The following is a 66,253-nucleotide window of genomic DNA, read 5'->3' as shown; positions in this document are numbered from 1 at the left end:
GGAAGTGGTGAGAGTAGGTGTCCTTGTCTCCTTCCAGATACGAGAGAGAAGGGTTTCATAATGTTTTGTATACTTAATATTTTTTAAAGTTTCTTTCTTCATTGATTTCGAGAGCGTGCATGGGAAGGGGAGTGAGAGATGGGAAAGCGAGTGGATCCCAAGCAGACTCCGCACTGTCAGCACAGAGTCTGATGCGAGGCTTGACCTCATGAACTGTGAGATCATGGCCTGACCTGAAATCAAGAGTCAGACGCTTCACCGACTAGAAGCCACTCAGGTGCTCCAAAGGGTTCAGGATTTTAACACTACAGGTGACACCTGCCGTTGCGTTACTGGTAGATAGTTGTATCAAAACATGAAAATTCTCCTCTATTTTTAGTTTGCTCTGATTTTTTAACAATCATCAAAGAAATAATAATACTAATATTTCGGAAATGTGTTATGTGCATCTTTGGGGACAAGTGATTTGTTTCAATGTTGTGGTTTAACTTAAAACAACTTTTGCCCTTCTAGAATAAATCAAACCTGATGTTTATGCATTCTCTTTTCACTGGATTGCATTTGTAAATAGTGTGCTTTGGATCCTTGCATGTGTATTCAAGAGAGAGGTGGGTGTTCCCTTGCACCCTCTTGTGCTGTCCTTGCTGGGTTTGGGTTACAGGTCGTGCTGGCCTCCTAAAACAACGTAGGAAGAAGCACTCCTTGTGCTTTCCCAGAAGAGTTTTTGTGTGTGTTCTTTGCTTTTGGGAAGAAGTGCTAGGCCAACAGCTGGTGTAGGGTTTTCCTTGTGAGAAGGGTTTTCATTGCAGATACCTTTCTTAAGTGGAAATAGGATTTTTCTGATTTCCCATATCTTCTTGTGTCTATTTAGATGAGGCATTTTGTTTTCTAGGAATTTGCTCTGACCTCCCAAACTTTCCAAGGAATAAGTGTCAACTGGTTTCTAATAGCCCTCCTATCTGCAGCATCTGGTGTGATATTGGCTTTAGAACTTCTTGATATTGGGATTTTGTGCTTTGTTTCTTTTTCATAGAACCAACTTGGGCTTTTCTGATTTCTGTCATTTACTATTTGTTTCCTGCAGCACTGATTTCTGCCCTTTTGTTTTCCATCTACTTGGTGATTGTTTGCTGTCCCATCTTGTAGTTCTTGAACTAAATCCTTCATTTGATTTTTAGCCTTTGTTCCTTTCCAGTATGTGTATTGTATTTATTTGCTTATTAGTGTGTTGATTCATTTTAGAATGAGAGCATGAGCAGGGCAGAGGGTCAGACGGAGAGGGAGAGGGAGAGGGAGAGGGAGAGGGAGAGGGAGAGAGGAGAGAGAGAGAGAGAGGGGGAGAGAGAGAATCTCGAGCAGGCTCCTCACTCAGTGTGGAGCCAGGATGGGGATTGATCTTGTGGCCGTGGGATCATACCCTGAGCCAAAATCAAGAGTTGGTCACCAAGCAACTGAGCTATCCTATGATATATGTATTCTAAAGCTATGAGTCTCCCTTTAAGCACACCTTTACCGATCTCACAAGTTTTGATAAGCCAAATGTTTATTATCTTTTATGTGAAACTATTCCCTAACTTTCACTGTGGCATCTTTTTCTTAATTCATCACAATGTTTAGGAGCAGAAGACATCTTGATGTTTCGGGGATTTTCTCGTTCTCTTTGTGCGGATTTCTAGCTTAATTCCATGAAGGTATCTGTCTCAGTGTTTTGGAGTGGTTGTAACAAAATACATAGACTGGCTGCCTAATAAGGAACAGAAACTTCTTTCCTACAGTTGAGGAGACTGGGAAGTTCTCAAGATCAAGGCATCTACACATTCAGGGTCAGGTGAGAGTCAGCTTCCTGGTTCATCAACAGCCTGCTTCTCCCTGTCCTCCTGTGGTGGCAGGGGTGACAGTGCTCTCTCAGCCGCCCAGGACTGGTCATCACCGGAAGTCTCCCTGTCTTCATCCCATCACTGTGGGCATGATGAATTGTTGGGGTAAATGAACTGTGAATCTAATGCAATCCCTAAATATGCCCTGCAGTATTTCAGTCCTTTGAGATGAGCTGACTTTCCTAATGGCCTGGCATATATTGGTTTTCATGAACTGTTCCTCGGGCACGTGAAAATAACGTGTATTGGGGGAATGCAGTAGTCTCTATTTATAGGTTAGATGAAGTTTGTTAATGACAGAATTCAGATTTTAGTAACCACTTGAAACCAAGTAAGGAATAGGCGAGAATGAGTTTACTAATATAACTAAGAGCCACATCCAAAATATCATTTCAGTGTATAGCCGGTGTGAGCAAAAATTATGAATGATTTTGAATTCTCTTTTATCACGTTGTCTTTAAAATGTGGTGTGCATTTTATACTTTCCACACGTCGCACTTTGAGGAGCCGCGTTTCAAGTACTTGCAATAGAGCACGTGACCGCATATTGGACAGCCCTGTCCCACTGCCTTGAGTTTTCTGTTGTCGTCAGTTCTGTCAGATACTGAGAGATGTATCGTCAAGTCTCCCATCGTGCTTATGGATGTGGCTCTTTTTCCTTTTCTCTGTTTGTGAATTTTTCTGTATTTTGAGATTGCGTTATTAGGTATATGCGAGTTTAGAAGTCTTGTTCTCTTGGTAGATGGAACTTCCATCGCGAAATGTTCCTCTTGGTCTCCAGTAGAGCTTTTTGCAATAGAGGTTACTTTCTTGGAGGGTCCCAGTGGCCACATCAGTTTTCTGTTCGGTAGGGTTTGCCTGGGGATCTTTTCCTTCCACCTGTCTGTGATCTTACGTTTTAAGGTGTACCTTTGTGACCAGCGTATGCTTAGTTTCCTTCTAATGAATTTGAGAGTCAACCTTTTGCTTGCAGCATTTGTGCACGTGTCATGACTGATAGGGTAGTTTACACGTACCGTATTATTAGTTTCTTCTTTGTCCCAGCTGTTCTGGGTTCTTTTGGTCTCTAGCCTTCCTTTAGAAGTAGGAGGGAGTTTTTACTTGTACACTGATCTGTTAGGTAATTGGAATATATCTATTTCTAGAGGCAGGTGCATTTTCAACTGACCCCTGCCTGATTCAGGACTTGTACTGCTTCCCTGACACTGCTCTCTCCGTTTATCTTTTCTTTAAGATTTATTTGTTTTTTGAGAGAGACATAATACAATCGGGTGAGGGGCAGAGCAGAAAGGGAGACACAGAATCTGAAGCAGGCTCCAGGCTCTGAGTCATCAGCACAGAGTCTGACGCGGGTCTCCAACTCACAAACCGTGAGATCGTGACCTGAGCCAAAGTCGGACACCCAACTGACTGAGCTACCCAGGCGCCCCTGCTCTTTTCTTTGACACTTGAACCACACTGAACTCCTCTTCGCCTTTTGTTGGGTAATATTTTTAAGTTTTAGATGGATTTTGGCGTTGTTGTCATTGTTTCGTGCACTTAATGCTTGTGAAGGTTTGTTCTCAGAGTTACCCTTTCTGTAGTGACGTTGTTCTCCAAGCCTTGTTTTTTCATATTTCTTTCAGAGACTACATTTCTTTTGTGCAACAAGCTGCTTTAATATTGATTTTAGTTTGTGTCTGTATTTGATGTGTAGTCATGGTTTGTGTGTGTGTGTGTGTGTGTGTGTGTGTGTGTGTGTTGTTTTTGTTTGTTGTTTCTGTTTTTATTTTTGTTTTTGCTTCTGTTTTGCCTGAAAAACATCTTTACTTTGCCTTCACTGTGAAGAATGTTTCTGTTAGGTAAAGACTTCCAGGTTGGTGGCTATTTTAGTTCACCTTTCATACATGCCAATCCATCATCTGGCTTCATTTGCTCTTCTTGAAGAATCAGCTGGTAGTGTTGTTGTTGTTGTCCCATGGAAGGCGGTATCTTTGTCCTCTCATGACTGTTAACATCTTTTTGCCTCGGGTGTTCTTTGTGGAGTCACTCTCATGGTTCTTTTATCAGTTTTGATTCTTATCTTTGTAGCGAAGTGGTACTACCCATTCTGTGTTTCCTCTACTTTGTGGGTTCCTATTGGACCTTTGTACCATATCTTCTGTGTCTTTTGGGCTTCTGTATTTTCTGGACGTTTTCTCTGTGTATGGTCTAGATATATTTTTACCTAACTATCTTTCAGTTCACTGAGTCTATTCACCTGTGTCTAGTCTGATGTGAAACCCACAGACTGAGTTCTTAATGCCATTAACAAGATTTTTTAGTCTTTTAATTATGTTAGAGAGCTAGACAGACTGGGAGCAAGGGAAGAACAGAGAGAGAGGGAGACACAGATGCCGAAGCAGGCTCTAGGCTCTGCACTGTCAGCACAGAGCCCAACGCGGGGCTCAAACTCCCGAATCACGAGATCATGACCTGAGCTGAAGTCAGATGCTTAACCAACTGAGCCACTCAGGCACCTGGAGATCTTAATTTTAGCTCCGATAATTTGCAGTTTGAGAATCTGTTTTGAGTCTCTGAAAATTTCCCATTTGTCAAGAATGGTTTTTGGACAGTTGACTTTTGCATCCAATAACTCCAGTCTATGGGTCTCCTCTTGGTCTGTTTCTCTTCTTTCTTCTTTGGGTCGATATGATGTAAAACCTGTTTTTTTTTTATGTTTATCTATTTATCTTGAGGGAGAAAGAAGGTGAGAGCAGGGGTGGGGGTAGAGGACGGGGGAGAGAGAGACACTGTTGAGGAGAGGCTGTTTTCTGTCAGTAGAGAGCCCAACACAGGGCTCAAACTAACAAACGTGAGCCGAAACCAAGTGTCGGTCACTTAAACGAGTAGACTGAGCTATCCAGGTGCCCCTCTTTTTTTTGTTTGCTTGTTTGTTTCTTTCCTTTTCTTATTAAAATAATTTTTTTTAATATTATTTACTTCTGAGAGAGAGAGAGAGAGGTAGAGACAAAACTTGAAGAGGGGAGGGGGAGACAAAGTGGGAGACACAGAATCCAAAGCAGGCTCCAGGCTCTTCACTGTCACCACAGAGCCCGACGCGGGACTCAAACCATAAAGCGTCAGATCACGACATGAACCAAAGTGGGATGCTTCCCCGACTGAGCTACCCAGGCATTCCTTTCATTTCCTTGCCTTGCTTTGCCTTGCCTTGCCTAGCCTTGCCTTTCCCTTCCTTTCCTTTCCTTTCCTTTCCTTTCCTTTCCTTTCCTTTCCTTTCCTTCCCTTTCGTTTCCTTGCCTTTCCTTTCCCTTCATTTCCTTTCCTTTTCATTTTCTTTTCTTTTCTTTTCTTTTCTTTTCTTTTCTTTCTTCTTCTTTTTTTCTTTTCTTTTCTTTTCTGTCTTTTTTTTGTCTTGTCTTATCTTGTCTTTTCATTTCTTCTTTGTTTTTATTTTTGTGCTGGACTGTATGGAGAAGCATAGAGGCTCTTCGTGTGCTTGTATTCCTTCAGCATTTCATCCCATACACCCCGAGTGTGGCGGTTATTGGGCCCACTCAGGCGTGAGTGAGTTGAGACTGGGGCTCAGTCTTTGTAAGGTGCAGTGTGAGCTGGGCTCACGCTGTCCCCCACCCCCATGTAGACCTCCAGGGTCCCCATTTGGAGGCCTGGAGTATTTCCGACGACCCGTCCTTGATGCTAGGTCCCAAAGCCCAGTTATTTTCTCCACAGCACAATGAGATGATGGAAGGGTCAGCTTCTCAGGCAGTGCTTGCCGAGTGCCGGGCTCATTTTCGGTGCCTCCCTGTGCTGTCCACAGCTCGGTTAGCTGCGACTTTGTGCTTGCCTTTCTGTTAGGTTTCCTTTGCAGCTCGTTGGTATCTTGCCTCCAGTCCCTGAGGAAATTCAGAATCCTCACATGTCTTGAGGGAGAGAGAGGACTCTGAACATTAGAGTTGGCTCAGCGGGCTTCCCTTTTGTTGGGGCCTCAGTCCTTCCAGTTGTGACTGCCTCGGGGTCTCCTTGATGCCTTCAAACATGCTTCAAATTGAACTCATCTTTCCTAGTTCACGATGTGGTGATTAACAGGCTACTCACATGTATAAGAGCAAGCCAGGGAAGACTGAGAAGTCCTAGCAAACATTTTGGTCATCAGCATTTGTTACAGAAGAAAACAAAACCCAGTAGTCCTTGCCTAGTACCCGTCGTTCTTCTAAACTGGCCATCCAGTTTGCCCACGCTCAGCCTGCGTCCATGGGGTGGTGACGGTGTCAGCCTCCCAGCTCCCTATCCCCACTGCCATGGCCGCCCTCCTCCCCTGTCAGGTGCCTGCCCAGGGCAGGCTTTGTGATGACGGGCTGGCTATGGCAGGGCAACTAGATGAAGTGGATCGCTTAAGTGACAGTTATTTTGGGAGTGTTTGATCAGTGTCGTTTGTTTCCTAATTTTCATAATGTTTATTTACTATTTAGAGAGACAGAGAGTGTGGCCAGGGGAGGGGCAGACAGAGGGAGACCCAGAATCTGAAGCAGGCTGGGGGCGGGATGCCCCTCAAGCGTACAGGGTAGCCCCCACAAAAAAGGCTTCTGTGTTGGTGCACCCGAATCATCTGCAGAGACACAACCACCCACCCTTGTTGAGCCCTTTTGTGACTCTGCACCATTGTGGTCGCCAGGCTCTGGCTGCTGTGCTCCTCGGAGACGGTGGTGGAGGCACAGCTGAGAAGAGTGTATCTGGACGAGTGAAGGGGATAGGAGGAAATGTCGCTTACTTGTGCACCGTGGTTCCGGAAAGGCCTTTTCCGGAGAGGTCGCTCGGGAGCTGAGGCTGACCGAGCACTCTCCCAGCAGTCTGACTCCGAGGCCAAAGGCCGGGGTCAAGGAGGAGCTTGGCTTTGTTGTGAGCGATGGAAGCGGAAGCGGAGCCAGGTGAGGCACCAGGCAGCTGGTGTTGGGACAGAACCTACCCCGTAAGGAGTTGGGTTTTCAGATAAGGGCCTGGGGTCGTTGTGTCCTCAGGGGGAAGGACTGGCATGATGTTGTTGAATTTTTTATGTTTATTTATTTTTTTTCAGGATATGAAATTTATTGTCAAATTGGTTTCCATACAACACCCAGTGCTCATCCCAAAAGGTGCCCTCCTCAATACCCATCACCCACCCTCCCCTCCCTCCCACCCCCCATCAACCCCGTTTGTTCTCAGTTTTTAAGAGTCTCTTATGCTTTGGCTCTCTCCCACTCTAACCTCCTTTGTTTTCTTCCTGTCCCCCATGGGTTTCTGTTAAGTTTCTCAGGATCCACCTAAGAGTGAAACCATATGGTATCTGTCTTTCTCTGTATGGCTTATTTCACTTCGCATCACGCTCTCCCGTTCCATCCGTGTTGCTACAAAGGGCCATATTGCAGTCTTTCTCATTGCCACGTAGTACTCCATTGTGTATATAAACCACAATTTCTTTATCCATTCATCAGTTGATGGACATGTAGGCTCTTTCCATCATTTGGCTATTGTTGAGAGTGCTGCTATAAACATTGGGGTACAAGTGCCCCTATGCATCAGTACTCCTGTATCCCTTGGGTAAATTCCTAGCAGTGCTATTGCTGGGTCATAGGGTAGGTGTATTTTTAATTTTCTGAGGAACCTCCACACTGTTTTCCAGAGTGGCTGCACCAATTTGCATTCCCACCAACAGTGCAAGAGAGTTCCCGTTTCTCCACATCCTCTCCAGCATCTATAGTCTCTTGATTTGTTCATTTTGGCCACTCTGACTGGCGGGAGGTGATATCTGAGTGTGGTTTTGATTTGTATTTCCCTGATGAGGAGCGACGTTGAGCATCTTTACATGTGCCTGTTGGCCATCCGGATGTCTTCTTTAGAGAAGTGTCTATTCATGTTTTCTGCCCGTTTGTTCACTGGGTTATTTGTTTTTTGGGTGTGGAGTTTGGTGAGCGCTTTATAGATTTTGGATACTAGCCCTTTGTCCGATATGTCATTTGCAAATATCTTTTCCCATTCCGTTGGTTGCCTTTTAGTTTTGTTGGTTGTTTCCTTTGCTGTGCAGAAGCTTTTTATCTTCATAAGGTCCCAGTAATTCATTTTTGCTTTTAATTCCCTTGCCTTTGGGGATGTGTCGAGTAAGAGATAGCTACGGCTGAGGTCAGAGAGGTCTTTTCCTGCTTTCCTCTCTAGGGTTTTGATGGTTTCCTGTCTCACATTCAGGTCCTTTATCCATTTTGGGTTTATTTTTGTGAATGGTGTGAGAAAGTGGTCTAGTTTGAACCTTCTGCATGTTGCTGTCCAGTTCTCCCAGCACCATTTGTTAACGAGACTGTCTTTTTTCCATTGGGTGTTCTTCCCTGCTTTGTCAAAGATGAGTTGGCCATACGTTTGTGGGGCTAGTTCTGGGGTTTCTATTCTATTCCATTGGTCTGTGTGTCTGTGTTTGTGCCAATACCATGCTGTCTTCATGATGACAGCTTTGTAGTTGAGGCTAAAGTCTGGGATTGTGATGCCTCCTGCTTTGGTCTTCTTCTTCAAAATTACTTTGGCCATTCGGGGCCTTTTGTGGTTCCATATGAATTTTAGGATTGCTTGTTCTAGTTTCGAGAGGAATGCTGGTGCAATTTTGATTGGGATTGCATTGAATGTGTAGATAGCTTTGGGCAGTATTGACATTTTGACAATATTTATTCTTCCAATCCATGAGCACGGAATGTCTTTCCATTTCTTCATATCTCCTTCAATTACCTTCATAAGCTTTCTATACTTTTCAGCATACAGATCTTTTACATCTTTGGTTAGAGTTATTCCTAGGTATTTTATGCTTCTTGGTGCAATTGTGAATGAGATCAGTTTCTTTATTTGTCTTTCTGTTGCTTCATTGGTAGTGTATAAGAATGCAACTGATTTCTGTACTTTGATTTTGTATCCTGCAACTTTGCTGAATTCATGTATCAGGCCTAGCAGACTTTTGGGGGAGTCTATCAGATTTTCCATGTGTAGTAGCACGTCATCTGCAAAAAGGGAAAGCTTGACTTCATCTTTGCCAATTTGGATGCCTTTGATTTCCTTTTGTTGTCTGATTGCTGATGCTAGAACTTCCAACACTATGTTAAACAACAGCGGTGAGAGTGGGCATCCCCGCCGCGTTCCTGATCTCAGGGAAAAAGCTCTCAGTTTTTCCCCATTGAGGATGATGTTAGCCGTGGGCTTTTCATAAATGGCTTTTATGATGTTGAAGTATGTCCCTTCTATCCCGACTTTCTCAAGGGTTTTTATTAAGAAAGGGTGCTGAATTTTGTCAAAGCCCTTTTCTGCATCGATTGACAGGCTCATATGGTTCTTATCTTTTCTTTTCTTACTGTGATGTATCACGTTGATTGATTTGCGAATGTGGAACCAGCCCTGCATCCCAGGAATGAATCCCGCTTGATCATGGTGGGTTATTCTTTTCATATGCGGTTGAATTCGATTTGCTCGTATCGTATTGAGAATTTTTGCGTCTATATTCATCAGGGATATTGGCCTGTAGTTCTCTTTTTTTACTGGGTCTCTGTCTGGTTTAGGAATCAAAGTAATACTGGCTTCATAGGATGAGTCTGGAAGTTTTCCTTCCCTTTCTATTTCTTGGAATAGCTTCAGAAGGATAGGTATTATCTCTGCTTTAAACGTCTGGTAGAACTCCCGTGGGAAGCCATCTGGTCCTGGACTCTTATTTCTTGGGAGATTTTAGATAACCGATTCAATTTCTTCGCTGGTGATGGGTCTGTTCAAGCTTTCTCTTTCCTTCTGATTGAGTTTTGGAAGAGTGTGCGTGTTTAGGAATTTGTCCATTTCTTCCAGGTTGTCCAATTTGTTGGCATATAATTTTTCATAGTATTCCCTGAGAATTGTTTGTATCTCTGAGGGATTGGTTGTAATCATTCCATTTTCATTCATGATTTTATCTATTTGGGTCATCTCCCTTTTCTTTTTGAGAAGCCTGGCTAGAGGTTTGTCAATTTTGTGTATCTTTTCAAAACACCAACTCTTGGTTTCATTGATCTGCTCTACAGTTTTTTTTAGATTCTATATTGTTTATTTCTGCTCTGATCTTTCTTATTTCTCCTCTTCTGCTGGGTTTAGGCTGCCTTTGCTGTTCTGCTTCTATTTCCTTTAGGTGTGCTGTTAGATTTTGTATTTGGGATTGCTCTTGTTTCTGGAGATAGGCCTGGATTGCAATGTATTTTCCTCTCAGGACTGCCTTCGCTGCATCCCAAAGCGTTTGGATTGTTGTATTTTCATTTTCGTTGGTTTCCATATATTTTTAAATTTCTTCTCTAATTGCCTGGTTGACCCACTCATTCTTTAGTAGGGTGTTCTTTAACCTCCATGCTTTGGGAGGTTTTCCAGACTTTTTCCTGTGGTTCATTTCAAGCTTCATAGCCTTGGGGTCTGAAAGTATGCATGGTACAATTTCAATTCTTGTATACTTATGAAGGGCTGTTTTGTGACCCAGTATATGACCTATCTTGGAGAAAGTTCCATGTGCACTCGAGAAGAAAGTATATTCTGTTGCTTTGGGATGCAGAGTTCTAAATATATGTGTCAAGTCCATCTGATCCAATGTATCCTTCAGGGCCCTTGTTTCTTTATTGACCGTGTGTCTAGATGATCTATCCATTTCTGTAAGTGGAGTGTTAAAGTCCCCTGCATTGACCACATTCTTATCAATATGGTTGCTCATGTTTATGAGGAATTGTTTTCTATGTTTGGGGGCTCCTGTATTCGGCGCATCGACATTTATAATTGTTAGCTCTTGCTGATGGATAGGCCCTGTAATTATTATGAAATGCCCTTCTTCATCTCTTGTTACAGCCTTTGATTGAAAGTCTAGTCTGTCTGATATAAGTATGGCTACTCCAGCTTTCTTTTGGCTTCCAGTAGCATGATAAATAGTTCTCCATCCCCTCACTCTCAATCTAAAGGTGTCCTCAGGGCTAAAATGAGTCTCTTGTAGACAGCAAATAGATGGGTCTTGTTTTTTTATCCATTCTGATACCCTATGTCTTTTGGTTAGCGCATTTGGTCCATTTACATTCCGTGTTATTATAGAAAGATACGGGTTTAGAGTCCTTATGATGTCTGTATGTGTACAGTGTAGCCCCCACAAAAAGGGCTTCTGTGTTGGTGCACCCGAATCATCTGCAGAGACACAACCACCCACCCTTGTTGAGCCCTTTTGTGACTCTGCACCATTGTGGTCGCCAGGCTCTGGCTGCTGTGCTCCTCGGAGACGGGGGTGGAGGCACAGCTGAGAAGAGTGTATCTGGACGAGTGAAGGGGTTAGGAGGAAATGTCGCTTACTTGTGCACCGTGGTTCCGGAAAGGCCTTTTCCGGAGAGGTCGCTCGGGAGCTGAGGCTGACCGAGCACTCTCCCAGCAGTCTGACTCCGAGGCCAAAGGCCGGGGTCAAGGAGGAGCTTGGCTTTGTTGTGAGCGATGGAAGCGGAAGCGGAGCCAGGTGAGGCACCAGGCAGCTGGTGTTGGGACAGAACCTACCCCGTAAGGAGTTGGGTTTTCAGAAAAGGGCCTGGGGTCGTTGTGTCCTCAGGGGGAAGGACTGGCATGATGTTGTTGAATTTTTTGAAAGCTGGTGCTGGTTCTGTGTGGATAGTGGGTTGGGGGAGGAGACAAGAATGGATGCAGTGTAGACGTCATTGGGTAGAGTGGCTCCTTCTAATGTGTGGGTTGAGCGCTAAGATTCGTGCTTTAGGCAACAGGTACAAGCCCCTCACATCACCCATCTCATAAAGCACAGGACAGTGTGCGTCTTTATATCCTATACAGAACTACGTAATGTTTAAAAGCAGCGTGTGTAATATTTACGTGTGTGGGTACAAGGCGTACACTAAAGTATTCACCTGTTCTGGAGTGCGTGGCAGGCACGGTACTAGGTGCTGAACACTATGTGCTGCAGTTACCTCGCCCAGAGACGTATGCGGTTTTACGGAGAGTAATAGAACGGCATGGGAGTGTGTGGTTCGGTGGAATGGGGGAACGTGTGCACAGTGCGGCTGCAGGGTGGCCGTTTTGTCCCATGGGTCGGTGTGGGTCAGACTCGGGGAGGCGGTTTTCCTTGGGAGGTTCGGCTGCCCTGTGTTCTCCTTCATGCACCCCACTCTGTCTCCCGGACGTCTTTCCAAGCACCTCGTAGTGAAGGTCCATCTGGGCGGACTGTGGGCTCTTTGAGTTCCACACGGGCCACCACCCTCCTCCCCACACCTGTGCCTCCTCCTGGGAACAGAGCAGCTTGCTCCCTGGTCCGGTGGTCAGAAGCCAGGGAGATGGCTTTGCCTCTTTCCTGCTCTTCCCTCTCCCTGCTGGTCCGTGGGTCCTGTGGCGTGGAGCTTGCCTGTCTCAGAGGCCATCTGTGAGGTTTCTGGAGATCTGTACCCTGTCATCACTCGGGTGGACTCGGGGAGGGGCCGAGTCCTGCGGTCTTCCCTGCGCCGGCCCCACTCACCTCGCAGCTGCTTGGCTGTGGGGCGGGGGGCGCCTCCTGCTGTGCAGAGATGCTGGCGTTCTGCCCCATCCGTGTACAATACGCCTCTCTCTCTGAGAAGACGGCCTTTCTTTCTGAATCTGTGTCCTGCCTGCTGGCACTTAGTGCTGGGTGTTCCTGAGCAACTTGGTCACTAACTCCTTTGGGGAAACACGTATGCCTTGTGTACAAGGACCGTCTAAACTTCTCCTTTTCTGCTCCTAGGTTGCTCAGTGAGTTAAGCGGCTGACTTTGGCCCCGTCATGAACTTTTTCTTGGCGAGGGAACCCCCGAGACGGGCTCTGAGCTGACAGCCCAGAGCCTGGAGTCTGCTTTCAATTCCTTGTCTCCCTCTCACTCTGCCCGTCCCCTGCTGCTCTCCGTCTCTAAGGAATAAAGAATGACATTACAAAATTAAAACAGAAAATCTATTTCTATTTTCCTCTTTTCTGTTGTTCACAAAGGTCGTGCTTGCTTCGTTCTTCCCCAAGGATGAGTAGAGCTGTCCGTAGAACAACTTGGTGTTCGGGGTTCCACCCTGCCCACAATTGAAAATCCATGTATAAGGTTTGGTCCCCAGAACACTTAACTGTTCAAACTCTCCTGTTGTCCAGTAACCTGAGTAGAGAGAAAAACAGTGCATTAGCACCTGTATCTTGTATGTGTCATATACTATATTCTTCGAGTCAAGTAAGCTAGAGAAACAGTTTTACGTCACAGGGAAATAGGTGCACAGCTCTGCGCTGTATTGATCCCTAAGTTTATTCTCCATCTGTTTCTAGAATGAATTGTCTATCAGAACCCACATCAGTGCTGGCTCAGGTGACACACTACGCTGTTGTTACGTGTATCCTTAGCACTGTGCATCAGAAATGGGAGGAATTGGAAAGATTCCTGTGTATTTACGGATGTAACAATTCATGCATTACCAATGAAGGGTGAATGCTTCATGATGGCCTGGTGTACTCAGTACGATTGCTTCGCCATGGCCTAGGAGATACACGGGTGAATGCATGGTTACAAAGCTTTTCTAGCCTGCAGTTTTACAGCCATATTCCTAATACAGTCTGGACACATTGTTACATTACAAAAACAGCCTGTGATAGTAGGCTGAGAGGCATTTTCTCTGGGCGGGGACCGAGAGAGACCTGCCAGAAGGAAATGTCATTTTTTGAAAGCCAGGTTATGGAACAACACGTTATTCGTTTTATGTCAGATCTTACTGCCCTTATGCCCGTGTGAGGATAGGCTGTCCAAGTGCACACAAGTCTCCACACGATGTTCCTCCTGATGAACGCTTAGGTGGTGGTGACACACATGCGTCCCGGGCGGCCTGGCTGCATGCTCCCTCGATTTTCACGCACAGACGTGTGCATGGCAGGCGAAGTGGTTCACTGAGCACCTTGGTGAGGATTTGCTGTCTGGAAAGTGGGGGTGGGTCCTCACAAATGTGCTGATATGCAGACCTGCATGGGGTGGGGGGGACCCGCTAGATGGGGCAGTCTTGGGCCTTGGGGCCTGGCGGTATGGGGGTGGAGGCGGGCACTGTCTGTGCAGCTTTCCACAAGGGCCTCTCTGTTCCTGGCCAATGTTTCCATAGACGGCTGGCTGGCTTTTGTCCCAGCGCCCTTGTCATGGAAGGGTCCGTGTGGGAAAGGAGCCGAGACTCTGCCGGATCACTCCTGGTGGCAGCGTGCTTTCCAGCGATGCTGCTTCCATGCCACCTTCCTCGCCCTCCGTCTGCTTCGCCAGATCTCCTGTCTCTGCTGTCTTCTTCTGTGACCTCCTCTGGGCTTTTCTCTGTGCTCGTGACCTTCTGTAGGATACGCATTTTGAATCCCTGCATCCCCCAACTCTTTTTCTTTTTCTTTTTTTTCTTTTTGCCATATGCACAGTCTCAGTCATGAGTTTCCTGATTGGCTGTGTCATAGGTCCTGGAAATCACGCACGTCGTATGGACAGTCATCTCTAGCAGGGATTTCTTGATTGTGTTGGGCTTGATGGTTTCCCCAGAGTTTTTTGTAACGTCCCTTGGCATCTTCCTGACTTTCATAATGTTCCCTCTGTGGCGGTTCTCTTTGGCAGCATTGACTGTCCTTCTTGTAACGTGCCTGTGTCATGAGCCTCACAAGTCCTCGTGGCCCCTGGTCCGCAGGCTGACTTAGACCCGCTGCGCTCCGGAGCGAGTGAGCCACCAAGACACGTTTGGTGGTGACCCGTGGGGTTCTGGGTGGCCAGGACATTGTCCGATGTCAGAAGAACTTTAGAGGACATTCCCTTGTTCTCAGCGTACTTCCTGAGTTGAGGGACAGAGCCGGGATGGAACTGGTCCAGGGCAAGGGCTCTGGTTGTGCAGCCAGACCACTGGCCACTGGGACTTGTTGCCTTCAGGACCCTGGGGTGAGCTTCCTACACAGGGCCAGCCGCCCTGCTCACACCCCCGCCTGTATCCGCTCATTCGGTCGCTGCTTCACCCCTTCCTACCCAACATCTTGGTGCTCACTTGTCTTTCTCGTGAATAAATGTCGTTTGTGGCATTTTCCCCCCGACAGGGCACCTCCTTCTGCATGAAAAACCTGTGCAGGCAGCCATGGTCTCCTCAACTGATTTTCTTGGGTTTTCACTTTTTGTGTTGGAGTGGTTGACATGCGGTGGATGGTAGTTCCTGCTTCTCTGCAATCTTCTCTCGGGCGTCTGGGAAACTGTGTCCTTCTTCTTCGTGGTGGAAGCTGCTTCTCCTATCGTCTGGACCATTTTCAAAGCCAAACCCCTTTCTAAAATCACCAAGCTATCCTGTGCCTGCATTGAAATGTGCCAGTTTTCGCTCCTTCCCTTCCTTCTGCCTTACGTCGTGATGTCAGGTCTTCACTTGTCTTGCAGTTTGAGTTGAGTCTGCAGGTGTGCCCGTCTCACAGCAGTCCTACATCCACAGAGATGCCACATCTTCCACACGAGACACAAAGATGTCTCACAAATAGCACCAGGTTTTTGCGTGTGCTGGGGTAGCCGCAGCGAGAGCTTCGAGAATTTCCCTTTCTTTGTGCCTCCATGGTCCTCACGCTGGCCGGCTGGCAGCTGCAGCTGTGGACCTCAGGACGTGTCAGGCCATTCAGCCTTTTCTTGTCATACCATGAGTCTTCTCTGCATCGCGGGAGCACGTCCAGCATCCCTGGGGACACTTCAAATGGGTCCCAGGATGTAATTAAGGTTCATGGTATTGCCCTTAACATGGTGAAAATGATGCAGGAACCCTGAGAAATCACTTCTCCTGTGGTGCTTGATTTACTGGAGAAAGGAAGTGCTTACCAAGAGCTGAGTAGGAGATTCGTGGATTCGTGCAACACTTGAGGGGACCTCAATAGCAACAGGAGGTGGTGCACACTTCCCCCAGAGGACAGCGTCTGCTACAGCTTGTGTTATGCGGTTAGGACTTAATCCTGCGTCTCCACATTGGTTTGCCTTTCTCTTGACTGCAAATGGCACCATGTAGGTACGGTCAGTTTCTGTGTGCAAAATGATACGTTTTATCTTGTTAGAGTAGGTTTGTGTATGTTTTCGGGGAGGAAATGCTCTAATAGCCTAGTATCTGCGTATATTTCATGCACTCGTGGCCTCCCGTTTACTTACTAGTTTTGATACTTCGTAGCTGCTCAGCTCATCTGCCAGTCTTTCCAAATGTCACACATCTCCAGAAAAGTTTCCAATGTATTTATTGGAACAAAAATCCCCACATAGAAATGGGCCTGCACAGTCCTACCTCAAGGATCAGATAGGCTTCTGTGGGTTCACCTTGTCAAGTCAGATTGCAAGGAACGTGGTCAGTTCTGTGGTGACATTCCGTTGATTTGGAAAGGGTTAATTTATGAAAGAAATTGAAGTATGTCACCAGTTTGTACTTGGATTTTCTAGAATTGCTGAAATCAACAACTCTCTTTATTTGGAATGTCAGTTGTTAAGTGAACGTTTATCCCCTCGTCTGTCCTACAGAGACCAAAGCTCTGGGGCGCCTGGGTGTCTCAGGGCATTAAGCGTCTGACTCTTGGTTTCAGCTCAGGTCATGATGTCATGGTTCAGGGATTGAGCCCTGCACCGGACTCTGCGCTCGACTGACTGGAGAGTGTGCGTCCACCTCCTTGGAGCCCACCTGTAGGCCATGTCCTGGGCGGGCGCTCAGTATTGGCGGGAGAGAAGCCCCACGCGGGGTGGTGGGCCCTGGCATCACTCTCCTCAGAAACCCTTCCTCCATAATATTTCCTGCTTGCCTATGGAAAGAAGTCGTAAACTCGCCCTTTCGTCAAGAGTCCTACCATCATTTTTGAAAAGTCCATCGGGTAGGGTTGAGTCTGATTGAGCCAGGGGTTCAGGCTAAGACAGCAGCTTTTGAGGACCGTCAGCCTTTCCCCACTGCCGCTCCACAAGCCTGCTTGCCAGACGAGGCCAGAGGCTGCGGATGGGCAGGAGGCTTCTCGGCCTGTTGCTCCCGAGTCAGCAGAGTTCCTGAGTCCTAGACCTGCCAGGCACCTGAAAACGTCTGTCCCCTTGAGTGTCGGTCCCTCCGAAAATCCCCGGGACTCCTGTGGGTGGTGAGGAGGGGACTGGTGTGTGTGATGCTACTTGAGGGTGGTGGGTGCTGGGACTCTGGAGGGCCACGGAGGCCTGGTGTGCTCTGGTAAAGACCCCCTGTGTCTCTCCACTTTTGTCCCCTCTCCGACCCCAGGAGTGTGCAGCTCTCGCTGCAGAGCTCCACGCCTGCAGGGAGCAGCTAATGCAGAGAGAGGAGGAGATCGCCAACCTGAAGGCGGAGAGAAACAACACCAGGGTCAGTAGGCGCACTGCCAGCGTCTTTAAACACAGGACACCATTCATGCCCCTTGTCCACATGTCCCCGTGGAGTTGGCTGGGACCTATTGTTCTCAAACCTTGTTTGATCCGTGAGGAGGAGTAAGGCTATTTTCACACATTCGAGGGGGTGGCTCCCTACCTGGGATCTGAATTGAAAGGATTCAGACTTGGTTTTGCATTTGGTGAACTTGAGGCCCGGAATTGAAGGTGTTCTTGAAACACGGTTTTCCTTTTGTCTCTCCCGCCAGCTGCTGCTGGAACATTTGGAGTTCCTCGTCTCCAGGCACGAGAGAGCTCTTCAAAAAACAGTCATACGGCGACAGGCGAAGACTCCTGCCGGCGTGTCCAGTGAGGTGGAGGTGCTCAAGGTCCTCAACTCCATATTGGAGAAGGACAAAACCGAGGCTGAAATGGTGTGCCTAGCCACAGCGGTTCTCAATTTGTGCACATGCTGTGTGTTCTAGGCACACTTTGTGTGTTTGTGTGACTGGAGTTTCCTTTTCATCTTCTTGAATTCTTGTAAGAAGACAGGTCTGTATGGTTAAAAAGCAGTAGTTGGTGGAAATGTTGTGTGTATCGATTGGCTAGTACAGATTGCATAATGTAATTTATTTCGGGGAAGATTTGTCTCGAATGTAAAATTGAAAGGGGTTAACAAGCAAGTTTGTGAACAGGAGCATCCGTGAAAAAGCTTACCAGCATTCTGTCATGTTCTTTGAGGCGAAGGGGTCTTAGGGTAACTGTAGAGTAAGGACTAATGAAACACCTCTGTGTACCAACTCAATCCCTTTGTTTCCAGGTGAGAGAGCAGTTACGTGTGGCACTGGAGGGGTGTAGTTTCGTAGAAGAATTAGGGGCCACACGCAGAGTTCAGCTCCAGACATCATCCCAGGATTTGATTGGAGGGGGTTTCCTTTTTATCCATTGTTTTTAAAACAACACGGGGGGCCTGGGTGGCGCAGTCGGTTAAGCGTCCGACTTCAGCCAGGTCACGATCTCGCGGTCCGTGAGTTCGAGCCCCGCGTCAGGCTCTGGGCTGATGGCTCAGAGCCTGGAGCCTGTTTCCGATTCTGTGTTTCCCTCTCTCTCTGCCCCTCCCCCGTTCATGCTCTGTCTCTCTCTGTCCCCCAAAAAATAAATAAACATTGAAAAAAAAAAACAACATAGGAAGACTAGCAGTGGGGGCCCTCACATGTTGCTTCCCTTTCTGAGTGTCAAAGGTGCAGAGCCAGGTGAAAGAGCTCCTGACTACCCTGTGCATTCTCGTGGCCAAGCTGGAAGAGGACCTAGACACCTCAAGGAAAGACCTCATCCTTTCTGAAGCAAGGAACACCATATTACAAAGAGATGTCCGTGAAGTGAGTGTCAGTTGAAATGGCCACGCCATCGTCGAGCCTAACGTGGGGTGTTTGGTTCGGCCTTGCCCCGTGTGTCCTTCGTCTCCCACGGGTTTTGAACGTTTGGAGTTTGGTAGAAGTAGCAGCAGAACGGGACGTGACTCCGGGGCCTGGGCGGGCTGCCTCCCCGTCTGTGTGGTGGAATCTGTCCTCCCTGGACTCTCCCCTGCAGAGGCCTGGCAGGCAGGCGGCAGAGTGGCCTCGGGTGTGGAGTGTGGGCCACCTGAGCTTGGCCCATGCCATGCTCTCGGTCCGTTTTGGGAACACACTCGGCACGTAGGAACCAGCGTGGTGCTGCCAGGTCGTTTCCGGGGGCACGGCCTTGCGGGGGTGGCGCTGCCAGGGGCCGTCACGGCCACCTCTGCCGCCCTGCCCTCCTCCCAGGGGTTCCGTGCCCCTGGTCGTGGCGGTCAGAGTGAGCGAGGCGCAGCCCGCTGGTTCTGGTGTAAGGTCATGGAGGAGTGCGGCCGCTTCTGCACGTGTGGACGTCGATGGGAATCTGATCATTGTCACAGAAACTAGTAAGGGTAGGATGGTTTCTCTGTGCCTCCTCCTGTCACTGTGAGCTGCCCTTTGCGGACAGTCCCCGCACACCCCACCCCCAGCCCGGAAATGCCACCTCGGAACACCCTGTCAGACCCTTGAGGGTGTAAGTGCACGAGCAGTCTGTTTAGTACCCTAGTGTGGGGGAGATCGTGTCAGAATTTAAAACAAAAGTATTTGCAGAAATTATAGAACCTGTTCAGTGAAGTTGTTGTTTGGCAAAGGTGGGGAGAGACCCCTCAGCAGAGTTCAAGATGCAGAGAATTTAGGAAATCATTTCTTAGGACTCATCACTTTCACTCTTGAGACTGCTGACATAAATTGCTTAGTAAACACGGAGGGCTGGAAGAGGAATCTTTCCCGTGTTGGACAAGAAAAGCAGGGCAGGACGTTCTGGTTCCATTGGCAGTGTCAGATACCATGGGATACAATGTTGTTACAGGGTTAGGCTATAGAAGATGACTTCCAGTTATATGAAAGGTGGAGTTTGGCTTCCATTTGTTAACACTGCTGCTTCAACTCTGTGGTAATTGGATGAGATTTCATCCACCTTTTCCCCGGAAAAAGGATGGTTGTCTCATGGTGTGTGCCTCCAGAGGCAAGTCGCTGTTCTGTGGAAAGCTCAACGGTGTCCGGAGGCAACCGAGGTGATTTCCGGGAGACTTTATTATCCGTTTGTCTTTGAACACCTGGGAAAGAATAAGCCTGGGTAACTGGTCAGAATCCTGAGCAGCCTCCGCACTGTCGGTACAGAGCCTGACGCGGGGCGGGCGCCAACTCACAAAGCGACACCGGCTGAGCCACCCAGGTACCCCGAGGATGCTACTTTTCTGTTTGTTTGGAAAATGAGGATTTCGCCCGGTTTTTGTGTCTGGAGCGTGTTAATGTGTCGTACGCTAATTCTTTCCCTGTTTTCCCTCTGAAATACCTGCTGTAGGCCGTGGCCCAGAAGGAAGACATGCAAGACAGGATCACTACCCTTGAGAAGCGCTGCCTCAGGGCACAGCACAAAGCCACCTCTCTGCACGACCTCAAGGATAAACTTGAAAACGAGATCGCAAAGAAGGACTCTCTGCATCGACAGGTCGTTGGTTTCGTTGAACTTCATTCCACTTTTATTAATTACAAGTCAAGTTAAGGACCAAGTGTCAATGTCAAGGTTTTAGGATCTTAGACTCTTGTGTTGACCAGCGGGGTTACTTCAACGTCCAGGGTTTAATTCTTTCGAATTTTATGGAAGCATGTTATGGGGCTCCCCTCCTTGATTCCTTCTTTGTCTTGTCTTACATGCACGTTACTCTGTTGCCTGTTAGCACTGTTTCCAAAGGAGCAGGGAGTGGCCGGGAATGTGTAGGCAGCTGGCCATTTTGGTTAGTACCTGAGATCGGGGGGAATGGCCGGGGCAGAAGCACAGTCTGGCGTGAGGATGTGAGACCCTGTGCTTTGGGAAGCAGCACGTCTCTTCCTTGGTTGTCTCAGGTCATCCGGCATTGAACAGGAACACCACATCCAGCTTCTTGGAAACAGAGAGAGCTTTGTCTGGTGTGTTTGTCAAATGTGTCAGTCGACCCAACATGATAATCAAAGTGAAATACTAGGAAGCCATTAAAATGACATCGAGGAATGCTGTTTGAGAGCACGTAACATGTTCCAAAGCATGAGTGTAAAGGGCAGATCACGAAATACTATGTGTACAGCATGTGATTTATTTTGGAGGGTTTTAAAGCATGATACGCGGTCTGTATATACACACAGAGCTATATGCACACAGAAGATGGAAGGAGTCTGTGGGAACAAACGTTAACCTTGCAAAAACCTCACCTTGTACATGATTTTTAAAATGACTTTATATATTTTTAATGCTTATTTATTTTTGAGAAAGGGAGCCAGAGTGAGAGAGAGGGAGACACAGAATCCAAAGCAGGCTCCAGGCTCTGAGCTGTCAGCACAGAGCACGAGGCGGGGTTGACCCCATGAGCTATGAGATCATGACCTGAGCCGAAGGTGGACGCTTAACCGACTGAGCCACCTCGGCTTCCCTACAAGTCCTTTAACAAAAAATCTCGTGTCTAACTTTTCCACGTTGAAGGTTTCCACGTTTTTGGTCAAGAGGTAGAGTGTTTTTGTTGAATAATGGTACACTTCCAAAAAGAACTCAACTGGCATCAGGCATGCTCTCAGAAGCTCTGTGCTGGCTGATGTGCCCACCTCAGAATGTCCTATGTAGGGAGCCCTCGGACCCCAGTATAAATATGTTTACGAAGGGTTAGGACCTCACCCTTCTCTCGTTTACTGGTCAGGAAGAACGGGCAAGCTCCTCCAGAAGATGGGTTTTCTTTAATGTGTGGGAACTTTGTCTTTGGAAAGACTTCTTTGAAGATACTGAAGAAGAGCAAAGAGTTTGGCAAGACATGTTTTGCGTAGTGAAAGGAGGACCAAGGCCGTGGGTGACTCCTTGCAGAAAGGAAAGGTTTACTCTGAAGCACCTACCAAACTGTTGGCTTCGGTCAGAACTAACAGCAGATCTCTGCATTCAGATTTTGTTTCACTTTAATAAAAATGGAAACGGAGAGAAGACTTGCTACACTTTGATGCTTTGCCTTCATTTCCTAGACTGTGGATCAAAACCGCCAGTTGCAAGAGCGCCTGGAGGTGGCGGAGCGGAAGCTGCAGCCGACCCCGAGGAAGGCCAAGTCGCTGCCCGAGGTGGAAGCCGAGCCGGCCCAGAGGGTGGCCACCCTCTGCAAGGTGGGGCCCCCGTTTCCTTCTGGGTCCCATGGTGGGAATGTCATTTTCATGGCGGTCCGTTCTTGTATCTCATTTCTCACCGGTAACGTCGGCGTGCCAAAGTCCGCGAACCAGCTGAGATCTGTTTTCGGTGCTACTTTGTCTGAGATTGGAATGCTTTTCAAACAGCAGGCATCATCCCCAGTTTTGTTCCCTCCGGTTTTGTCTGACGTGTGCTGTTTGCCGTTGGCTGCATCTAAGACTCACTGCTTTTCAGACTTAAGTCAGCGACTCAAAGCTCAAGATAGTAGCCTTGGGCAAGAGAAGGACAGGGGTGCCTGGCCGGCTCAGTCAGTGGAGCTTGGGACTCTTGATCTCAGGGTCATGAGTCTGAGCTCCCCGTTGGGTGTAGAGCTTACCGAAGGAAAAAAAAAAAAAAACAAAGAAAGCATAGAATTTTTCCGAGAAATGAGAAAATCCTATCCTCTTTTAAACACAATCGTTTTTATTTTAAAAAATTCTTAAATGTTCATTTATTTGACACAGACAGAGAGGGCGAGCATGGGCACATACATGAGCAGGGGAGGGGCAGAAAGAAGGAGATAGAATGCCAAGTAGGCTCCATGCTATCAGTACAGAGCCTGACCCAGGGCTCGAACGCCCAAACCTTGCGTTCATGACCTGAGCTGAAGCCAAGAGTCAGAACCCGACTGACTGAGCCACCCAGACACCCCTTTAAGAAATAAATCTTTAAGGAATTCACTCGGAGGTTCCACAAATAGAGTCGAGGAACGTGCCAGACACAGTCCCTGCCCTCCCAGCTCTCACAGCCCTCACCACCCACAGAGGAAGGCAGCAGTTGAAGAGGTAGTTTCCAGACATGATGTAGTCTGTGCTGGGATCGAGTGATGCACACAGGACGAGGGAGCACATGACTGGGCAGCCAGTCCATCCTTCCGGAACCTGGGCTGAGGGAACCTGTAGCAGGGAGCCTGTCGGTGCTTCTGTGTCACCGGTTCCAGTGCAGTGAGGGTCCCAGTGGGAAGGGGGGTGGGTTCGTCACGGGATAATGGCCCTCAAGGCTGCCATCAAGTCGGGCAGGCGGCATTGGGCGCCCACAGGCCCAGGCTCCAACAGAGCCTCTCCTCCTTTGTGATCTGCATGCCAAGTCTCTGTTTCTTTTCTCGCCTGTCCTGTCTCCTGTCCCTGGTCAGCCGTGTAGCCCGACCCTTTGTCTTTGGACACTGTGCTGCTGAGGAAGCTAAGTTGTTGGAAGTAACTTCCCAGCTTAGGAAGGCAGCACGCCTGTTTGCTCTTTCCGCTTGCTGCTGAGTGGACAGGGGTGTCTCCCGGGGGACGAGGCACCGTCCAAGGATCCGGGACCCGGGGTGGGGATGAGACCGTTGCCTACCCCCGGTCACCAGCAAGGAAGCCCAGTGTTTCCCACTGGCACGCATGAGGCCTGTAGGGACTGTGAGCAGGCAGAAGGCCGCTCACAGCATGTCGTGCGTAGGCACAGTGTGTGGTGTGGGGCAGCCAGCTCTTCTGACCCCGCTGTCGCCCACAGGCCGAGCAGAGGCGTGGCAACATGGAAGAAAGGCTGCGCCAGATGGAGGCCCAGCTGGAGGAAAAGAACCAAGAACTGCAGCGGGTACGTGTCCGGGCGGAGCAGCCGCGCACCTGGCAGTGATTGAGGATGAGGCGCAGGCTGGGGGTGTGGGGGTAGGGAGTGGTCCCTTGTTTCCCACTTCTCCCCACGTGGACGCCAGGCCCCTTCTCGATCCCATCAGGGGTACAGTGCACTCTTGTGCAAGTTGGATGTTAGTGAACACTCCTAGCCTGTGGACAATGTTCTCTGGACGCTGGGGCCCCGTAGGCAGTGCCGCCTAGGGGTGGAGGCACCCGCACAGCCCACCGTGCCCACCAGCTCATTAGCAGCTACTCACGGTTGACGCGGGACCTCGTGGGTGTCCCTTGGCCAAAGCGGAGGTACTGGCCTGGGGTAGGGCAGCCTAGAGGAGGGGTCTCCTTCCTTAGGACATGACACTGAGGTCCTGAAATCAGGTCACGGGCCTGACCTTGGTCCCCACATCCTGAATTTCTACTTGAGATGTAAAGGCACAGGTCGGGGTAGATGTTCCTAAGAAGAGGAATAGCGTCATCGAGCCTTGACGAAAGGGAGGCCCCTGTCCCTTGAATCCCCTGAGATTTTTCCCTGCGGGAGCTGGTCGGACGTCAACATGAAACACCCAGGAGACAGAGCAGGCAGCAGCCTCCCCAACTTGGGACGTCCATCCAAGGCCATCAGGTTTTGTTTTCACCAGAAAACTCAAAACACTCACCCTTAACTTACACCAGAAACTCGTGTGCTTGGCCCTCAGGGTCAGAGAATAAAACATGAGTTTCCGCGGAGTGAAGCTTCTGATGCCAGCGTGACGGCTCGGTTGGCCGACCCCAGCCCGCCATGACACATGCACACAAGCGAGCACAACCAGACGCTAGCCTCTTGGGCCGAGAATTCGACCTCACCTACTTAGAGAAGCACTTCATTGCCGTTAGGACTGTATGGTAGTTTGGAGGGACAGGTGTTGAGATAAGGATTCTATTATAACTGAGACAATTGCAAGGACACTTTTAAGCTGCTTTGCTTGAAAAATACTTGGGTGCTGATCCCTTCTTGTGGGGTGGCCAGGGTCTTTTCCAAGTGATGACCGTTGCTGCGTGTGAGGTGTGGTGGTCGTGCTTTCTGTTGCCTGCTCCCAAGGAAAGAGGTGCCAGCAGGTGTGGCTTAGAGATGAGGAAGCCCGAACTTGGAGGGACTGTCCATTGCCTAGCCTGCGGGTGTGTCCTGAGGGCTCTTCCTCCTCCCTGGGCCCCCCGACTGCAGGGCACATGTGTACCCCGTACCCCACGGCCCTGCGCCCGGCAGGAGCCCCTGAATCCTGCCGGCCTGTCCTCGCCGCTTCTGTTTTGGGTTAATTCAGGATATGCGGTAGAAACAAGTTTTTAAACCATACGATTGATGAGAGTTCTATAAAACACAGACCCGTGAACTTTGCGGTTACGTTCGGAAATTACCTGAGGTAAATACAAGTTTCCATTACAAAACGTTCAGGAGATGTGTGAATTTCACGAAAAACAGGTGAAAGTCTTTCTCACCACTGAATCTTTCCCAAAGGGGATTTTTGTTTTATCTTTGGGTTTTGTCAATGGATTCATTTCTTTCCCCCTGAGGCCAGATCCGAGCTTCTGTTTCCGCCCCGGAATATTCCTCCTCCCGTGTGTAGATCAGCTGATCCCCTTAAGAATATGCTCTCCTGCATGTACATCTGCCTCCTGAGCCCATCTGAGAGCTAATAATGAGGACATTCGTGAGGGCCCATGCGTGTTTTGTTTCCCAGAAACAAAGGGACCTGCTAAGTGATGACCCCTGGGAAGCAGGTTCCTGCGTTTCTGTGCCCCGCTAGGTCGGTGCTGGCAGTGACGCACAAGCACGCCAAAGAGTGCCGTGGGAAGGGGCAGCCGAGGATGGCGTGCGTGTGGGTCACACCGCTGGTCATTCGCACGCCTGAGCCGGTGTTCGCACTTTGGCTTGAAGCCTGCGTCTTCTCTTTCAGGTAAGGCAGAGAGAAAAACTAAAGGAAGAGACTAATCAACATCTGTCCAGCACTATTGACAAGCTCCTGTATGAATCGGACAAGCGACTTCAGCGTCATCTACAAGAGAGAATGGCTGCTGCGGAAGATAAGGTAGGACATGAGAGACAGCGGCTGAGTGCCCCCATCCTCACAGAGGAGACGCTCACGTTGTGATCCTGAGGAGCAGCGTGGAGCAGAGGCTAACAGCCACTGCAGAAAGTAGAAATGATTCTTTCACGTGGAAAAACTGCAGGCTGTTACCCACTGCCTACGTTAAGTTCCCAGTGTCCTGTCCCTGCCCGACGTATGTGTGCGGGAAGGTGCGTCTCACTGTCTAGAAGAGGAGTATGGTCTGGGGAGGGCCCGAGAGTGAGTATTTTAGGCTTTTCCTAACTGAGACGTAAGGAGTAAGCTAGCTTCATGCTAATCAAAGATGGGCACAGAAACAGCCATAGGCAGTATATAACTAAGGGGAGGGGCCGTGTGCCGATAACCCTTTGTTGAGAGGACCCGGCGGTGGCTGGATGTGGTCGGCAGGCCCTCGTTTGCCACCCCTGTGCTGGAACCTTCAGCCTGGTTCTTGTCTGGGGAGCTAATTTCTACCTCTTTTGTCCAGAACGACCGGTAGGAGTGCGCAGTTCTGTCAGGCATTTAACCAGCTGAAAACAGAGTTTCTCCTGTTCCATCTCCTGCCTTCCCTCTTTTCATCTGGGTTGCAAAGAGTCGAAGCCTGGACTCTCACACCATCATAACGGATACACTTGAGGTGTAACGGGAGGGAAGCAGTATCATAGCATCTCTGTGAGAGAAGCTCTGGTGGGGACAGTTGGATGCGGACCTGATACTACCGGTTCTGGTGACACCTGTGTCCCTGTAGATGAGCCCAGAATCTTCCCTAAGATTGGCACTTGGAGACACCAGTGAGCAATGCTAATTACACGACACACTTGTTTTGGGTAAAACCCATTATGAGGTGCGTTATTATACCCCACGTGAGATTCTACCTTGATCACTGGGGCCAGCCTTTCGGTAGAAAGTTGTATGTGAGATTGGAAGTATATGTACGAAACTTAGGTCAGGTTTCCCAAGTGACTGAGGCATCACAGACCCTAAAAGCTAGTACAAACCAGTGTACCTGCTGCAAGTAAACTTAGGAACTTGTCATACTTACAGTCAGACAGTGATCCGTGAAGAAATTGTACATGGACAAAGTATGAGTAAAGGCTGTTACTGCAGTTTCACAGACAGCATTTCACTCTGTGGTCATGTGACCCGGTTCGTTGGTATGGCCATCCGCTCCATGCCTTGTCTGTGGTGCTGCGTTATGGTAAAGAGAAACATCGGCATGCTCTAGCATGTGGAACGTTTGAAAGAATCAACAGTAAAGGACTGTGTGTACCTTTCTCAGAAGACTCTGTTAGGAGAAGTTGGCAATCTGAAAAAACAGTTATAAGAAACGCAACGTGAGAAGGTATTTCCATCTCTCAATCATTCAGTGATCGGTTGAGACTGGAAAGGAGCAGGGGACCTCTGGGGCTCACACTTCCTCCAAGGCGAGCCACCACTGTGCTTTCGAGCGGCCCCACGCTCGCAAGTCTGAATGGCACGCATGTGGCGGAGTTGGAGCCGAGCAGCCTATGGGGTTCAGATTTCTGAGTCCCTTCGGGGGTTCGCTCGAAAGCTAAAATGTTCGCGTAAACCTTTCGTTGAGTGCAGCGTAGCCCAGCAGGGAGGTAACAGGTGACACGGGTGTCATCCCAAGGGTTCTCGAGGCTGCATTTGAAAAGGTCAAACAGGGACGCCTGGGTGGCACAGTCGCTTAAGCGTCCGACTTCAGCCAGGTCACGATCTCGCAGTCTGGGAGTTCGAGCCCCACGTCGGGCTCTGGGCTGATGGCTCAGAGCCTGGAGCCTGTTTCCGATTCTGTGTCTCCCTCTGTCTCTGCTCCTCCCCCATTCATGCTCTGTCTTTCTCTGTCCCAAAAATAAATTAAAAAAAAAAAAAAAACGTTGCAATGGTCAAACAGACGGGTGATGTTTAGTTTTCATGCAGCCTGATGCAAGCAACATGTTATTGTATCATGTAAATAGTGTAGACATGAGGGAGCTACTCTACAATGTTTTTCCACATTCAGTCCTTGCAACCCACGGGGCATCTCACAGTGCCATCCCCTGTGGTTGGGACCAGCCCCATTTTGGGCGCTCAGTTAGCCACGTGCGGCGGTGTCTCCGGCCTGGGACGGCACTGCCTAGGGGCTAGTTGTGTGACCGAAGCTCCTCGTCGGTTTGCTCCCTGGTGCTGCGTGTGCAGACGTGAGGCTGGGCTGCAGAGGGTCCACGATGGAGCACGTGCCTATTGCACAGAAGGGCTATTCCCCCACCGCCCAGAAAGTCCTGCTCCTCTCTACATAATTAGGAAGAAGTCCTAGTGGCTCGGTGTTTCTCCTCTGTAACCTTGCTATGCCTGAGACCTAACTGTTCAGTAGGGTTTAGGACGTTCACTTGGTGATCTGGGTGTTTCCTGGAGGACTCTTGGAGAGAATGGTCTTGGGGTTTGTAACTGCTGAATTTACCCATCGTGGTTATGATGGTCAGCATTTCAGCACACTTGATGCTAGTAGTGTTTTCCATTTGTTCTTGAATTCTAATGAACCTACAGTGTTGTATCAGTTTCAAGTAGACAGCATACGGTTTCAACAATTGCACACGTGACTCTTTGCTCGTCACCATCACTGTGGTCACCGTGTGTCACCATACAGAGTCCTTAGGGTATCACGGACCGTATTCCCTGTACTGTGCTTTTCATCCCCGTGACGGCCTTATTTGATATCTGGATGCTGATGCCTCGTAATCACCATCATCTCTTTTGCCCACCGCCCCTACTCTCCTCTCCTCTGGCCACTACCAGTTTGTGCTCTGTGTTGAACGGACTCCTGATGCAAAGACTAGTTAACCTTGCTTGCAGTGAGTGTCCTTGTCATTTGCTGCTTTGCAGGATCACCTTCTACGGAACTTGGAAGCACTGAGGGCCATATTAAAGCGGGCAAGAGTGAGAGGCTCTTCGCTTCACCACGGGTATGACACTTCCCGGTTCACAGATCTGTTTGAGATGCGGCTGGGGGCGGCTTCCCTCTGTCACCAGTATGACGTGAACCAGCTCATGGTTCCAAAGTAGAACCGTGGGTGTGCTATGGTATGACCCGAACCGGATCAGAGTTACACACAATAACCCTGAGTGTGTTGTAGTCTGACGCGATCCATTTTCCAGGGACCGGCTAACTGATGATGGGGCGGGGCTGGGGGGGACACTGCCCTTCACCGTGCCTAACATGAACCACCTCACAAACACCTATGTTGGCACCTGCTGTGTATCTTCCAGAGGAATCCTTTGGCCGAATGGGCAGAGTGACTGGATGTAGCTCAGGGAGCCGGTAGCTTAGTAGTTGGCAAGAGGGAGAAGTACAACCTCATTCCAGAGGTTAGGTTTGGAATCTCAGGAGACCGGGAGGCATGACAGAGCTCGCAGCCATGGGAGGAGGAGTGGAAGTTAGGGCAAGTTCTGTTCGTGTTTGGGTGGGTTTCTTTGCGGCCTCCCTCCACCGAGTGTGGCAGTGATGGTGTGGGGCTAGGAGGGGTCCAGCGTGCCAGGTTCGGCCCAGCATCCCTGGAAGCTCTGGTCCCTTCCGCAACGCCAGTGGGGTCACCATGGGAGTGCACACGTGGCCATGATTGTGAAGGTCACCTTGACATTGGTGGGGTTAGCGCAGTGCTCGCAGTTTCTTATATGTTTGAAAAGACTGGAGAATGACATGTAATCGCTGTAACTCTGTTGGGACGTTGGTGAGTCGCCTGTGAGGGGGTGGATCAGCCGGCTTGTGAGCTGCGTCCTGCAGACAGTAATTGTCAGCGAGGTATTAAAAGGTTTGCTTGCTTCTTTGTAGGAAATGGGTACCATGTGAGAGTCATTCTGGTGTGACAGTGCCTCGAGTAGCTGACTAGGCCCCCTTAGGTGCAGGAAGGAGGCTCCTGCTCCAAAGGCAGGCCCACTCAGGCCTCACTGGGGTCTGTTCGGCTGCCGACGGGGGCTCTCGGGAGAGTCGAGGGTGTGCTGTGGCTGTCCTTGTTGAGCCTGCTTGTAGGAGAGAGAAGTCAGTGCAGGTAGAGTCACAAGCGGCCCTCCCTGTCCACCGAAGTACTGGTGGCACAGCGAATGTGTGTCCAGAGAGAGAAGCACCCAGGAAGATCCAGGCACAGAGCAGCCTCTTGGTTGGCTGACGGAGATCCTCGCCAGCAAGACACCAGTGTGCTGAGCGTCACCATTCCAGGGCTTGAAGACGGGTATGTGTGAGGAGGCCAAGGGAGCAAACAGTGGATGCGGTGCAGGCCACTCGAGTGCATGTTGGAGTTCTCAAGGGAAGGGGCTGTGCAGGCCCCTGGAGGGTGGCACCGTGGGGCAGTTGCCATAAGAGGGACGTCCACGCCCGTCACCCGCCTGAGGTGAGCTGGCCAAGGAGAAAGATAGAGAGGATCGCAGTGCTCCCGTGGTTGCGGAGGCATTGGCCGCGGTCACAGGTGGCCTTGTGGTCAGAAGTCTCCGGGCAGGAGACCGGCTGAGGAACAGGGTCTGTTTGAAGCCATCTCCCAAAGTGCTCTCTCGTCTGGTGGCAGAAGAGAGGCTGCTGGGAGCTGTGTCGCCGTGAGTGGTCAGAGGCCGTGGGGACGAGACTGGGAAGGCGGCAGGCAGGCTGGAAAGCTGAGCCCTCCTGGCACGACCTCATAGCCACGTCTTCTGTTTGTGTCGTCCTCTAGCAAGATGACATGGTCTGGGTTGCAGAGGAAAAGAAAGGTGTCAGACCCACTTCCACATGCAGGCGGGGCAGATGGGAGAGAGCTCTGGGATAGGACTGGGTGCAGGGTGGTGGGGTCGGGAGCCAGGGAGCCTGAGATAGGGTGTCAGAGTCAGGGGACACACGCGAACCTCAGTGGAGCCATGAACCATGCCAGGTCCCATGCGGGGTGGCGTGTGTGGCTCTCCCCGATTGGCGATGTGTCGTGGCCGCACAGCGGTGAAGCTAGACCACCTGAGCTCAGGTGAGCAGTTGTTCTGGGAATGGGGGGACCAGAGGAGGGGAAGGTGGTTGTGGCCAGCGGGCAGTCCCGACTTGGCTGTCTTAGAAGCAATCAGTACCCTGAAGCAGCACGTGTCAATGACGTTTCTTGAAAGGCTGCAGAGAAGAGCTTGAAGCACCAAAGAGGAGACGCCCTGTCGTGGTGGCTCTGTCTCCAGGCCACAAGGGGTGACGCCAGGGGCCCCCTCTCTAGTTGATGTGAATCAGATGGGCGTGTTCTGTCTCCCGAGACCATAAGGATTGGTGAAATGGAAGGCAGCCTCTCTTCTTTTCCAGAGAGCAAGGAGCCACTGGACTCCCGTGCAGGGTTCAAGTGTGGAGGGTGAGCCCGTGGCTGAGGCCGGGCACGTGCGCTGGCCGGTGCTCCTTCACAGCTGCTGCCCAGAGCTTCGTGCCCAGAGCCTTTGCTGAGGGGAGCAGCTGACAGCCCAATTAAGTGACTCCACCCTAGGGGCTCGGGGCTCCATGGAACTTTTCTGGAGACTTCTGTGGCCAAGGGGGACATTTGTCTGTTAGTCTAACTGCACAGAGGCCAGAGACGCTTTTGCCTTGGAAACACCGGGCGCATTGCCACCTCCTGTGTACGGGAGCTGCGAGGTGTGGTTCCCGAGGATCCTGCTGCGACTGCCCCTGGGGCGCCCGATAGTGGCTGGTGGAGGAAAACCTGGGGTCACCTGGCATCACAGCAAGGGCCTTGGCACACGTGGGCCGATGGCAGGTGAAGGCCAGAGGGACGTATAGGAGTGCTTTCCGGTCAGTTGGGCAGGAGGTGGTGCAGACACGCAGGACGACAGCTTGACTGGGGGCAGGCGCTGCTCCACCTCGGGGACGTCTGGGCCGCGGGGATGCGTTGCACCTGCTGGGCCCGGGAGACCCTGTCTCCACAGGGCCCGGCTAGCGGGCTTGCACTGGAGCCGGGGGCAAAGACGCCTTCCTTGGAGACCTTTTTCTCTGACCTCATTTTCCCAATGGATGGGTTCTGGCCTGGCTGACAAAGTCCACTTTTCTTTAGATAACAACCTTGGTGTGTGTGTGCGTGTTTGTTTGATTGTTTTCCTCCGTATTTCAGGCGGACGCACGTCGGCAGCATCCCAGCTTCCAGGTTCCGTCTGGCGGACAGCCCCACGGATGCCAGCAGCAGCAGCAGCAGCAGCGCGGTGTTGCGGCGCCACCGGAAAGGCCGTGTGGCCCGTCTGCGACATGAGCCTTCCAAGGCAAGGACCTCCATCCTCTGGGGGCTCTCGTGGGACCCACCTGCCTGCTCCAATGTCACCTGCCTTTTCCTCTGTCTGTGAGGCTCTTCTGGAACTAAAGGACTGATAGGCTGCTTTCTCTTTTCCCCTTCCCCCATTCTTCTTTTGCTGCCTTAGAATTTACTTTTGAGAGCTTTTGTTCTTTCTTTGTGTAAAGTAGCAATGTGGATTCAGATAGGACCTAGTGTTAAGCACAGCACAATGCAAAGTAGTAAGGGTTTGAAACGCTAACGAAGGTTAAATGAACATGTGTATTCATCCTTAAACAACAAAGAATTCACCTTTGGAGTTTAAGTACTTTTGTCCTTTGTCTCTTCAGCCGCGTATATTTTTATATATTTGTGTAAGTTTTGAGCACCTGTAGTCATGGAACAAGTTTGGTGCAGATATCGTCCCAGGCTAGGGTGCAGCACGACTGAAAAACCCAGATGAGGGGCGCCGGGTGGCTCAGTCGGTCAAGCGTCCGACTGCTGATTTCTGCTCATGTCACGATCTCTGGGTTTGTGAGATCGAGACCCGGAGCCCCGCAGCCCCGCATGGGGCTCTGCGCTGACCGCGCCTGGAGCCTGCTTGGGATTGTCTCTCTCTCCCTCTCTCTGCTCCTCCCCCACTTGAAATAAAACAAAGAAAACAATAAATAGATAAAAAGTCAGAGGAGAGGCCTGCACCCCTATGTGTGCACAGTGTAGTGAGGGGAGACCAGCAGCGAATGGGAAGTAAAAGGTGATATGTGTGTTAGTTATCTATTTCTGTTTGACAGATGATTGACAAGTCCCTAGATGGGCACCTGTGGATAGCCCCAGAGTGCAAGGGTGGCTCTCTGGGCACTGCCCAGTGTGGCAGTGGAGAGAGAGAGACAGAACTGGCAGAGACCAAGCGGTGAGCTTGGTCTCAGTGAGCCAGGTGCTCAGGGAAAGGGAGCCCGGTGGCCTGGTCGTGCTGGGTGGGGCCAGGCAAGGTGGAGGCCGAGGACCACGGTGGTCTGGTCCAGGAGCCCTTGCGCTAAAGCCCACTCGCCAGAGTTCCAGAGTCTGTGTAGACACAGTAGGGGCAGCTTTCTGGAGGACTTGAACTCTGGTTGGGAGCAGAGACGCAGTGCTAGCTGGAAGGAGACACAGGGTAAAAGTTCTGTGGTTTGTGTTTTGTCATTTTGCTGTTTTGCCCTGGAGCGTCTGTGGTCACTCGTGGCTGGCTCGTGTTGTTTCTCCTGTATCTTCATTTGTCATTAGAGAGTGGGGTTTTGCCCCAATAGGCATAAATTGTCGTTAGCGTATCACTGTATAGTACAGGAGGATACGGGTATGATCCAGATAATAATTTGTAAACGAAGTGTTTCTTCAAAAGAGATAAGGCACTGAGCATAGACGAACGGAAGCTCGATACAGACAGCACGCTTTGCGGTGCCGACACTCGTGTTCAGGACTCCAAATCTCATGGGCTTACTGAGCACAAGTACTGCCTTCTACACTGAAACTCAGGACTCCTACAACGTGAAGCCGGCACCTGCCCCTGAGCCCGTTTTTATCACGTACCTGCCCAGGACACCCTCCTGTAACCAGCACAGTGATTTGTGAGAGGTTGTCAATCAAATTCTAGGTCAGGATTTCACATTCACGTCCAGCAGGGCATTAACAGAGTGGGTTTGTTTGGTGTTATCCAAGGTGTTGCGGGAACTTCGGCATCCCCTAGGGTGATACTGTAAAAGTGTAACTTGGTTTTCAACAAGGAGAACAGTTACAGGAAAGTTTCGAATAGGCACCTGTTAGATGTCTCTGTTCTACAAGATGCCATGTTTTAATAAGTTGTGTATGTTGTAATGGAGTTTTCCATCCCTGAGTGATAATTGGTAGTGTCTCTGGTAAATGTCGAATAACCTATTACATTCAGATGTGTGGTGGAACAAAGTGCTGCTTCCAGGCGTGGTTGTTTCTAAATCTTCTCTCGATTATATCCGTCCTGTTGTTCTCTTTAAAATATGTTTGCCTCGTTTGGTCTGGGAAATTGTAGCTTCCAAGTGTGCAGTAAATCTGATTTCTCTTCCTTCCTTTGCATGCCTCTGTCAGCCTAGTGATGTAAGGAAGCATCGGAGAAAGCGAAAGTGTTTCGTAGTGCAACCTAGCTGTGTTTGTGTGTGGTGTGGGGGAGAGTGCCCATCTCTTCACAGTGAGCACCACAGCTGGGTAAGGACGAGCGGCTGGCGTGTGCGGGGAAGTACAGGAGCCACTGGGAGCTCGAGCGCGGCGTGCGGTTTCCACGGTACCTGCGACGGCCACCAGAGCTCACCGTTGTCTCGCGTTTGTGTCTTGCTCGCTGCGCTGCGTACTTAGTTCCATGAGACATAGAAGTTTCTAGGAAGAGAAATTACTGAAGCAGAGGCATAGAGTTTCGATTTCGAGATCACCACTTTTGACAGCCGTAGCCAGCAGCATTCAGAGAGCTCTTAGGGTTCGCCACCTGGTGTGTGCAGTGGTTTAGGATCCTGTGACCTGGCCCTCACAGACATCCCCGCGAGCCACAGCTTGTGTGGTTAGCCCATTTCCAGATGTGCAACCAGAGCCTGAGAGCCTGGGCATGAGGCTCATCCTGTGCATGAGGACACTTTGCCGGGCAAACACTGGCCACGACACCACTCTGCCACATACCCCACCTTTGCTCGGGCGCCCTTCTCCCATTTACAGTGCCCCTCGCTGGGACAGGCCACCTCCTGTGTCCAGAGGACAATGATGTGGGTGTGCCCATTCTCATGGGGAAGCGCCGTGCCTCGGGACGGAACCCTCGACCAGAGAGTCCGCCTCATAACTGGGATGCCTTGCTCCCTGGACCGGACCCCCATCCCAGACCTTCCCAGCCATGCGCTGACAGGGCCGTGCCTCTGATACAGAGCTGGGCGGCAGCTGGGGGAGCCCCTCCACTGCACAGACGGTGTGTCCGTTCAGTTGAATTCTTGCGTTCAAGTGCCAGTTCGGTCCCTGGTTGTTTTGTGACCGGGGTGTATTCATCACCGTCTTTTTTTCCTGCTTTGGTCGCCTGGTAAGGGAAGACAGTGAAAGGTTCATGGCCCTTGGGGTGTCCACACCCTGCCCCTCGGTGCACGGTCCTCAGAGATCAGGAGCTCACATCGGCGCCGGGGCACAGAGCACGCCCTGCATTCTGCTGGCTCGTGCTGCCTTTTCTTCGGTAGCAAGACTTTCTCAAGGAACAGAGGGTCTTGTGATGAACACCCAGGCAGGACGGCCTGCTCCCGCAGCTCACTGATGGTTACTTGGAGGGCTCTTTGGAGGTTTTGGGGGATGAAGTCTAGGTGTACGGGCAGTGGGCGTCAGGTCCATGCAGACAGGGCCAGCACGGGCGTTGCACTTCCCAGCCTGGCGGGAGCCTCCCGTTTTGGTTGAGACTGAAATGGCCCATAGGCACAAGTCTGGCAGGACCCAGTGCTGGGCGGGGGCCTGTGTGTGGACTGCGCTGTGACACAGGGGAGGGTGTGCTCCCGGAACCCTCCGTCTCTGCTCACCTCATAGCCTGGTCGCTAGTGTGGCTCCCTGTCCTGTTCCCTTTTGGGTTTGTTTTCTCCATATCCTTGCTTCCACCTGGGTATGAAACCTACTTGTGTTGAGCGAGTCTGACCCTGTTTGGTTTTATGTGGATAATTTGTAGCCTGCTAAGGTAGCCTTTTGTTGTCTGATGATTGTCAGGAAATCAGGAGAGGAGGCAGGTGTTTTGGAGCTGTTGGTTAAGCTTGTGTCTTCCCTGAGCTCAGCTCCACTTGGTGCTGACCGCCATGGGTGTCCCGAGCCCCATGCAGCTTCGGAGGCCCTGGTACAAACCCAGTTGGCTGTGCCTGTCTCACCAGTCCTACACGTGTGTCTCGTGAGATCCGGCCCTGCCTCACCACCAGGACCTGTCAAGGGTCGTAACGCTGGCGGGTCCATGGCCCCACGGTCCTTTCCAGGGCCCACAGCCACATAGCCGCAGACCCACAGCCTGTCACACAAGGAAAAATGGAGTCTGAAGGGGTTCATTTGTCGTGACGGCAGCCAAGGGACGCTGTGTCTCCACCGTGTCGAGCAGACTGTCTGTAAGCTTCAGATGAGTCCATCAGTTTGTAACATCAACCGAAATGTCCCCGAGAAGCAGAAGTCAGACCCGAGTGTGGGGTCAGGGGGTTGGGTGCCTTGTCACTTTACACACGTCCCCGTAGATTCCAGCCTTGCATCGCCACCAGAGGTGACAGTGGATTAGGCCACAAGCTCGCTCCACTTCCCCCAAACAAAGAGCTTTGGACAATCGTGCATGGGAGGGCTCCGTGCTCACCAGGGTTTGCCCTGAATGGCGTCAGGAAACAAACACCTTCCTTCTCAGCTGGCCGTGGTGTATGGTGACATGGTTTGGGTCTCCGCCTCTACCTTCTGTGGCCAGGCTCCTGGTGGTGGGAGGTCCTGGGGAGGGTACACCCCTCGGTGCAGATGGGCTGGGGGTCTCAGTGGGCCCACTGCCCGGACGCGAATCCACCCTTTCGCCTGGCGTTAGGCCGATCCTAGGAAGTCGTTTTGGACGCTGCACAAAGCACAGCTCATAGCTTTTCAAATGAGTTGCTGCCTGTGATTTCAGGGCTGTGTGCTCCTCTGTCTGGGTGCACGGTGAACTCATGTCACTCTCCTCTCCACCCCACAGTTGCTGCCTTTGGAGGAAGAGTCACAAGATAGCACGGCAAGGACACGATGTGTACCGTCAGCTCCTTCTTCCCAGAGGTCCCTGAGCTTGGACAGGCTGCAGCAAGGGGCACTGCACAAGGCCAGCCACGAGGACATCAGGGACGCCACAAAGTAAGGGGCACAGGCATCGTAGGAGACATGCCTGTGCGCTGGTTTTCAGCTCTGAGAAACCTTTGATCTCTACATGGGGGAGAAAGGGTCGGAACAGCGATTCCAAAGAGAGGCCAATGAACCGAGTTTACGTGCACGTCATTCTTGGGATACCTGCCTGGGTGCCCTGGGTGTGGCCAGCAGAGCAAAAGGCAGGGGGAAAAGACCAGAGTCTTGTGATGCTGGTGGCTGTAGGGCAGCCTCGTTTGCTCAGATCCTACGCACCAGCCGTCCTGAGACCTCCCTTTTCCTCCCGGGGGATCCTGGGTGACATGCTCCCTAGGGCTCCTCCCCTGGGCCGCACTGTGCCCTGTGGGGCTGTCAGGAGCCATGCTCTCTTCCCCCCACCCCCACCAGGCAGCTCCAGCAGCCTCTCTGTTCCTCGCACCACGTCCTGGGGTGGCTCAGGTGTGCATGTCCTCCGTGCTCCCGGGTCACGGCCAGGGTGGGGTGCCGAGCGTTCTCAACCCAAGGTGCTTGGACTCCAGATATACTTGGGAGGGAGAGAGTGTCAGCTCCCAGGGCGCAGCCCTCCCTAGAAGCTGGGGGATTGTGCTTCTAATCACGTGGGGCGGTGTGTCGTGTGACGAGCACGCGTGGAAGATGCTCTCCTGTGCGTCCCCAGATCCCCAGGCTCTCGGGATGGCCCCTTGAGCAGCCTCAGCAAAACTAGCAATAGCCAGGACTCACTGACCAACGCCCCCAAGAAGAAGGGCATCACAAAATCCATCCGCTGGTTGCTCACCAGAAGACAAAAGGTCCACCCCAGCCACGCTAGCGACGAGCCTGCCTGACCAGGTTGGTGTCCCCTGCGTGTTTCCAGCGTGTGGGTGGTCTTACTGGCCTCATTCCTCTAGATCCGTGGTCTCTCTGCCTGCAGACCCCTCCCCGTGTCGGGAGACCTCACGTGGCTGTGGACACCCCCCACCTCCCATTTCATCACTCTGCTTCCCCACAGCCACTGGATTGGAGCCACTGAATTGAAAACCCTTCCCAAGGTGCCCTGGGACTCAGCAAATTGGGCGGACAAGCTGAAAAACACCAAAAACTTTAAAAAATAAGCATTGTGTTGCTTGTCACCTTGCTGAGCACTTTTCAGCTGTACCTGTTTTTAAAGCAGTAGCTGTTCGTTTGTTCAATAGACTCTATAGCTGCAAAGCAGTATTATGTCCTCCACGGACATAAAAAGGCCTCCAGGGCCTTTTGCTCCTGGAACCATGCTGGGAAAATTCGGTCCCTTAGATGTTGCCGGTGTGTTTTCTTCCACATCCTTATACTTTCTGTAATGAAAACATTAAGATTCGTGAAAGTGCCCTCTGGCTCTCACACCCACTGCTCCCAGAAATGTGTATGTCTTGTAAGTCCAGAGGTCACAAAATTGGCCAAAACATTTCACTGTGTTTCCTACGTTTCTTTTGTCATCTTCGGGAGGTACGGTTTAAGTACTTGGTCATATGAGGACAGCGTTTATTGAGTCGTTTGCCCCAGCATTTGATTCAGTTTCACAGAGTGTGTGTAGGTGACTTTCTCCGGGGCTGAGATGTTCAAATCGCTGACTTGGCTTCTGGGTTACCATAGGTATAACGCAGTGTCTGAGAGTGGATCATACTGTGGTCTCTGTGGACATGCATGGCCAGTCCCAGAAACATACGGTTGACCCTTGAACAGCCAGGGTTTGAAGATCAGGTCCACTTGTGTGCAAGTTATGTGTTTCCATGCAGTAGAGTATTGTAAACGTATTTTCCCCTCTTTATGGTTTTCTTAATCACATTTACCTTGTTTTATGAAGGAATACAGCATATACACGTCACTTATAAAATATGTGTTAACCGACTGTTTCTGGTAAGGCTTCTGGGTACAGTGGGCTATGAGGAGTGAAGTTCTCAGGGAGGTGGCGGTGAGGTAGAGCCCCATAAGGCTCCACGAAAGGTGCCTAGTGTTGACAATGTCCGCCTCAGGAGAATGAGTCTCAGAGTTCTTACAGAGTTCTTACAGAGTTCTTACAGAGAAATGTAATCACGATCTGTAAGTGTTTTAAGCGTGTCCATGTGTTTGAACAACTGTTATTTTACCTAGTGAAAGACCTTGGAAATGAACTGGGTATATGTGTTTCCTGTACTGTGTACTTCATTTTAAATCTCTTCACAGTTGACAGAAGCAGTCTTTCACCAGAAGTAACTAGTGAATCATCTGGTGATTTTTCGATGTCTCCTAAAGGAGATGCAATATTTATTACTTTGCATGAAAGTGAGGTGTCCCGTCACAGTCTCTTCATATGCTGGGGAGTCTTTGCAGGTGTCTCTGATTTTCAACTGAGTCCACAAAGCGGGCTTTGCGATTAGAACTGAGACGTTTGTGTTGAAGTGACAAGGCGCCCAGGCTCGGGGCCAACAGTGTTGTCTGACGGGAGGAAGGTTTTCCAGAACACCCGGAGTGTGCAGCTGAAGCATAGGCTTGGGGCACAGAGCGGAGATCCTTGTCCTGCATCACAGGGTGTGGATGTGATGGAGAGAGCTTTCGGCAGCCACCGTGGCCATGGGTGTTTACTGTCGGCAGAGGTGCTGGTTTGGAGGAAGGACCCGGTGATTCGCTGGGTCCTATCGATTGGCCTTAAAGAGGAGGCCAACAATCGCGTAGACGGTGGAGTTCACGGCACGTTGATGGCCTTAGACGGGACCTTCGATGTCACCGCCCTGGCGCTTCTGGTGCAGATCCCGACCCAGAACACACAGGTGACACCGGGCCGTCTGCACCCGCCCACTGCTCTCCTGCTGGAGACCCCGCAACCTGTATTGGAGCAAGGCAGCGCGTAGCTTCACCGCACAGCTAGTCCTCTCTCCCCAAACCCGGTCTGTTTTGCGCGGCACGGAGTCCTCGGTGCTGCCTCCTCCTGCCTGAGCTCTGCCTGTCCCTTCCCCTCACAGGCTCGGGAGACTGGCGTGCGTTTAGCTCTTATGTGGAGAGAGAAACACTCTTGCTTCGTGTGCCACGTGGAAGTTTCATGGCTTCTGTTTCTGATTTCCCTGTGGAATTCTGTTTGACTCATGGGCTCAGTGGAGAATCAGGAATCTTTTGATCCTTCTACAGAACACTGTACACCTTGGGGAATGCCCTCAGTGTCCCCACTGCAAACCCCCCTCCACGGCACCCTTGTCTAATTTCCCGGAGAGCATGGACCCCTCTCCCCAAAGGCCCATTCCTGTGGGCTTCCTGGGGGGCTCAGATGATTCGGCGCTCGACCCTTGCTTTGGGCTCAGGTCATGATCTCCTAGTTGGTGGCGTCGAGCCCCAAGTCGGGCTCCGTGCCGACAACTTGGAGTCTGCTTGGGATTCTCTCTCTCCATCTCTCTCTGCCCCTCCCCTGCTCATGCTGTCTCTCTGCCTCTCAAAGATAAGTAAATCAAGCCCATTAATGGACTCCACATTAACATCTCTGATTGAAAATACACTATTAGGATTCAATGGGTATTGTTTTGAGTTTGAAGTCTTGGTTTCGACGCTATTGCAATATGTTGTCATCCTTTAGATTGACATAACTTTTGGGGTGTTGGCTCGTGACTTCAGCCTCGTACTATCTTGGAATGGGAGTTGAACCACCTTTTGGTCATGGGGACTGACCAAAGGGTTGGTGAAATAAGTTTTCAGCCTAATGATCTCTAAATTTGCGTTAACTGTTAAGTATTATATTTGGGCATGCCTGGCTGGCTGAGTCAGAGGACAGCGTGACTCATAATCTCTGGGTTGTGACTTTGAGCCCTGTGTTGGGGGTAGAGATTTCCTAAAAGTAAAATCAAAAAAAAAAAAAAAAAACAGGAACGTAGATTATTATGTTTGTAGGAATCATGTACCAGACTACTCTTCCAAATGCGGAGATAATTTTACCTTACAAGTTAAGCTTAGCTCTTAATTTATTAGCAAATGAGCTTCGGGGCGCCTGTGTGGCTCAGTTGGTTAAGTGTCTGACTTTGGCTCAGGTCATGATCACACTGCTTGTGAGTCTGAGGCCAGCATTGGGCTGGCTGCTGTCTGCGTGGAGCCTGCTTTGGGTCCCCTGTCACCCTTTCTATCTGCCCCTATCTCACTCACACACAATCGTTCTCTCTCTCTCTCTCTCCCTCTCTCTCTGAAAATCTAACAAACAGGGGTGCCTGGTAGCTCAATCATTTAAGCATCTGAGTCTTGCTTTCAGCGCAGGTCATGATCTCACACTTCGTGAGTTTGGGCCTCCCGTTGGGCTCAGCGGTGACAATGGGGATTCTGCTTGGGATTCTCTCTCTCCCTAGCCCTCTGCCCTTCCACAACTCATACTGTTTGTGTCTCTTTCAAAACTACATAAATGTACCTGCAAAAACGTAAAAAACACCCAAACCAACGAGCTATTGAGAAACCAATATTTTACCAGAGGTGAGGAGTTTGGTTTCTTTCCTTTTGGTATTTGACTTTTGATAGTCTTGAGAAATATTTTTCACATCATAACACATTGACGGCAGCCTGGCGATAGAGCCTGTAAGTTGCCTTTGGGGGCGGCTGGAGGTCTCTCTGCAGTCCAGGGCCCTGTGCTCTGGGGGAAGGTTACAGTCGTTTATTTAAAAAGACACGAAGTGTTGATTTCTCCTTATACAACACCAGGACTGATTTACTCCCACACCACTACTTAAGACTGTCTTCGTTGCCATAAGAACACTCGAGTGTGACGAGAATAGGACACGTGAAAGGGTGCGGTGGGACTGTCTTAGCGTGTAGCACTGTCCGCAGTTTAAAGACTGTTTTGAAAACAAAAAGGTAGTATCTTGTATAGCAGGAAGGTGATTTCACAAAGACAGTGCGGCAGGTCCAGTCAGCCCAGGACTGTCCTGACTTGTGCCCGGTCAGGGTCCTGGCACAAATATGGCCCTGCCTCCTTTACCGCCTGGGGCAGCCGTCTGGGCAGGGGGCCCCCAATGGCTCTCAGGAATGGGGGTAAACAGCTGTAACAAACTTGCAGAGTGAGGTCATTTTAAAGGGCTGGTAACCTTACTATATATTTTTGGTTTTCATTTCACAATGTGTCCTGTAATTTCCCAGGATGATGATAGAAGCTTCAGGAGGGCACCTTCTTAGAGATAGCAATGTAGATCAAGACACTGTTGACTTACCTGCTGGGTCAGCGAGACTCTCCCTGCAGGCTTCTGGGTCACTTCCTCTCTGTCCTCTATGCAGCCAGAGAAGATGCTGCTGGTCTGTATGTGACGTGCTGCTCTGCCCCAGCCTCTTGGCGGAGGTATGGGAGGCTCTTGGGTTGGAATGTGAACACTGATGGAGAATGGCCGACTTAATATGTAACAAGGCGTTCAGATGCTATGGCATGCTCAGGCTCAAATGATCTAAGGTTACTCCTCACTTCTGCTTATCAAAGTTTCACAGTGAAAGAGATTTTTTTAACTTTTCTATCTGATGGAATATTAGCGTATTCTCTCAACTACTACAACTAGGCATCGTGGGTGTCCTCAGAGCGTTGGACCAGCCTCAGAGCGACACTTGCAGAGCTATGTATGTGATGGGCAGCCCTGGCCCCTCTTTCACAAGATGGCAGATGGACACGGCGAAAGTGTTTTCATGGCCTCTACTGCCCCATTGCTATTTGAGAGTGAACTCCCGGGGACTCCCCCGGCTGCTTGCGGGTGGAGAGAACCCCACTCAGAAGTGCCCCGGGAGCCCTCAGTGGTTGCTGCTGTGGTTTGGAATGTGTGTGGCTGTATTTGTGCCCTCATGTGCTATTTCAAGACTAACCGCATGCTGCATTTGCACGCTGCCCCTTGTGTTGCTTGGAGCAGGCATAGTATCTGCACCACAGAGGCTAGATTCAGGCAGTCATGTCTTAATCCTGCCGACACCACCTGTTGGTGAGTAGAGGGCACCGTCCATGCAGGCCACAGTCGGACACCCCGTGTCCTGTCTGCGCAATGTCCATGTGAGCCAGGACAGCCACAGCAGGCTCACTTAGGGACTTCAGAAATACACAGACACGCAGATGCACATAGACAGACTCACACACACATACACAGACACGCACACACACACACACACACAGACACATGAACTTCTCTACACCTGCTAAGAGGATTCTGGTGTTTGTGTGCTTACACTTACGAGGTTGGTGTGTTCTCAGTTTTTCCGGAGAAAACTGTATTTCCACTCTTTTCGTAAAAAAAGAAGTTTGGCTTCAGTGTCTGCTAATGTCTTTTGTGGTAGGGAGGCAGGATTGCTGTCGGAGCAGTAGGAGATTTTCCAGGTCTGAGCTGACCTTCCCGGTCGTTCGGGAGCAAGTGGCAGTGGCCTTTGCCTGGTCTGGTGGAACTCCTAGGTCAGCAGGCCCTGGCTGGCTTGTTTTACGCACACCTTCTTGAATGAACCAGGCCCAAGAGGATTCTAGTCCTCACGTGAGTGACGCTGGTGGCCTCTCAGTTGAGAGATTAGCTTTAAAAGTGGAAGCACATTGCCCTCTGAGGGGCTGAGTTTGAACTTGGAGATTTCGGGTGTGGGCCCCGGAGCCCAGCCCTCTTCTCCCTGATCTGAGGGCCTCGGGGGGTGGGCTTTGTTCTCCTCTCATTCTGTTTTCCTGTCTCAGCCACAGTGTTTGATTGTTGGGAGCTCCTGGCTGGAGGCCAGATGGAGCCTATGACACTTGAACTTAAGGTAGTGAGTTTGAGCCCCATTTTGGAGTGGAGATTACATAAAATCCTGAAAAAAAAAAGAATAGTTGATTGATTCCTTCATCTTGTTTTTTTTTTTTTTAATTTGGTAACTTTCAGTCTTAAGCCAGTATGAACTCAATCGAATAATTCTCATTGGTAATGCAAAATGCTTCATATGTTCTCTAGATTCTCAAATCTCTTCAGCCAGGAAGGTCTTTGGGGAGGGGGGGCACGTGCTAGGCCCCACCTGGGGCCCTGGAAGGTGCTTTTCGGGCTGATGTCTTAAGACTGATTCTTTCCTTTATCTTGCAGTTTACCCACACTGCTTCTACCGATGGTCTTGCAGCACGCAGAGCCCAGCAGTGACTACATTTGAAACTTCAACCAGATCTTTCATCTGTTAATCCTTGTTATATGGACGCTGAGATATTTTATTACAGTATTTAATTACTGAAAAATTCGTGAATAGGATCGAGAAACTCATTTAGCATTTAATGTTTCGCACATTTCTGTAAATTTGTCACTCCCTATAGATAGTTCCTTACTTTCATATATATCCGGGCTATAAATATCCTTTGGAATCAATTGATGTTGTTATATCTCAGTTTAGTCTTTCAAGTGTATGTACTCTCATGGTTGTATGTATAAATCCTACGACAAATACAGGGCTTTTATAACCTGTGCACGTATTGTAATTATCATTGTTTAATTGTTTGTTAAGAAACCCTGACAGAGAAAAGGATTTTACCACGTTTGCAAAATCACCGTGACACAGCCTGCATTATCCTTTACGAATGTCCCTTAGCTCTCCAACCATGGTTTTGATATAATCAGACTTAATTTGCAGCAATTGTCATTGTATTTTAATGACTCACCTTAACTACACTTTTTCTAGCAAGAAATGCTTTCTTCTGCAGTGTGAACAGAGTAAAAATATCTGGTGTTAACTATCAGCTAACGAAACTTGGAGTGGAAAGCTGATGGAAACACTGTGAAAATCTCCCAGGCCGGTATGCTGTTTCTGAGCCTGGTCCCTGGGGGCCTGGGCAGTTTGCCTGGAGTGACCCGCACAACCTGGGAGCTGAGGCCCCAGAAAGCCTGGGTGGGGCAACCTGGCCACCTCTTCCCCGAAACCCTGCCCGCCCCCTTCTCCCCCCCAACCCGAACCTTAGACCCTGGCAGCAGAACTCTCAGAGGACCAATCAGGGTGCACTTGTCTCCCACCTCGGGCCAGGGCGCTGGGTGCTCAGCACAGAGCAAGATGCAAGATCCTGGAAACAATGTAGTGCAACTCTAATAAAGGCCTTATTGTTCTTACGGAAATCAGCTGTTTAGATTTGTTTGTAAACAAGTTTAAGGAGTGGACCTCATTCTCCATTTGTAGATTTTATTTAATTTTTTTATGTTGCTTTATTATTGAAAGATAGAGAGAGAGACAGAGCATGAGCATGGATGCTGCAGAGACAGGAGAAGACAGAGAATCCGAAGCAGACTCCAGGCTCCGAGCTGTCTGTCAGCACGGGGCCCGACGTGGGGCTCGAACTCACGAACTGTGAGATCATGACCTGAACTGAAGTCGGACGCTTAAGTGACTGAGCCACCCAGGCGCCCCATCTCCATGTGTAGATTTTGAGGAGACAGCCATTTCAGGTTATCCAAGTAGCCAACGTAACTTATAATTTTGAGGTGGCATATAAAAAAGCCACCCAGGAATGTGCTCAGATCATGGTGCCTTATTTCTTATGCAGCTGTTACAGAGATAGAAACGACATGTCTCTTTACATTGGACGTTTGACAGTTTCCCTGTGTCTTTCTATTAATCTTTTGTGAACTTCCTGATTGTATGACAAAGTAGGTACCGTCTACTTTGAACTATTTTTATCACGGAATTATTTGCTGGCTTTCAAGGCAGTAGTGGAGCGTTTCCCACTGTCAATAAAGACTAGTGAGAATAAGCTGCCATTGACTTGAGACGTGGCTGCCGTGGATTTCTCTGGTGCACGGGGCCATGAAGGCACTTGTGCCACGTGGAAGTAGTAGTGTGGAAACCAGCTGATAGAATACCACAGCTGGAAGTGGAAGTTCAGGACAGGGGTGTCCTCCACAGGAGGGCCAAGTGCCCAGACCCTAGGGTGGCGGCCCCGGAATCAGTGCAGCCGGGGGCCCAGGCAATAGGCCAACAGGGCAGGGCGACTCTTCCACGGTCAGGGCCAGCTGAGGCTGCTCTTCCTCCAGGACCCCAGGAGACTGGAGTGTGTGCGTGTGCGCATGTGTGTACAGGCGCGTGCTTTCCACCCAGTCTCCACTCCTCTTCCATCCTGTGTGTGGGCTTTCCTGTCCTGCTGCTGTCCTCTCAAGGTCCCAAGAAGTGCCCAGGGCTGCATCCTTCCCCATCGTCTCAGCCCCTGGCACCCACTAGGCTGCTTCTCCCGAAGCTCAGACCCAGTGCTGAGTCTTACACCAGCCGGTGTGGCAGGCGGGAGGGTCTGCCCGCACCGGGGGCTGGCAGCCACCACCAGGCCAACTCATGAGGCTCTGGCACAAGATCCCTGTCGCTCAGGCGACTCTGGGACGGTTCCTTCCCTCCCCGCCACGGTGAGCACATGGCCATCGGGTTGGCGGATGGACACTGTGACCCGTGGTCCGTGTGTGGTGGGCACAGCTGACGATCACTGGGTTTCATCTTCCTGGACTGTCTCTCCTGCCAGGACTGATCGGCTACTCCTCTGAATGCTGCGTTCCCTTTTTGTGGAGTAATCCTTCCCATCTTTCTTCCGTTAGGGCGTAGTTAGCTTGTTGTCTTCCTGTTCAGAATCTGTGCTGGCTGATTTCTTTTTTTTTTTTTTTCTGCACTTCCTAGTCCTTAGTGTTAAATGTGAGATTTGGAACAACAGAGTGCTTCCTTGCTTTTTACATGTAACAATCTGCTCTTCCCCACCAAAGCTGGGCAAGCCTTAGGCATCTGAAAGTCTCTGGAAACAGATCAATTCACCACAGGTACATTAAGTTGCAGATGTTTTATTAAAACTTGATTTGGTGGTTCCACTTGTGCCTAAAAAACAAATGTCAGTTGAGAAACAGACCCAGCGCCGAGCAGATGTCGAGAGCTTTCGCCTCTCTGAGAACACTCCTTAGCCATACTTGGTTGTGCTCACTCCACACTGAACGTCCGAGGCTTGCAGGCCTTTCCACAGTCCCACCAGGTCCCACCGAAGACCCTTGACTCCCCCGTTGCTAGAGACTCCTACCGGAGGTCACTAAACCCTCATCACTGCTGCCCTTCAGGTCCTGTCTCCAGTGTCCCATCGTGTGATCTGAAGGTAATCGTGGCTTCACGTGTTCTTCCTCGCCTATTGCTAGCTGAGCGCTCAGCCCCCCCCAGAAGGGTGCTCCGTGGTCCGGGGAGTGATCTGTCCCCATGTCCTCTGCAGAGGGGCAGCAGGCACATGCGCAAGTGGGGTTGTTTCCTCCTTCTTGCCGATATGGCTTCACTTGATGGTGTTTCTCAAGATCTCCGAACTCTGCTCTCTCTTACCTTCCTGTCGCTTGACTCCTCAGTGGGAACAAGTGGCCCGGGTTCTGCTGTTTCTTGTCCTTGTCTTCCTGTTGCACCTTTTGCAGTCCTGCCTCGAGGCCAGCGCTGTGTCTTCAGCCACCGTTGCTTGGGCAGAAACTGGTGGGGGGCGGGGAGGCTGCGGCCTGCCAGCCTCGCTGCTTGCTGCCCACTGTCCTGTCCTCCCTCAGTGTATCTTACCTGCCGCCTCTCGTAAGAACATCCGTCCTTGCACCTCCCCTCCCGAGGACCGCAGGGTGGTGTCAAGGTCCTCCACTTAGCTGCACCTACAAAGATCCCTTTCCCAAATAAAGTCACATGCACAGGTTCCAGAGATTTGGACATAGATGTGCCTGCAGGGGGCCCACTGCTCACCCCACCTCCTCAGTCCACCTGTTTCTGGAGAAGGCCTGCCTTGCCTGGTCCTGTCCCAGAGCCATCAGGGTGGGGAGGGCGAGCCCCACCCTCCCAAGGGAAGAGGACTCTCGGGTCACAGGAAGGGCCCTGGACTGTCCAGGAAGACAGCAGAAGACAGTGGACAATGGTCAAGAGGACCTCTGGCATGCATCGGGATTACTTCCAGTTGATCTTGTCACTCGAGTGTGCCGAGCCTCTCCTGGCCACGAATGTGTGTGTGTGTGGGGGGGGGGCTCTGCGTTGGTAGAAGACACTTTCAGGGACTACTGAGACAGAAAGCACTCTGGACAGGTACTAGGATGTGCGGGGGAGACAGTGATGCAAGAGAAAACCATCCTGCCCACACGTGAGAGGAAGCAGCATCACGACCCCCTCCTGCACACGCACACCTGCTTTTCCATGAGCTCTTCCAAGAACAATACTATCATCAGTAACGACAACGGGCATGGTGGGGGGGCATCTGCGCACACGGCCCTAGGAGACAGGAATCCCCGTCGCCCCGTTTTACAGGCAGTTAGTGCAGAACCGCAGCTGACATGTAGTAAAGCCTGAATGCAGACAGAGGGTTAACTCCAAAACCCAACTGCTGTGATGTAAAACAGGGTATACACGGCCCTCAGTCAAGACTGAGAGACTGAGGCCCAGAGGCGCCAGGACACCGGGCTTTGGCCCTGGAAACGGGCACATGTGCCGTACTCTGCCATGTCTGCCCTGAACACCACCGGGTCACAGTGATACCCATGCAGGGAGGCTGGCTAGAAATGGTCCCCACGGGCACAGTCTTAGGCAGTGGAAGGCTGTCTGTCCCTGGTCTATGTGATCTGTAGATACCAATGTGGGGGATTTCTACAAGAAACAGTGTTCCTCTTCTCACTTCTTAACCTGGCAAATCATCTCAGAGTCAGGGACAGGGGCGGGGGGCTTCTAGAAGCTCTGCACCTGGACGGCCACCCCACAGGCCTGAGTCGAGGCGCTATCTCGAGAGGCCCAGTGTATACCCTGGTCTAGAGGGAGGGGCTCCATCACCTGCACTCTGGTTCCCATGACGCCTCACTCACCTGGTCAACGCTGTCCACCTGGACACCAAACTTGCCTCGAATGCCCCTGATGGAGTGGACCTGGGACGAGCGCTTGGAGAGCTTCGACTGATACTCGTGGCCGACAGCTGACTGAAACAGGTCGCAGAGCAAAGGTGTCAGCTGCCGGGCATAGCAGCTGTATCAGACACCCCCGGGCATGGTCCTCGAGGAACAGGCCCCCACCTTTGTCCACACCAGGGCTCCTCCTGGGAACAGGCTCTGTGTGCAAGCTGGTGGAGGAGGGATCCCCGAAGCCACCCAAGACCCTACCAGGTGGGGCTTGTGATCTGAGGGGCATGGGGAAAGGGCCACGGGGCCGGGACCATCCACAGCCGAGTCTGACACCTGGCACCCACAGATGGTGATACAATCACTAGCTCTGTAAAGCGAGGCACTTGCCTACCTTGTGGCGTAGGAATGAGGACCAGGGATTTGCGGCGACAGGCGGAGACAGACTCACGCGCTTGGTGACAACATGCACTCCACCACTCTACACAGAAACTGCAATTGCAACGCCCACTCTATCCACATACAGGGTCTGCCACGCAGGAAAGTCTAGGCTTCCTGCCACTCTGGCCTCAGCGGGGTCAGCCACCCATAGCCTCCGTGCCACTCCGGGCACCACAGCACTTTGCAAACAAAGCTTCTGGAATGCAGCCCCCACCGAGCATTTATATATAAGCCCGGTTCTGAGATCTGCCCACCAAATTCAGTAAATGCCAGATGTGCCACATCCTCCAAAGCTGAAAATATGGACTACCGAGCTCCCAGGCAGCCCCTGGCCCTGCCTGGCCTCCCAGCACCAGGCTCTGTCCCCAGTGTGGTCGGCCCAGACGTGTGACCCAGTGCAGGCATCTGAACCTTCCCTCTTACTGCCTGGGACGCGGTGCATAGACACCCCTCCACCTGGTCTCTCAACGGCCCTACCTGATACCTGGGTCAGGAGGAGCCGGGATGAAGAAGAAATCAGGAGGCCCTTCTCAGCACAGTTCAAGGGGGAGAGCGGCGAGGTTTATTCCAAACTTCGGAGCCCTGTCACTCTCTCCCCTCCCCGGCTCTGCTCTGATGTCCATCCTGCCTGGAGACCTGAGGCACACTGGCCTCCCACAGCCTCCAGGCTTCCACTCAAAAGTGCTGACAAGCTCCCCTGGAGGACAGCCTGCGGAAGGGACTCCCCAGCACAAAACTTAGCAGAAAGAAGTTGTAAGAGAGTTTCTCTAAGAGTACTGCCAGAGATGCAGAGTGGCAATTTTTCAAAGTTTTTTTTTTTTTTTAAATCAAAACAGGTTGATCCAACTGAGAAAATCATGCGTATAACTAGGCATCAGCACCAGGGAGGGTGTGGTCTGAATGCCTAGTCTCATGCTCCAGGCAGGGGGTTGGGCCAAGGCCAGGAACGAGCCCAGGAGCTAGAGCAGGAATGAGGTCCGCCTCACTGGCTCACCTGCAGACAAGGGCAGGATGCCAGACAGCAGTGCAGACTGGGGCCTGGCGGCTACCACACCTGCCCAGGCCACACTCATGCAAACACGTGCCTGCCTGAGCAGACTTTTGCTCTCCAAGACTCCATCACATTCTCCTCAAATCTTAACACAGGGATCTCAGGGCTCTTTCCAACTCAGAGAGGACAGGTTACAAATAACTTCAGAGTTATGCGTTTTTGAGTCTCATTTTCTTATCTTTATTTTTTATTTTGAGTGAGACAAAGACAGAGCATTTCAGGGAGGGCAGAGATATTGAGAGAGAGAGAATCCCTAGGAGGCTCTGCACTGACAGTAGACAGCCCAATGCAGTGCTCGAACCCAGGAACCGAGAGATCATGACCTGAGCCGAAACCAGGAGTCAGACACATAATAGACTGAGCCACCTAGATTTCTGACAAGTTGGTCCAATCTGGAAGAGCTGGAAGCCAAGCTTGCCTACAGGTTCAGGGTGGCATGGAGAGAGGGGCTGTGAGCCCATGGCAGCACACCACCAAATTCATCTGTAAGGGCAGTCTCCCCACTGTACCAGGTGTAGACACCTGAGCATTTCCGTCAGCTGTCTGGGTACCATCACTGCACCGGCTGGTAACTCATGAGATATCGCTGAGCGCCTGCACGGTGCCAGGCCAGGCACGAGGTAAGGAGGACAGGTCTCAGCCCCAGAGAGCCTCCACGGAAATACAGTAATGTCCAGGGTGAGTGAAGGACCACAGGCAGAAGACACAGGGGAAAGGCAGCTGCAGACAGGCTGGCGGGAAGGAGGGCTCCTCAGGGAAACTTCGGGGCCTAGTAAGGCCAGAGCCCACGGTGTTGAGAGGACAACAGAAGCAGAGAAGCCAGCAGTGACAGCTTTGTTGTTACTGCCATCAAGCTTCTCCTTGATAGATTCATTGTTTGCCCCAATGTGTCATTTTGCCAACCCAGAGCTAGAGACCCAGACAGACCATGAATTTCTCTCCGTTTCAAATCCCTACAACCCCATGGGCACAGGCTTTGTTTCAGGAAGGAAAGGCCTCTACCTGTTTCTCTCACTGTCCGAAGCACACGGGGGTGACGGGTTGTCTGTACTGCAAAAGGCAACCAGGCAACTTTGTAGAATCCAAAGATGATTCCACTCCCCACTCTGCCTGTCTAGATATCTCCGGGAATGACAGCCACACCAGGAAACGTCCCTGTCTGTTTCCTGTAGCTCACTCTTGGTCCAACCCCAGCGTAGGCAAATTCCAGACCTGGTGTGCGGTGCCCCTAGGATGCCCCAAATATCTGCTCGATGTGAACACAGTTCAGTGTGGCTCACTGTGACCCAGTGGTACAGTTCTGCACTTGGATCTGAGCAGCATCTGGAATTACAAGGGACAGGTTAGAATTATAGACCAGAAATTCCGTATCAGCTGATGGCTTCCCTTCTATTCAGAACAGAGGCAGACATCTGTTGGGTCAGAATAAGAGACACTGCTCAAACTGGGAAATTCACCTCTACAGGGAGGTCTGCAGAATGTACACAGGTACCTCCCTGGAGAAACATGTAACACACCCACCCCTGCACCGTAGTCTCTTGCATGGGGCATGGAATAGAGCGGCCGAGCTCCGGGTGTCTCAGGACAGAGGATGCAAAGTGCCACCAAAGGCTGATGTGTGCAGTCAACCATGCTGAACCCTACAGCTGGATGGCAGAGGAGGCTCGCCCACTGTCCTCAGTGAGTGCTCTCTCCTGGACTCACGGGAAGTGACTCTACACAGAGGGCCATGTTGGACTGTTCTGTCAAGGTCGTCAATGCCTGAAGGACAGCAAAGCACCTGGTGGCTGAAGCATCGCCTGCGCACTGAAGGACAGCCCCAGATCTGGTTCTGGCACCAGCTGGCTGAAGGCTCGCCTGCGCCGTGAAGGAGAGTCGCTGATCTGGTTCTGGTCTGCAGACCTGCTCAGATTAGGCTCCTGGTGAACTGGGGGCAGCAGTGACACCAACACCCACACTCAAGATCCTTCTGGGCTTCTGTCCTCCAACCAGAGCCCCCCCACCGCCCCCCAGTAAGGCCTTCTACCACATTGCCCAACCCCGGCACACATGAGAATCCTAAAAGAGATTCTAAAACGCAGGAACACCTCATGAGGAAGGTCAACTGAGGAGGATCTCACCTTCACCGCATGGACTCAAAGGTCTTCTGCAAGAAGTCTGAGCCCCTACTTCACCAACTCTGTGCCCGCAGTGAACTGGTACATGCTGCCAACACTGACCTTGTCCATCCAGTCCTACCACATGCCAAACATCCTGCCATAACCATGAGAGGCTTTTGTTCCTCTTTCAAGCTCTTTTCCTTGAGGGTCTGGTGTTCTTAAAAATCATTCTCTCTCAACTTGTGAGAAGGGAAGGAAGGGAAGGGAAGGGAAAGGAAGGGAAGGGAAGGGAAGGGAAGGGAAGGGAAGGGAAAGAACTGGGAATGGTGGGAGGGCATCGGTGCCTTCTGAGATGACACGTGAGGTCACGTGGTGGGATCTCTACACCACTAGGCCCCATTCCTCCACACCCCCAGTCCCTGCCTTTGCCAGTCTCCCCTTAGTCTGCCAGGCCCATCTTGTCAGTAGAGCTCAGAGTCAAGGTTACAGGGAAAACAGAAACTAATGTGCTCCGGGCCAGTGAGTCATCCCAAATCCAAGAGTAGCTGACCTAAAATGGGAATTTTCTATATTCATATGGAGAAAAGGTTCTCTTTCATCAGGTAGCAGGATTAGGAGAAGCACTTTTGCAAGCCTCAGCTCATAGCAGAGGTGGAAACCAAGTCAACAATCCCACATCGCAGAGACTCTGAGGACGCTAGTCAAAGACAGTGAGGCAAAACGTTTAGACAGCATCTCTTTACTTGAGGTACTACTGCTTTCACATATTCTTACACATTCGAAGGTGACACAAGACACTATCAGAATTTATCATCCAAAGCCCCTTTCTACATTTAACACCGGGAATAGTGAAGCAGATCCCAAGCTGTGGTCAAAATATGGCAGATCAAGAAGCCTTTAGAGCTGTCCCAATCAGGGGACGACAAAATGGCACAAAGGCCACCCCACAGGGCTGTCCAGGGGTCACCACGTCCACACATCTGGATGGCAATCCCAGAGTATAGCGAAAAAGCAAACGAGCCCTGGCCCCTGCCCAGTGTCCTTGGGAATGGTGACGGGAGTAGAACCGGCTCCAACACCTGGAACGGCCACCGGGTGCCCACAACTGTCCCAGGGGTTCTCCCAACATCCAGCATGTTTCAAAGCCACGGGAACAGAAACGACGATGAGAGCAATGGTGACTTCACCGGCTCGGGAGTCGGCTCCCAGGGCCTCGACATCCTCACGTGGCTTCTGTGGAAGCTGTGGGCTCAGCAAGTCAGGGAGGAACATACACTGTGTCTAAAATACCCACACTACAGACTTCACCTCTTTTGGGGATGATTTCCTGGCTCTGCCTCAGCCAAGAACAGCTTCATTTTCCTGAAAGATATTGGGGCCAAGGAAGTCAAGCACCGCAGGTGACCCAAACAGATCAGAGGGATGGTCCCTCACAGTAGGGACGGGAAGGTCCAATCGGAAGCCGGTGCATCCTAAAGAAAAGTCTGAGCACAGTTTCAAGGTTCCTTTTACCTACACTTCCTGACTAGGAAACACCACCGGGAGAGGTGGCAGCATAAGGCCATGCCGAGTCAGGTGCAGGGCCCGCTCTCCCACGGGACAATCCCTCGGCTCTCCTATTTGGGGATTTTCATGAGAATATTCGACTTAGAAAGCAGCTCCCCAGTATACCCCATGCGCAGTGACAAAGCAGGAAAATTAGAGTCGTGGAGGGGAGTTTAAGGTCGGACGTATTCAAAGACATGGTGTGTGGCAGGAAAGCCCACTTGCAGAGAGCATAGGTGACCGAGTCCCTTGATGAAATTTCCTCTCTTGAAGACAAGATGCTAGAATCATCAATACAGGAACTGTTTGTGATGGGAGATTCTAAGCCACCACGTACCTATGCAAACACATGTATAGAAACATGGAGTCACGTGTTGTGGGAACATCAGCTCCCAAGACAGACCAAGTCGTGCCAGTGTGGGTTCACAGGAAAGCTGTGTCCCCCTGGTCTGTGTCTCTGCCTTTCAAAAGACCAATTTCACACCAGTATGAAGATAGTCTCTTCCTTGATGTGCTCATGGTGCCCAGAAACTTTCACTGTCTTGGCCCCCATCTCTGCTCTTTGCCACTTACATCATTCAGAAAAGTGTAGTCAATGAGGAGTGAAGCCCACACAGGGGACTGTAAGAAACACAGACAACCCAAATGAAAACAAGAGGAAAATCACCTTTGGGAAAAGGGAGACAGAAGGACACTGGTGACTCATACCACAAAAAAGGGTCATTCTCCCATGGGTCTCATCAGCACACCCTCATCCTGGGGAATGGACATGGTGTGGCATTCCTAAGATTCCACATGTGAAAGAGCAGGGCCCGGGGTCAGGGACGCCTGGGAGAACGGCTCTCAGAGGCCACCCAACAAGCTCTCTGGCCACAGTGTGACAGCTCTCAGCTTGGGGGGGCTGGGCAGCCGGGCCACCAAATGCCCACCCTCAGCCCCGTGCAGGAATGGCTACATCAGACACAAAAGCAACATCATGTGGGATTTCTAACACTGCTCTCAAAGGGCATCTTAGACCATCAGAAACATTCAGGCTTCAATTCAATTGAGAAAATGTTCTGGAAAACAAAAAGTCACCCATGCATTTAAGTCATCCATTAAGAATACACCCTTCCAGGGGCACCTGGGGGCCTCAGTCTGTTAAGCGTCTGACTTTGGCTGAGGTCATTATATTGCCGCTCGTGAGTCCCAGCCCCACATTGGGTCTGTGCTGTCAGTGCAGAACCCACTTTGGATCCTCTGTCTCCCTCGCTCCCTGCCCCTCCCCCGTTGCGGCTCTCTCTCTCTCTCTCTCTCTCTCTCTCTCTCTCATTAATAAACACCAATAAAGAAAAGAAAGCAAGAAAGCAAGCAAGTAAGAAAGAAAACATGCCTTCACTAAGTCATGACAACAGTGTTGTCCAAACATGAAGGAGCCCCACAACGTGAGCGATTCCTAGGTTCCGTGGACTTTCTCACTTCAAAGAAACAACAGGAATCATTTCGATTTCAAGTACTTCCTGGAAGGGTAATAGTGACATCCCTAACTCAGGCTCTGAGAATTGTGTCCATTTTTTCAAGTGATTTCTTGGAGGGCTGCTTCACACCTCGCAGGGGAAATATCTGGCTGGTACAATGTGGACTTTTCTCCTACCGGGAATCTCAGAGGATGTGCTGTCGGCTCCACCTCCAGCACATCAGTGCTAGAAAGGTCCATCTGGCACCGAGACCAAGGGCAGCAGACTCACACCTGAACAGGACAAGACTTTTCCCACCCGCAAATGTACACTCGAACTTTTACAGGTTTCAAGAGAAAACTATGTATGAGACCCGACTCGTTTTCCACACCAGTACTAGCAACAGTTTGCTAGCAGGTAAGGCAGGATCCACACTGTCCCTTCAAGGCCACCTCAAATCTTGCTCCCCTCTCTCTAGGTATCCTAAGCCTGGCACGAATTTCCCAGATGCGATCTACTGTGGACGCAGTATTAAACATCAGACTCAAATCTCAGTCCTGGGAGGGGAAACCAGGCAGTGTCTCACCGGGGCGCCCATTCACAAACGAAACAATGGCAGAACAAAAGTTGTGTGATTTGTACACAGTCTCTGCCTCTCCAGCCAAGTGTGCCCCATGGCCCCGAGCTGGAAAGAGGCCACCATACTGCATGCACGACTTCAGCTGCCTGCAGTTCGGACCAGGGGAAACTGTCACACGAAAGGACAGGGTCTCTGGGGAGGGCCGGTGAGGCTAAATCTCCCGGAAGGTGAAGGTCAAAGAGGGCTTTGCCTGTTGTTCTAGACTCACCAGGAAAACTCGGCAAGGCCACACCATTCCTGGTCCTTCTGGAAGCCAGCTTCATCAGAGGGCAGGGTGAGCACCTGTGCCCGATTCCTCACATCCTGCCTGGCAGCCATGCCCACGGTCCATATGCTCCTGCTCCCCAGCTCCTGAGTTCTCTTTAAAACCACAGACAACACTGGAAACTGAGCTGGATTTTTTTTTTATTTTTTAAAAAAAAATTTTTTTTTCAACATTTATTTATTTTTTGGGACAGAGAGAGACAGAGCATGAACGGGGGAGGGGCAGAGAGAGGGAGACACAGAATCGGAAGCAGGTTCCAGGCTCTGAGCCATCAGCCCAGAGCCCGACGCGGGGCTCGAACTCACAGACCGCGAGATCGTGACCTGGCTGAACTCGGACGCTTAACCGACTGCACCACCCAGGCGCCCCTGAGCTGGATTTTTTAAATGTTATTCATTTATATTGATTGATTGATTGATTGACTGATTGATTGATTTATAGGTAATCTCTACACCTAACGTGGGGCTCAATCTCACGACCCTGTGACCCCGAGATCAAGAGTCACATGCTGTTCCAACAGAGCCAGCCAGGCGCCCTCTTGACTTTACCTTATAAACAACAAAATATCCTCCCAAAAAAAATTTCTATCCTGACGTGATCTCCGCACACCCAAAGGGAGAATCCCCACCCCATCCTTGCCCAGGGACTCACCGCTGTGGTCCGAGGGGAAGGAACACCATGGTGACAAGGCACAGACTTTTCTTTTTTGTTTTAATTTTCTGTTTTTTTTTTTTTTGTTTTTTTCTTTTTTTGTTTTTTTATAATTTACCTCCAAATTGGTTAGCATATAGTGCAGCAATGATTTCAGGAGTAGATTCTTTAGTGCCCCTTACCCATTTAGCCCATCCCCCCTCTCACAACCCCTCCAGTATCCCTCAGTTTGTTCTTCATATTTATGAGTCTCTTCTGTTTTGTCCCTTTCCCTGTTTTTATATTATTTTTGTTTCCCTTCCCATATGTTATCCCTTCTGTCTCTTAAAGTCCTCATATGAGTGAAGTCATATGATTTTTGTCTTTCTCTGACTGACTAATTTCACTTAGCATAATATCCTCCAGTTCCACTCATGTAACTGCAAATGGTGAGATTTCATTCATTTTGATAAGGCACAGGCCTTTCTTCCTGGCGGAAGGTGAGAGGCTGTTCACAGGTCTCTCTCTGAAACCCAGCGATCCACTGAGGAAATCCCAGGCATCTGGAGGGATCCGTGTGTAACACGATGAAGAGTAAAAACGTCAGGAGGACGTCTGCCGCCAGGGCAAGTCGTCAGGCGTGCAGACCTTTTCAGGACTCCAGGACATCCTCCCACACTTCACACGGCTTTGTGAAGAAATCCGAAGGAAGGAAGGAGGAAGTGCATTTGACTAACCAAATAGCTCAACCGGTTTTCAGACACATTGAGAAAATACAGAAAATGACAAGTTTCCAAAGATTTATAGCTGCATAAAGTTTTCTCTTCGTGCCAACAGAAATCATTACTGCAACCTGCCAGCATACATCTTCTCATGGCCTCCTGTGTTTATTCCTTGTAAATGAGGACTTTGCTACAAGTGAAAAAAATCTATTACTGTGAGTTAAACACATACTCACACACGCAAACACACACATCCACACACACCCAACCACCCCACCCCACCCCCACACACCACCTGCGTGACTAACCAGATTAAGCATCCAACTTTCGACTCAGGTCATGATCTCGAGGTTTGTGGTTCGAGCCCTGCGTCCACCTCTGGGCTGTAAGCTGGGAGCCTGAAGCCTGCTTCTGATTCTGTGTCTCCCTCTCTCTCTGCTCCTTCCCTTCTCACATCCTATCTCCCTCTCTCAAAAATAAATAGACATGAAAAAATATATAAATAACCCAAGGAAACCTCTCTGAAGGGACCGTGATGCACCTGAGAGACAAGCACAGCACAGGGACTGCTGTCTGGATTAGAGCAGGGTGACTCGGGGAGCAAGGGAGAAGCCAGCTGCACTTCTCATGAACGGTCACTGCGACTGCAGAGAGACCAAGACACCAATTCATCCACCCACCGACTCCCCACCCACTCCCACAAATGATACACCAACCTCGACAGGCACTGCATTGTTACGAATTACAGAGTAGAGAAATCAAGTCCTCTCTTCCCCTAGAAACCAGCCAGTGCCAAGCACGCACCGCTTACATCTGTGAGCAACTCTGTCGCACTCAAGAACCACAGGTTCCCCGAGCATCCCATCTACACATCCATTTGGTCAAGCATGTCACCGAGGACGGCCCAGGCTCAAGGGGAGGCCTTAGACTCCACCTCTCAAAGGGAGTTGGAGACAAGCAACTACCTCTCATCGTGACTTTGATGTCATCATAGGCCACGTTTCAGCAGGTCTAAGACGTCACCACTTGTAGGAAGCATCCTGATGTCACACGAGTCAAAATGTGAAAGCAAGGTCAAGATGGAATCGTGACGTGTAGGACTTGCACGCTGGTTTGTGATGGGAGATGTGTCTCCGCTGCCGGTGCAGCTCAAAGTGTGAACCCGGGCTACCTTCCGTTCCAAAGTGAGGGCCAGGGAGCAGTCGTTCCAGGCTGAGACCATCTATTGCACGGAGGGGATCCCTAAACAGCTACTAACGTTTTCCACTCTAGAAACTTCTGCTCAAATGCCAAAGGAAGATGTACAGTAAACCCTCATGAATCCATCACCCATCTTCCACCAGTATCAACCCACATGGTCACTTAATCATTGATGCATACCCTGACCTAACCCAGGGCGTCGAATTCCCAGAGGGTGGCTGAATTCACCTGTAAATCCCGGGGCATAAGGTGGCACCGTGAGCCCTTTGTGTTGTCCTCCTTGCAATCCACGTGGCTGAGTGATACATATCGCTTTATTACCTAGATGCCACTGGGTAAATCTGAAGTGGATGTGCCAGGGCTCACACTGAGCACACATGAGTTAGCAGGTTAGTAACGGGACAAAACGATTAGAATACTATCGCATGGGGAAGGGAGGGGAGTAAGAACCAGGGTGGGGCAATTCAGCCGCAGTTTTCCTTGAAATAATGAGTGTGGTGGCACTTTGAGCAAAACATGAAAAACAGGGGCACCTCGGTGGCTCACTTGGCTGAGTGTCCAACTTCGACTCAGGTCATGATCTCACGATTCATGAGTTGAAGCCCTAGGTCGGGCTGTTTGGTGACAGCTCAGAGCATGGAGCCTTTTTCGGATTCTGTGTCTCCCTGACTCTCTTCCCCTCCCCCAGTTGCACTCTGTGTGTGTCTCTCTCTCCCTCTCAAAAATAAACAACCATTAAAAAATTTAAAAGAAACAAAAACCAGGGTCACTCAGCTGTCACAGTGAAGGGAGTATACAACTCTTGATACCTGGGTCGTGGGTCTGTGCAGAAGTTACTTAACATCTTTAAAAATAAACCGAAATTAGGGGTACCTGGGCGGCCCAGTCAATTAAGCACCTGACTCTTGATTTCAGCTCAGATCATGATCTCTCTGTTGGTGAAAAATTTCCCACATCAGGTTTGTGCTGACATTGGAGGGCCTGCTTGGGACTCTCTCTCCCTCTCTCTGACCCTCATCCACTCTCCCTCTCTCTCAACAGATATCATTTTTAAAGTTTAAAAATTAACATAAATAAAAAAGAAAATAAGATGTTGGAGACTAAGACAATCTTAGCCCTCTATTTTTGCCATGTGACAATGCCTTACTCACTGCTTTAATTACGAGTGAAAAATTTTTTTATTTTTGTAACTTTATTTTTATAACTTTATTTTGAGACAGAGTACATGCGTGAGTGGGGGAGGGGAGAGAGAATCCCAAGCAAGGTCTCCGCTGCCAGCCCAGGGCTCGATGCGGGCCTCAAACCCACAAACCATGAGATCGTGACCTGAGCCGAGGTCAAGAGTCAGACGCTCAACCAACTGAGCCACCCAGGCTAACCTAATTAAAAAATTTTAAATTAATTGACATTATTATTCTCCTGAAAATGTTTACAAATAGCTTTTACTTAATTTTCTGAGAGCATCCTGGCCTGAAAACCAGAGCCATGGCCCTGAAGCACGGAGGCTAGGCTGTGGGCCTCCCCTCAGCACCAGTGGAGAAAGGTTCTGTTTGCCTCCTCTAAGGATGGCTGGCCGGACGCACTGAAAACAATCCAAGCAAGTGGGACGGCAGCCACCATTTGCGCAGGAGAGGCTGACATACCCTCTAACTGCTGGATGTGCTCTGGTGTGTGTGCCCCGAAACCCTGTGGGCGTCACCCATGCCCATGGCTCACAGCGGACGGAGGCCTTGGAGGCGGCACAGTGGGACACAGGCCTCCCTGCACCTGGCCCTCACCACAGCCCAGCCTGGCTGGCATCCTGGCTTCCAGGCCTGATGCTGCTTCCTCTCATGTGTGGCAGGATGGTTTCCTCTTGCATCACTGTCTCCCCCGCACGTCCTAGTGCCTTTCTAGACTGGTTCCTATCTCAGGGGTCCCTGAAAGTGCCTTCCACCAAAGCAGAGAACACTCACCCTCACCAGGCACACATAGGCTCGTGGCTAGGAGAGACCCAGCACACTCGAGTGAGAAGATCAACCAGCAGTAATCCTGATGCACGCCAGAGGTCCTCTTGACTATTTTCCATCTTCCACTTTCTGCCTGGACACTCTAGGGCCTGTCGTGTGACCCGAGAGTCCTCTTCCCCGTGGGAGGGTTGGGCCCGTCCTCCCCACCCTGATGCCTCCGGGGTAGGACCGGGCAGAGCAGGCCTTCTCCAGAAACAGGTGGACTGGGGAGGTGGTCCCGTCTATGTCCAAAGCTCTGGAACCTGTGCATGTGACTTTATTTGGAAAAGCAGTCTTTGTAAGTGCAGCTACGTGGAGGACCTGGAGACCATCCTGGACTCCCTGGGGAGGGGGCTGGGCAGTACACGGATGAATGTTCTTAAAAGAGAAGTCAGGTAAGATACAGCGAGAAGGGACAGGGCACGGGGGCCAGCAAGCACCGAAGCCGGGCAGGATGGAGCCTCCCTGCTCCCGCTGAAATCTGCCCAGGCACCGGGTGGTGTGGACACAGCGCTGGCCTCAAGTCAGGACTGGGAAAGGTGCCGCAGGAAGACAAGGAGGAGAATCAGCAGAATCCACGCCACTTCTTCCCACCGAGGACTCAAGCGACAGGGGGGTAGGAGAAAGCAGAACATCAGAGATGTTGAGAAACACCATCAAGTGAAGCCACATCATCAGGAAGGAGGCAACAACCCCTCTTGGGCATGCGCCTGCTGCCCCTCTGCAGGGGCCATGGGGACAGACCCCTCCCGGTACCGCGGAGCACCCACCTGGGAGGTGGCAGGACTCGGCCAGCAAAAGGCGAGGAGGAAAGTGTGAAGTCACAATTACATTCAGAACACTCGACGTGACACACAAGAAAGGACCTTAAGGGTAGCAGTGAGGAGGGTAGAGTGGCCTCAAGGAGGAGCGTGTAGCGGTAGGAGAGTCAAGGGTATTCGGTGGGACCTGGCGGGTCTGTGGAAACGCCTGCAAGCCCCGGAACATTCAGTATGGGGCGAGCACAGCCAAGGATGGCTAACGCGTGTTCTCAGAGAGGCCACACCCCTCGGACATCTGCTCGGTGCTTGGTCTGTTTCTCAACTGACATTTCTTTTTTAAGCATAATTGGATTCACCAAATCAAGTTTTAATAAATCATGTGCAACCTAATGTACCCGTGGGGAATTGGTCTGTTTCCAGAAACTCTCAGATGCCGAAGGCTTGCCCAGCTTTGGTGGGGAAAAAACAGAATCTTAGATGTAAAACGCAGGGAAGCACTTTGTTGTTCCAAACCTCACACTTAACACTAAGGACTAGGAGGTGCAGAAACTAAAGATCAGCCAGCAAAGGTTCTGAACAGGAAGACACAGAATGACCTTACTATGCCCTGACAGAAAGGAGAAGGGAAGTCTTACTCCACAGAAAGAAACTATGTATCCTTCACAGTAGTAAACGATCGGCCCTGGTGGGAGAGACAGTACAGGAAGAGGAAATCCCAGCGATTGTCAGCTGTGCCCTCCACACAAGGCCCACGGGTCAGGGCGTCCATCCCTTGACCCAATGGCCATAAGCTCTCTGTGGCGGGGAGGGAAGGAACCATCCCAGAGTCGCCTGAACTATGAGGGATCTTGTGCCAGAGCTCCTGAGGTGGCCTCGTGAGGGCTGCTTCGGAATCTGTGTCTTCTCCTGTCTCTGCCCCTCCCATGCTCATGCTCTGTGTCTCTGTCTCTCAATAATGAATAAACATAAAAAACTTAAGCAAAATCTAAGAATGGAGAATGAGGTCCACTCTTGAAACTGGTTCAAAAAAGAAATGTAAAACATTGATTTCCGTAAGAACAGTAAGACCTTTATTAGAGTTGCACTACATTATTTCCAGGGTCTCGCGCCTTCCTCCTGGGTGCACACGCAGCACCCTGCCCTGCGGTGGGAGCCCAGTGCTTCCTGATTGGTCTTCTGAGAGTTCGGGTGCCAGGGAGCTCAGGGTGGGCGTGGGCATGGTGGGGGGAGGACGGGCCCAGGTCCCCCCCGCCCAGGCTTGCCATGGCCTCAGCTCCCAGGTTCTGCAGGTCACTCCAGGCAAGCTGCCCAGGCCCCCAGGACTAGGCTCTGATAGAGCCCACGCACTGAGGACACCCACGATGCCTAGCTGTAGTAGGTGGAAGAGCACACTAATATTCAAGCAGATAAGCAGAAGTTAGGAGTCATCTTAGACCATTGAAGCCTGAGAGGGCCACAGCCTTGTTACGTACGAAGTCGGCCATTCTCCACCATTGTTCACATTCCAGTCAAAGAGCCTCCCGTGGTGCCGTCGCCGAGGGGCTGAGGCAGGTCAGCATGTCACGGACCGACGACCAGCTGCATCTTCTTTGGCTGCATAGAGGACAGAGAGGAAGTGACCCAGAAGTCTGCAGGGAGAGTCTCTGCTGACCCAGCAGCTAAGTCACAAATGTCCTTTGGTCTACATTGTTTTCTCCAAGAAGGTGCCTTCCTAAAGTTTTGTCATCATCCAGAAATCCAGACTGATTGGAAATTAAAAAACAAAAGTGTATACTAAAGTTACCAGCCCTTTAAAATGACCTCGCTCTGCAATTTTGTTTACAGGTATTTACCCCCATTCCTGACAGCCATCGGGCCCCCTGCCCAGAAGGCAGCCCCAGGGGGTAACGGGAGACAGGGCCACACTTGTGCCAGGACCCTGACCGGGCACAAGTCAGCAGAGTCCTGGGCTGCCTGGGCCTGCTCCACTGTCTATGTGAAATCACCTCCCTGCCATGGAAGATACTACCTTTTCGTTTTCCAAATAGTCTTTAAGCTGCAGACAGTGCCACACGCTGGGACAGTCCCACAGCACCCTTGCCCTTGCCCTGTTCTCCTCACAAGCATGTGTTCGTTCTTATGGCAATGACGACAGTCTTAAGTGGTGGTGTGGGAGGAAATCAGTCCTGGTTTTGTAGGAGAATGCAACGTTTTGTGTCTTTTCAAATAAATAACTGAAACATTCCCCCAGACCACAGGGCCCTGGATTGCAGTGAGATATCCAGCTACCCCCAAAACACAACTTACAGGCTCTATTCCCAGGCTGCAGCCAGCGTGTTATGATGTCAAAAATATTTCTGAAGACTATCAGTGTCAAATAGCAAAAACGAAAGAAACCAAACTCCTCACCTCTGTGAAACTGTTGGTTCCTCAATAGCTAATTGGTTTATTTATTTATTTTTTATACTTTTTTTTTTTCATTTTTGAAAGAGACAGAAACAGCAAGAGTGGAGCAGGGGCAGAGAGTTCGGGGGAGAGAGAATCCTAAGCAAACTCCCCACTGTCACCTCTGCGCCCAATGCAAGGCTCACATTCACCAAGTGTGAGAACATGACCTGTGCCGAAACCAAGACTCACATGCTTCACTGACTGAGCCACCCAGTCGCCCCTGTTTTTAGAGTTTGAGAGAGAGAGAGAGAGAGAGAGAGAGAGAGAGAACGAGTGTGTATGAGGAGAAAGGGGCAGAGAGAAAGGAGGAAGAGGACCCAAAGCAGGCTCCACGCAGAAAGCAGCCAACCCACACTTTTTGTTACCTCTCAACTTGCAAAAATACACATTTCGGGGAGCAGTGGGGTGGGACATCCAGAAGGCATTACCACGAATCTTAGTGTTTTCATTACAGAAAGCATAAGGATGTGAAAGAAAACACATCAGCAACATCTAAGGGACAGAATTTTCCAGCATGGTTGCAGGAGCAAAAGATCTACTTTCAGTATCAAATTGCATACAGCAAGGTGGCAACAATCCAAGTTATTGTAAAACACTTTTATACACTTCAAACATAGGGACATTCAAATCAGACCACTGTTAAACAGTTTCTACAAATTTCCATGCCCAGGGAACCAAAAGCCTGAGGGTTCCTACGGAATTGTGAGCAGTAACAGAAATAACGGCATTTCAACTGAAGTACAACTGAGTGTGCCAGTCATGATCCTTATTACGAGTTCTGAGAAGGAGACTGATTGAGGCAGACGGAAAGAGAAACCAACGGACAAGTCCGGGGGCTGAAGGGGAAATGGCCTCTAGCGGTAAGGGGCCCTGTGGACCCAGTGTGGACGTGAGACACCCCACTCCAGACCTCATAGGCACACGGGCCCTGAAGAGTGGCCACATGCGTTGCCTGCTGTCCGGTGTATCACAGAGCCCACTGAGTTCTTCCCCGGCTCAAGGCCCCGTCCCGTCGTCCCACCATCTCCAATGTCCCCCCTTGGCCCACCTCCTGCTCCACCCCACTAAACTGCAAACCACCTCTTCTGTTGAAGAGGGCTCACTTTTATTTTTCAGTTGTCGGATCACTGGGATGTGGTCTCAACCTGCCTCCTTCATCCACTTAACTCAGCTCTGGGACACGCTGAACCCACATGCGACCTGCTCTGCAGTGGAAAGTCCCAGAAAGATATGCCCGCACCACTCCTCTGGGCCCCCATCCCGGGCATCACAACGCGTCCGCTGCTTGGTAAGAAACGAAACCCACTGCTGTTACTCGTTGTCAGAATCAAGACCAGTTAAAAAAAGTGGTACTGAATAGATTGCAAAGGTCAGAGTCTATTTAAGAGAAACTCAAAAACTACAGGGGAAGGAAAAAGGAGGGCAGCCTAGTGAATACGCCAGAGAGACCACCAGATGAATGACAGTTTGAATGCTGGTGACCATGTCCTCACAGGGGCTGCAGTTACACATAATGTGATGGAGCTTCTGTGATCAAAGTATCTCGTGGATATTTAGATGCAGGCACTCCTAAAAGCCATGTGACGGAAGTGCTCCCACTGTTCCTATTAACAGGTGATTAAACGGAAGCACAGGAATGCTAATATGTAGCTTCCCCAGAGCCCCAAACTCATCTGTGCAGGAGCCAGGCTCAGAGTCAAGTGCTCTGGGGTCACGCCCTCCCTGCACAACTTCTCAAGGTGGACTGGGAATCCACGTGAGTCCTTTCCAGATTTCATACGTGCTCTACGTCCTCCAGGAACCATACTTTAATACGGGCCTCGGGTTCACTGTGGAGGAGATATAACCTATTTGCAGCTATATAGAACATTGAACAAACAACCACTGCTTCAAAACCAGGTACAGCTGAGAACTGCTCAGCAACATGACAAATACCACAATGCTTATTTTTTAAAGTTTATTGTGTTTATCAGCTTGTCCGCCCAATTTGCTGGGTCCCAGGGCACTGTGGAAGGGTTTTCAACCTCCAATTCAGTGGCTGTGGGGAAGCAGAGTGATGAAATGGGAAGCGGGGGGTGTCAACAGCCACGTGAAGGTCTCCCGACAGGGGAAGGGGTCTGCAGGTCGAGTGACTGCGGATCTAGAGGAATGATGCTGGTAAGACCTCACTCATGCGGGAGCCATGCAAGGGACACCAACCTGTTCAGGTGGGCTTGTCACTAGCGTGGCCGGGGTGGACCTTTTGTTTCTTACCTAGCAAGCAGCGCACGGAAGACTGATGACCTTCTTTTGGGGGGCGTTGTGCAGCGAGTCCTGGCTACTGCTACTGCTGCTGAGGTTGCTCAAGGGGCCATCCTGAGAGCCTGTGGATCTGGGGGACGCACAGGAGTGCATCTTCCAGGCACGCTCGTCACACGACACACCGCCCAACCTGAGGGAGAAGCACAATCCCCCAGCTTCTAGGGAGGGCTGCGCCCTGGGAGCTGACACTCTCCCTCCCAAGTATATCTGGAGTCCAAGCGCCCTGGGTCGAAACGCTCAGCACCCC

General features: G+C 50.7%; 1 protein-coding gene and 1 long non-coding RNA gene across 2 annotated transcripts in view; both read left to right on the top strand.

Moving 5' to 3' along the window:
• Positions 1 to 11,124: 11,124 nt before the first annotated feature.
• On the top strand, positions 11,125 to 44,125 carry LOC122478449 (liprin-alpha-1-like). The gene is made up of 13 exons (XM_043572048.1): positions 11,125 to 11,358; positions 17,096 to 17,197; positions 17,469 to 17,675; positions 18,432 to 18,578; positions 20,098 to 20,244; positions 21,774 to 21,908; positions 23,455 to 23,538; positions 25,505 to 25,636; positions 28,520 to 28,599; positions 31,723 to 31,867; positions 36,578 to 36,729; positions 37,394 to 37,566; positions 43,755 to 44,125. Exons 1-12 carry the CDS (start codon positions 11,191 to 11,193, stop codon positions 37,560 to 37,562), a joined length of 1,668 nt encoding a protein of 555 aa, XP_043427983.1. The 5' UTR covers positions 11,125 to 11,190; the 3' UTR covers positions 37,563 to 37,566; positions 43,755 to 44,125.
• Positions 44,126 to 63,962: 19,837 nt separating this feature from the next.
• The window catches only part of LOC122478452, a 7,911-nt gene continuing 5,620 nt past the window's right edge, over positions 63,963 to 66,253 (top strand). The window contains exons 1-2 of the long non-coding RNA XR_006296004.1: positions 63,963 to 64,565; positions 64,822 to 64,993. This is a non-coding gene — a long non-coding RNA (uncharacterized LOC122478452). The remainder of the gene's footprint in view (positions 64,566 to 64,821; positions 64,994 to 66,253) is intronic.

Source organism: Prionailurus bengalensis, unplaced genomic scaffold (genome assembly GCF_016509475.1).
Source record: "Prionailurus bengalensis isolate Pbe53 unplaced genomic scaffold, Fcat_Pben_1.1_paternal_pri Un_scaffold_66, whole genome shotgun sequence".
NCBI classification, from domain to species: domain Eukaryota; kingdom Metazoa; phylum Chordata; class Mammalia; order Carnivora; family Felidae; genus Prionailurus; species Prionailurus bengalensis.
The sequence above is the reverse complement of the archived record's forward strand: the minus strand, read 5'-3'. Positions and strand labels throughout refer to the sequence as shown.

Coding starts and splice junctions, on each gene's coding strand:
- LOC122478449 (XM_043572048.1), top strand. CDS start 11,191: ATGTCGCTTACTTGTGCACCGTGGTTCCGGAAAGGCCTTTTCCGGAGA. Junction 21,909..23,454: donor GGGTGGCCACCCTCTGCAAG/GTGGGGCCCCCG, acceptor TGTCGCCCACAG/GCCGAGCAGAGGCGTGGCAA. Junction 31,868..36,577: donor TGCGACATGAGCCTTCCAAG/GCAAGGACCTCC, acceptor TCCACCCCACAG/TTGCTGCCTTTGGAGGAAGA.